General features: G+C 40.8%; 2 protein-coding genes and 2 long non-coding RNA genes across 12 annotated transcripts; all 4 read left to right on the top strand.

The window, feature by feature from the left end:
* The first annotated feature begins 4,211 nt into the window (after positions 1-4,211).
* On the top strand, positions 4,212-19,063 carry LOC115191951 (butyrophilin subfamily 3 member A1). Its single transcript, XM_029750010.1, has 12 exons — positions 4,212-4,586; positions 6,852-6,940; positions 7,966-8,028; positions 8,165-8,518; positions 8,735-8,890; positions 13,504-13,632; positions 15,965-16,060; positions 16,349-16,378; positions 16,545-16,565; positions 16,686-16,739; positions 16,824-16,850; positions 17,468-19,063. Exons 2-12 carry the CDS (start codon positions 6,886-6,888, stop codon positions 17,983-17,985), a joined length of 1,503 nt encoding a protein of 500 aa, XP_029605870.1. The 5' UTR covers positions 4,212-4,586; positions 6,852-6,885; the 3' UTR covers positions 17,986-19,063.
* Positions 19,064-37,300: 18,237 nt separating this feature from the next.
* Positions 37,301-39,884, top strand: LOC115191953 (uncharacterized). Of its 3 annotated transcripts, XR_003877814.1 has the most exons (5): positions 37,507-37,617; positions 38,588-38,650; positions 38,789-39,132; positions 39,359-39,521; positions 39,639-39,884. It is a non-coding gene; the product is annotated as an uncharacterized LOC115191953 (long non-coding RNA). The 3 variants fall into 3 exon arrangements; XR_003877813.1 differs by lacking the exon at positions 37,507-37,617 and adding an exon at positions 37,301-37,469 and having other exon boundaries at positions 39,359-39,884; XR_003877812.1 differs by having other exon boundaries at positions 39,359-39,884.
* Positions 39,885-40,465: 581 nt separating this feature from the next.
* Positions 40,466-43,744, top strand: LOC115191952 (uncharacterized). Of its 6 annotated transcripts, none has more exons than XR_003877811.1 (7): positions 40,466-40,555; positions 40,720-40,810; positions 42,491-42,535; positions 42,655-42,678; positions 42,820-42,840; positions 42,990-43,043; positions 43,289-43,744. It is a non-coding gene; the product is annotated as an uncharacterized LOC115191952 (long non-coding RNA). The 6 variants fall into 6 exon arrangements; XR_003877810.1 differs by having other exon boundaries at positions 42,652-42,678; XR_003877809.1 differs by having other exon boundaries at positions 42,625-42,678.
* A 1,081-nt stretch (positions 43,745-44,825) lies between these two features.
* Positions 44,826-62,648, top strand: LOC115191948 (butyrophilin subfamily 3 member A1). 2 transcript variants are annotated; one of them, XM_029750007.1, is made up of 12 exons: positions 44,826-45,035; positions 50,923-50,985; positions 51,283-51,630; positions 53,887-54,051; positions 54,157-54,291; positions 58,777-58,872; positions 59,177-59,221; positions 60,877-60,906; positions 61,007-61,027; positions 61,326-61,382; positions 61,578-61,604; positions 61,717-62,648. In XM_029750007.1, the coding sequence occupies exons 1-12, from the start codon at positions 44,993-44,995 to the stop codon at positions 62,280-62,282; spliced, it is 1,596 nt and encodes a 531-aa protein (XP_029605867.1). In that variant the 5' UTR covers positions 44,826-44,992; the 3' UTR covers positions 62,283-62,648. The 2 variants fall into 2 exon arrangements, with proteins under 2 accessions (XP_029605867.1, XP_029605868.1); XM_029750008.1 differs by lacking the exon at positions 50,923-50,985.
* The last annotated feature ends 9,441 nt before the right edge of the window (positions 62,649-72,089 follow it).

The raw sequence follows: 72,089 nt of genomic DNA, 5'->3' as shown, positions 1-72,089 counted from the left end.
ATCACATTCCCAGTGGGTCAGAAGTTTACATACACTCAATTAGTATTTGGAAGCATTGCCTTTAAATTGTTTAACTTGGGTCAAACATTTCAGGGTAGCCTTCCACAAGCTTCCCACAATAAGTTGGGTGAATTTTGGCCCATTCCCCCTGACAGAGCTGGTGTAACTGAGTCAGGATTATAGGCCTCCTTGCTCGCACACGCTTTTACAGTTCTCCCCACAAATGTTCTATAAGATTGAGGTCAGGGCTTTGTGATGGCCACTCCAATACCTTGACTTTGTTGTCATTAAGCCATTTTGCCACAACTTTGGAATTATGCTTGGGGTCATTGTCCATTTGGAAGACCCATTTGCGACCAAGCTTTAACTTCCTGACTGATGTCTTGAGATGTTGCTTCAATATATCCACATAATTTTCATCCTCATGATGCTATCTATTTTGTGAAGTGCACCAGTCCCTCCTGCAGCTTTGCAGCCCCACAACATGATGCTGCCACCCCCGTGCTTCATGGTTGGGATGGTGTTCTTCGGGCTTGCAAGCCTCCCCCTTTTTCCTCCAAAAATATCGATGGTCATTATGGCCAAACAGTTCTATTTTTGTTTCATCAGACCAGAGGACATTTCTCCAAAAAGTACGATCTTTGTCCCCATGTGCAGTTTCAAACCGTAGTCTGGCTTTTTTATGGCAGTTTTGGAGCAGTGGCTTCTTCCTTGCTGAGCAGCCTTTCAAGTAATGTCAATGTAGGACTCGTTTTACTGGGGATGTAAATACTTTTGTACCTGTTTCCTCCAGCATCTTTACAAGGTCCTTTGCTGTTGTTCTGGGATTGATTTGCACTTTTCGCAGCAAAATACTTTAATCTCTAGGAGACAGAACGTGTCTCCTTCCTGAGCGGTATGACGGCTGCATGGTCCCATGGGGTTTATACTTGTGTACTATTGTTTGTACAGATGAACGTGGTACCTTCAGGCATTTGGAAATTGCTCCCAAGGATGAACCAGACTTGTGGACGTCTACAATTCTTTTTCTGAGGTCTTGGCTGATTTCTTTTGATTTTCCCATGATGTCAAGCAAAGAGGCACTGAGTTTGAAGGTAGGCCTTGAAATACATCCACGGGTACACCTCCAATTGACTCAAATGATGTCAATTAGCTTATCAGAAGCTGCTAAAGCCATGACATAATTTTCTGGAATTTTCCAAGCTTTTTAAAGGCACAGCCAACTTAGTGTATGTGAACTTCTGACCCACTGAAATTGTGATACAGTGAATTATACGTGAAATAATCTGTAAACAATTGTTGGATTACTTGTGTCATGCACAAAGTAGATGTCCTAACCGACTTGCCAAAACTATAGTTTGTTAACAAGAAATTCGTGGAGTGGTTGAAAAACTAGTTTTAATGACTCCAACCTAAGTGTATGTAAACTTCCGACTACAACTTTACAATTTGTTTAACGTTGTGTCATCTAACACATTCTTCGCTGTTTTCAGCCCTGGGTTACGTGACAAATGTTCCTTAACAGTTAAATGACTCTGGATGATAAAGGTGGAAATACATATTAAATAAAATACCATTGTAACACCCTGAGACACTAACAGGGAATTCAACTACATAGACACATTATACTTCAAATGTATATTTACTCCCTTCAGCAAGATCATTGATGTAAATCTGAAATAAAAGTTTTGAATATAAACAACACTGTTGATTTCTGTATTGAGTATTGACATAAACTAACCGAATATTGAATTAATGTCATTTGAAAACTCCTGTGCAACACCTCTACTCAGTGGTCTATTCAGTGCATTGAACAGACTGGACCAGGATGCCACTAATGAAAAATACTGACATACCTATACATTTGTGCATCCACTGACATAGAAGACTGATGTCTGCTTTCATCAACATTTAGTAAATGAGTAAGCCTAGGGGATGTGGTTTGATGGAGAGGAGATAATGAAAGTCCAGACAGTCAGACAAAGAGAGGAAGTTTACGGGAGAGGGAGACAGCAGGGGTTCAAGCTGTAGAACCCAGTTCCTACAATAGAATTTAACAATTTATTTTATCAAACAAATCTCTGCTACATATTATCTCTGGGCCCCTCAGGATGACAAATCAGAGGAAGATTATTGAATGTAAGTATGTTATTTACCTTCAGAGGTGAATGTATCAAACCAGTTGCCGGGAAAAGTGTTTTGTTGTTGTGCACTCTCTTGAAACAATAGCATGGTATATTGTTTCACTGTAATAGCTACTGTAAATTGGACACAAGTTAGATTAACAAGAATTTAAGCTTTGTGCCCATATAAGACATGTCTATGTCCTGGAAAGTTGGCTGTTACTTACATCATTCTAATCACATTAGTGCACGTTAGCAACAACCATCCCGGTTTAGGGACACCAATCCCGTAGAGGTTAATAGAAAATGACTCAAGTAAAAGTGAAACTCACAAAGTAAAATACTACTTGAATAAAAGTCAAAGTATTTGTTTTTATTAAAATGTTTTAATAAGTAAAAGTTGAGATAATTAAAAATGCCTTATTATGCAAACTAGACGGCACAATTTTCTTGTTTTATTTTAAGTTACGGACAGCCAGGGGCACACTCCAACACTCAGACATTAATTTAAAAACGAAGCATTTGTGTTTAGTGAGTCCGTCAGATCAGAGGCAGTAGGGATGACCAGGGATGTTCTCTTGAAGTGCGTGAATTGGAGCATTTTCCTGTCAAAATGTAACGAGTACTTTTGGGTGTCAGGAAAAATGTATGGAGTTAAAAGTATATTATTTTCTTTTGGAATGTAGTGAAGTAAAAGTAAAAGTAGTCAAAAATATAAATAGTAAAGTAAAGTACAGAAACACAAAAAAATGACTTAAGTAGTCATTTAAATATTTGTTTCACTTAAATACTTTATGCCACTGTTTAATGACTGTGAGAGAAGATAACAGGATGGATCAACAACATTGTAGTTACTCCACAATACTAACCTAAATGACAGAGTTGTCACGGTTGTCATAGGTTAAAGTGGACCAAAACGCAGCGGGGAAATGTGCACTCATCTTCTTTTTATTTAAATGGACAAAGAAGGTGAACCAAAATAAATACATACACAAAACAAACACAACGACAAATGACAGGCCAGTAAGGCACAGAGCTATACACAGCACAATCTCCCACAAATACTAAAACAAACACATACCTATATATAGAAACCTCAATCAGAGGCAACGAGAAAACACCTGCCTCCAATTGAGGGTTCAACCCCCAATTAACTAAACATAGAAATACAAATAACTAGACTGAACATAGAAATACATAAACATAGAACAGTGTCCAAAACCCGGAATACTAAATCAAACACCCTACAACTAACACCACCAACCCGAACCACATAAAACAAATACCCCCTGCCACGTCCTGACCAAACTACAATAACAAATAACACCTATTACTGGTCAGGACGTGACAAGAGTGAAAAGAAGGAAGCCTGCACAAAATAAAAATATTACAAAATATTCATCCTGTTTGCAATAAGGCACTAAAGTAGAACTGCAAGAAATGTGGCAAAGAAATTGACTTTATGTCTTGAATACAAAGAGTTACGTTTCGGGCAAATCCAATGCAATGCATCACTAAGTACCACTCTTCATATTTTCAATCATGGTTGTGGCTGCATCATGTTATTGATATGCTAGTCATCAGCAAGAACTAGGGAGTTTTCTTGGATTAAAAGAAAAGGAATAGAGCTGAGCACAGACTAGAGGAAAACCTGGTTCAGACTGCTTTCCAACAGACACTGGGAGACAAATTCATCTTCCAGCAGGACAATAACCTAAAACACAAGGCCAAATATACTGTACGCTGGAGTTGCTTACCAAGACGACATTGAATATTCCTGAAAATCTATGGCAAGACTTGAAAATGGCTGTCTATCAATGATCAACAACCAACTTGACAGAGCTTGAAGAATTTTTAAAATAATAATGTGCAAATATTGTACAATCCAGGCTCAATTCAATACAAAGCTCTTAGAGACTTACCCAGAAAGACAAAGCTGTAATCGCTGCTGACGGTCATTCTAACAGGTATTGACTCAGGGCTGTGAATACTTATGTAAATGAGATATCTGTATTTAATTTTCAATACATTTGCCAACATTTCTAAAAACATGTTTTCCTTTAGTCATTATGGACTATTGTGTGTAAATGGTGAGGTGAAAATAATCAATGTAATCCTTTTTGAATTCCGGGTGTAACACAAGATGTGGAGTAAATGAAGGGGTATGATTACGAATACTTTCTGAAGGCACTATGTTTCTCAACAGTTAGTAAATGAATAAGCCTTAGGTGTGTTTGATGGAAAAGAGAAAGTGAAAGTATTGACAGTGAGAAAGAGAGGAGTTTACGGGAGAGGGAGAATTAAGTGATTCTCAGTCTTTTGTTTTGATTGATAGAATGCAAACTTGATATTTAACATTTAGTATACAAACACTGATTTGTCAGTCGGTCATAGAGGGATCAGAAGATTCCAAAGGTAATTTTGATCGTGCAATGGAAACTATTCGAAGGATCACGCGCTCAGGTACAAAGGCATTTTTTATATGATTACCACCTCTCCATTACAAATACCTTCTTTCTCTTTGCTCTTCCCCTTACCTTAATCTTTAAACAGTGATAATTTCTGAGTAGTCTCCTGTCAGTTTTGACCAATGACTTAGTTCAAAGAGATGTTTTAATTATTGTTACTTATTGACGCAATGCCCGCTTAACCTGGAAGCCAGTCACACCAATATGTCAGAGGAAACACCGTACACCTGGCGACCGTGTCAGCGTACATGCGCCCAGCCCTCCACAGGAGTCACTAGAGCGCGATTGGACAAGGACATTCCTGCCGGCCAAACCCTCCCTAACCCGGACGACGCTGGGCCAATTGTACGCCGCCTCATGGGTCTCCCAGTCTCGTCCGGCTGCGACAGAGCCTGGACTCGAACCAGGATCTCTAGTGGTACAGCTAGCACTGCGATGCAGTACCATTCCCCAATTGATGACTAGAAATTAGGTATAACTGGGCTAATAACTAACTAGCAAAGAATATGAACAAATGTGCACAAGTGGCTACATGCAGCTCTCACTTTGATCTCAAAACAAGCACATTTACAATTGACCGCTCATACTGTAAACACAGTCCAGTTCAAAGTGAGTGGCACATATCCATATATTGCATTGGCTATTTACATATAGGCCTACTGCAGCTTTGATTGATTGGTTATGGCGCACCAGTCTGTGTAGAGTAGGGGCCTGAGTCCCCCTTGTCAATGCAATAGAATCCTACGTCGATGCGCTCTGCCTACAAGAAAATTTCTTGCATAATTTGTTTTGTTTTGGTATGTGACATTGAAAGTGACTAACGTTGCATTGATTCGAGCACAATTCCCAAGGTAGAGCGAAACATTGATAGTGTTAACTAAAGGGGAAAACTCTAGAAAGTTGAGCGAAGCTCAGTCTTGTGCTTCTCTGCGCATGCTGATATTTGTTCTGCGTACAGTATAGAGGAAACATTGATCATAATTCCATACTGCTTGATTGGTATACAGTGCATTCAGAGAGTATTCAGACCCCTTGACTTTTTCCACATGTTATGTTACAGTCTTGTTCTGAAATTGATTAAATATATTTTTTTTTCATCAATCTACACACAATATCCCATAATGAGAAGCTAAAAACAGGTAAAAACGGAAATATCACATTTACATCAGTATTCACTATTCAGACCCTTTACTCAATACTTTGTTGAAGCACCTTTGGCAGCGATTACAGCCTTGAGTTTTCTTGGGTATGATGCTACAAGCTTGGCACACCTGTATTTGGGGAGTTTCTCCCATTCTTCTCTGCAGATCATCTCTAGCTCTGTCAGGTTGGTTGGGGAGCGTCAATGCACAGATATTTTCAGGTCTCTCCAGAGATATTCGATCAGGTTCAAGTCCGGGCTCTGGCTGGGCCACTCAAGGACCTTCAGAGACTTGTCCCAAAACCACTCCTGCGTTGTCTTGGCTGTGTGCTTAGGGTCGTTGTCCTGTCGGAAGGTGAACCTTCGCCCCAGTCTGAGATCCTGAGTGCTCTGGAGCAAGTTTTCATCAAGGATCTCTCTGTACTTTGCTCCATTCATTTTTCCTCGATCCAGGTTAGTCTCCCTGTCCCTGCCGCTGAAAAACATTCCCACAGAATGATGCTGCCACTGCCATGCTTCATCGTAGGGATGGTGCCAGGATTCCTCCAGACGTGACGCTTGGCATTCAGGCCAGATAATCTTGGATCTCATGGTTTGAGTGTCCTTTTGTGCCTTTTGGCAAACTCCAAGCGGGCTGTCATGTGACTTTTACTGAGGCGTAGCTTCCGTCTGGCCACTCTACCATAAAGGCCTGATTGGTGGAGTGTTGCAGAGATGGTTGTCCTTCTGGAAGGTTCTCCCATCCCCACAGAGGAACTCTGGAGCTCTGTCAGAGTGACCATCGGGTTCTTGGTCACCTCCCTTACCAAAGCCCTTCCCCCCTGATTGCTCAGTTTGGCCGGGCGGCCAGCTCTAGGAAGAGTCTTGGTGGTTCAAATTTCTTCCATTTAACAATGACGGAGACAACAACTGTTCTTGGGGACATTCAATGTTGCAGAAATGGCTTGGTACCCTTCCCCAGATCTGTGCCTCTACACAATCCAGTCTCAGAGCTCAACGGACAATTCCTTTGACCTCATTGCTTGGTTTTTGCTCTGACATGCACGTTCAACTGTGGGACCTTATATAGACAGGTGTGTGCTTTTCCAGATCATGTCCAATCAATTGAATTTACCACAGGTGGACTCAATCACGTTCTATAAACATCTCAAGGATGATCAATGGAAACAGGATGCACCTGAGCTCACATTCGAGTCATATAACATCAGGTATGAATACTTATACTCATGTAAATAATTTCAGTTTTTTATTTGTAATAAATGTGCAAACATTTCTAAAAACCTGTTTTCACTTCATCATTTTGGGGTATTGTGTGTAGTATCATGAGGATTAGTTAAAAAAAAAATCTATTTTAGAATAACGCTGTAATGTAACAAAATGTGGTAAAAAGTCAATAGGTCTACATACTTTCCGAATGCACTGTACTTTACCCTTCAATGAATGGGTCCCCTTTCATGATGAGCACAAACTGTGGTAGAAAGCCAACTTGAAAATCAATAAACAGATGTGGTGAACGTGAAGATAATGTCATACTCTAAGGGAAGGAGTGGACAGACTCCCTCTTTTTCTCGCTGGTCTATTACCACTCTTGTCTACAAGGTATAAGAATAATTATTTGAATAATTTTTTAATATACTATGATATTCAGATTCAGCCATTAATCTACCAGAAGATCCCGTCCATTTTCAACCGCATAATAAAAGGAAATGAAGGTGGAGGGACCATGCAATCAGGTACACAAGCATTTAATAATGCTGTGTGATTACCACCCTTCCTGTTATTGTTGAATAATGGTGTTCTTATATGAATCCCTCCACTTACAGATGAACCACATGATTTCACATGTGGAAAATCACATGATTTCACGTGAAATTTCACATGTAAAATCATGTGAAAACTTGTTTTTGGAACACTTGTGTAGTTTCATGTTATCTCATACTGCTTTACATGGTATCACATTAACTTCACATCAGTCAGCTTCTATTACTATGGTTTTCTACAGTGTATGTTCTATGTAGGATCAGTGAAAGTCCAATGTTCATTGCTATATTTCCAGGTTGCAGTTGTAAATGAGAACTTGTTCTCAACTGGCCTACCTGGTTAAATAAAGGAGCAATAAAAATATATTGACCAACCTTTTTTTATGACTTGGCATGATAATGTAAACAAAATGTGATTTATTAATCCTTTTAGCTGGGTAATGTAACAGTGTTGTCCTCTTTCTTCAACACAGGGGTATGCCTCAGGGTGCTGTTACTGGCTGCTTTCACTGTTACCATCACAGCTCAAAAACCTGGTGAGAACGTTTACTCTGTTAATTACATTAGTTTCCATTTACCCACTAAAACAATTTCTTTGTTATTAAAGACCTATACAGGACTTGAATGAGTATTCTTCATCATACGTTCTTATTTCTTTCCTCCTATACCCAGCCCCAGAGGTCTTCACCTTGACCGTCCCTAATGGTCCCATTTTGACCCGGTTGAACGCCTCTGTCACTCTACCTTGTGAACTCTCGCCTCTCTTCAATGTTGAGCCATTGGAGGTGCGCTGGTACCGGTCCGAGAACTCCAACAGCCCTGCCTTGTTGTACAAAGATCACAAGATCCAGGAGGCCCCTGTGGACCCCCGGTACAGGGGCAGGGTGTCTCTAACTGGGGGGCTGGAGAGAGGGAACGTGTCCCTGACACTGGAGAGGGTCACACTGGAAGACAGGGGGGAGTATGTGTGCCATGTCAGCAATGAAAGGTGGTACGAAAAGGCCAACGTGTATCTCTCAATGAATGGTAAGAGGCTTATGGCTGAAACGGTTCCAACATGATTTTACATCTGCATTACTGCACCGAACTCTACATAAAATATAGAATACTCACAATAAGGTGGCACTTATTTTTACAACTTCAAAGTAATCCACAGGAAAATGTGATACAATCGTTTCTCACAATTGTTGTTTAGCCTACATCATTGTAGCCTGCCTCCACACTCCCTTATCTCTCTATCAGTGACAGGCAGCGCCCCAGTTCTCTCTGTGGCCAGTGGAGGAGGAGGTCAGGTGAACGTTACCTGTTCATCAGAGGGATGGTCACCACAACCTAAACTCACCTGGAGAAACAAAGAGGGGACAGAGATAAAAAATGAACATGTACTCTTCACCTCAGGTAATTACATAGACAGTAATAAATCATCACTAGAAATTCTCTCTCTCTCCCTCTCTCTCTCCTTCTCCAGTTAATACAATGGTCAAAGATGTAGACCTAACATCCGTTTCCCAAAACACCACACAGAGAGAAAGTTCGCTAAGTGTGTCATTGGAGAGTCGATAATTATAGGGTTGAAAGAAAGGCAGCGCTGCTCCCGGATCAGCTTTCTCTATTCAAATTCTTACCTTAACATTAGAATGAACACTGACGACTGATATTGAGAAGGAATATTCTAATGGCTTAGTCTATAATACAGTGAGCTACAAAGTATTTGGACGACTGTCAGCATTAATCTGAGGCCATTTTCATCCATATCGGGTGAACCGTTTATAAATTACAGCACTTTTTGTACATAGTCCCCCTTATTTTAGGGGACCAAATGTTTTGGGACAAATTCACTGAAAGTATTCAGACCCCTTCTGTTTTTCCACATTTTGTTACATTACAGCCTTATTCTAAAATGTATTAAATACTTTTCCCCCTCATCAATCTATACACAAGACCCCATAATGACAAAGCAAAAACAGGGTTATAGAAATTTTTGAAAATGTATTAAAAATAAAAAACAGAAATACCTTATTTACATAAGTATTCAGACCCTTTGGTATGAGACTCGAAAATGAGCTCAGGTGCATTCTGTTTCCATTGATCATCATATTTCTAAAACTTGATTGGAGTCTGTGGTAAATTCAATTGTTTGGACATGTTTTGGAAAGGCACACACCGGTCTATAGAAGGTCCCACAGTTGACAGTGCGTGTCAGAGCAAAAACTAAGCCATGAGTTCGAAGGAATTGTCCATAGGGCTCAGAGACAGGATTGTGTCGAGGCAGGCACAGATCTGGGGAAGGGTACCAAAAAATGTCTACAGCATTGAAGGTCCCAAAGAACCCAAGTTTGGAACCACCAAGACTCTTTCTAGAGCTGAGCAATCGGGGGAGAAGGGTCTTGGTCAGAGAGGTGACCAAGAACCCAATGGTCACTCTGACAGAGCTCCAGAGTTCCTCTGTGGAGATGGGAGCACCTTCCAGAAGGTGCAGCACTCCACCAATCAGGCCTTTACGGTAGAGTGGCCAGACGGAAGCCACTCCTCAGTAAAAGGCACATGACAGCTCAATTGGAGTTTGCCAAAAGGTACCTCAAGACTCTCAGACCATGAGTAACAAGATTCTCTGGTCTGATGAAACCAAGATTGAACTCTTTGGCCTGAATGCCAAGGATCACGTCTGGAGGAAACCTGGCACCATCCCTAAGGTGAAGCATGGTGGTGGCAGCATCATGCTGTGGGGATGTATTTCAGTGGCAGGGAGACTAGTCAGGATCGAGGGAAAGATAAATGGCGCATTGTACAGAGATCCTTGATGAAAACCTGCTCCAGAGCGCTCAGGACCTCAGACTGGGCAAAGGTTCACCTTCCAACAGGACAACAACCCTAAGCACACAGCCAAGACAATGCATGAGTGGCTTCGGGACAGGTTTCTGAATGTCATTTTGGCAAAGCCAAAGTCCGGACTTGAACCTGATTGAACATCTCTGGAGAGACCTGAAAATAGCTGTGCAGCGACGCTCCCCATCCAACCTGACAGAGCTTGAGAGGATCTGCAGAGAAGAATGTGAGAGACTCCCCAAGTACAGGTGTGCCAAGCTTCTAGCGTCATACCCAAGAAGACTGTTCTTCAACAAAGTGCAGAGTAAATAGTCTGAATACTTACATAAATGTGATGTTTTAGTTTTTGGTCTACCATGTCTAACAACCTTTTTGCTTTGTCATATTGGGGTATTGTGTGAAGATTGATGAGGAAAAAAACTATTTAATACATTTTAGAATAAGGCTGTAAAGTAACAAAATGTGGAAAAAGTCAAGGAGTGTGAATACTTTACTAATGCACTGTATTTCCTCAATTCTAATATTTTTTCATTACCATTGTTTTATTATTTATTTTCTGCTGACTCTTGGGCCCCCGACGGTAAGCCCCTACATTTATCCCACCCTGGATTTCTGATCAAGTCCCCTAGCTTTTTTAAAGGTATCTATGACCAACAGATTCGTATCTGTATTCCCAGTCATGTGAAATCCATAGATTATGGCTTTATTTATTTATTTATTTATTAATTTCAACTGACTGATTTCCTCATATGACCTGTTGCATGTTGCGTTCATATTTTTGTTCAGTGTACAATAAAAGTGACTCCAAAATGACACTACATGATTTACCATGTGTAGAGTCACAAGCTTGATATAATCATTGCATGCTATTAATATGGGAGCAAATACTTAACTTCTTACTAGTTTAATACACATAAGTGAATTTGACCCGATACTTTTGGACCCCCAGAATGGGGCGACAATGTCAAAAAGTGCTGTAATTTCTAAACGCTTCACCCAATATGGATGGCAATACCCTCAAATTAAAGCTGACAGTCTGCACTTCAACCTCATATTCATTGTATCTTTGGCCCTGTTAGTAAAGGGCCAAAACAACAACAAAAGTCACTTTCCCAATACTCTTAAAGCTCAATGTATAATGATAATGTAGTTTCACAAAATGAAAAATTACTTTAGCCTGCAATACCAAAATATAACTCAATTGATTGAATATGCAATATGAATCTAGGACTATGCAGCCTATGAATATTTACTTTAAAATGCATTAAAAAAAATATGTATCCTTTACTTGTTTGTAAAAAATTGCAAAGATTTTGTAAACTTTGTATTTGAATTCAGTTTTGTTCTAAAGTTATCAGCGGTTACAGTAATACAGGTGATTCGTGGGAGGGCAAAACATAATCTAAAGACGCACTTACCTGTTCTACGTGTGGTCTGAGTCAGTTCTTAACTTACGAGTGTTTTCAAGTGCAACTTAATTAAGTAACGATGGTTTTAGGAAACAGCTCAAAGATATAATGATGCTCCTACAAAGGTTTTAAAGATGAACTTAGCCTCAACACTAGAACCTTCCATTAGATTTTTTTATAAAAATACATCTGCCATTTTGAAAGCAATTTTCTCCTCCTAAATAGTTATATTTTACATGCTTGGTTGTCAGAATTTTTCAATCACAAACAGAAAAGTATATAGAACCTGTTTACTTTTTCACACCGATTCCTAACTTAAGGAGCCAAGACAAATGCGCTGTTGGGCATTGGTACCTGGGACTTAATATGCCTCTCTCTCCTCACTGAATGAATGCGGTCAATAGATGAATTGGCGATAGAAACTGATAATCGTGCACTTGACTTTACAATTACATTTGAATGAACTGAATGATGAGGAGGATGAAGAGGTTGATTGAATTTAGAACAATAGTGTAATGATGATGAAGAAGAATTGTGAACACCAAGAAAGCATGCAACTGCGCGTCCTCCTCAGCATCGTGCACTAAATAACTAAACTAGCTGGTTTAAGAAAGAGAACGGAGGGCTGTTCATTGATCCTGCTCATCTAATTGGATAGAGCGAAGCAGTCTATTTCACCCAATCACTTCTCATCGCATATTTCGGTCTGATCATTTAGATTGTTGCTGCCTCCTGTTAGCCTGCTACTATGATAAATCAATAGGCAAGGATGTTTTCTAGCAGGCTATCAATGTGCATAATATCTAACAAGTGAAGCGAGAGTAGGGAAAGAATGTGTCTGCCTACTGAAAATTTTAAGGAAAGGACACACAGACAGAGTCACACACCTCAGTGGCTCCTAGCTTTTTGGTCTATAAGCCTACAGGGAGATGAGACATTTTTCCAACATCTAGTTAGGCATAAAAAACACTTTCGTTTTTTCCCGATCACAAGTATGTCACGCTCGTCGTAGGAATTGGACCAAAACGCAGCGGGAATGTGTAAACTCATCTTCTTTATTCAAAGGAACGTGAACACAAAAACAAACAAACAAACAAACAAACAAACAAACAAACAAACAAACAAACAAACAAACAAACAAACAAACAAACAAACAAACAAACAAACAAACAAACAAACAAACAAACAAAACAAACAATGATGATGATGACGAAGACAGTCCTGTAAGGCTCAACGCTAAACACGGAACAATTACCCACAAATCCCATAGAAAAAACACCCCTTTTAAATAGGACCTTCAATTAGAGGCAATGAAAAACAGCTGCCTCCAATTGAAGGTCAAACCAATAAACTAAGCATAGAAATAGACTAACTAGAACGAACATAGAAATACACTAACATAGAACATGAACCAAAAAACCCAGAAACACTCTAAACAAACACCCCCTGCCACGCCCTGACCAAACTACAATAACAAACAACCCCTTTACTGGTCAGGATGTGACAAAGTAACTGTGAATTTAAGGCTCCGTTTACGAATACAAGTATAGCCAGGTTGTCACACCCCTAATAACACAGTATATGAATCTGATATGTAGGATAAAGAGGACGCCCGACAGCGCGTTCTCTAGCGAGTACTTAGAGGCTGTTAACCTCTGTAAGTCCAGTCTTAAGAAACCAGGCACTATGCAATTTTAATACATCACAAAAATGTATCTATGAGGGAATCTCTCTCATAATAAATGGTTGTGTATCACCCCCTTCTCTCTCTAACAGATTCTCAGGGCTTGTTGAGTGTCAGTAGTTGGCTGCTGTGTTCTCCCTCAGACTCAGATTGGCTCTCTTGTACAGTCTCTCTGTCTGAGGAAGAGAAGAGAGAGAGTAGAATCCTTCCTCACAAACCTGGTAAGTGTGTCTTCTACACAAACAGCATATCAAATCAAATGTATTCATCACACAGTTTGCAGCAGGTATAAAAGGTGCAGTGAAATGCTTATGTGCTACCTCCCTCAACAATGCAGTACATTAATCAATACTGAATAATAACAATGAAAATAGTAGAGTAAAATATCCACATACAGTGCCTGTAGAAAGACTACACCCCCTTGGATCTCTTCACATTTTACTGTCTTACAAAGTGGGATTAGAATGGATTTAAATGCCTTTTTTTGTCAATGATCTACACAAAATACTTGAATGTCAAAGTGGAAGAAAAATGCAATCATGTTTTTAAAAGACGAATGAAAAATAAAACACCAATATACAATAACTTTATTAGATAAGTCTTCACCCCCCTGAGTCAATACATGTTAGAAACACATGAAATCAAATTTTATTGGTCACATACACATGGTTAGCAGATGTTATTGCGAGTGTAGCGAAATGCTTGTGCTTCTAGTTCTGACAGTGCAGCAATATCTAACAATTCCACAACAACTACCTAATACACACAAATCTAAAGGAATGGAATAAGAATATATACACTAACGTTCAAAAGTTATCACTTAGAAATGTCCTTGTTTTTGAGTGTAAGTGTAACGAGTGTGCTGAGAGTCAGGAAGCAAGTTCAGGGAGTGAGTGTTTTAATAAATGTAACATAATACAAAACAAGAAACCATGAACAACACACAGACATGACACAGATCAGTGTCATATATAGGGAAGGTAATCAGGGAAGTGATGGGAGTCCAGGTGAGTGTTGATGCGCAGGTGCGCGAAACGATGGTGACAGGTGTGCACCATAACGAGCAGGCTGGTGACCTAGAAGCTGGAGAGGGAGCACACGTCACACCAAGTGTATCATTTTAAAAGGCTAATTGATCATTACAAAACCCTTTTGCAATTATGTTAGCACAGCTAAAAACTGTGTGCTGATTAAAGAAGCAATAAAACTGTCCTTCTTCAGACTAGTTGAGTATCTGGAGCATCAGCCTGTGGGTTCGATTACAGGCTCAAAATGGCCAGAAACAAAGACTCTCTTCTGAAACTCTTCAGTGTATTCTTTTTCTGAGAAATGAAGGCTATTCCATGTGAGAAATTGCCAAGAAACTGAAGCCCATTATTCTTTTCAAAAGTTTCCAAGTTCTGTCAAGGTGTTGGGGATTATGGCTAGACAGCAATTTTTGCCATAGATTGTCAAGCAGATTTAAGTCAAAACTGTAACTTAGCCTCTCAGGAACATTCAGTGTCTTCTTGGTAAGAAGCTCCATTGTAGATTTGCCTTTGTGTTGTAGGGAATATCCAGCTGAAAGTTGAATTCCTCTCCCAGTGTCTGGTGTAAAGCACACTGAAGCAGGTTTTCCTCTACGATTTTTGGCTGTGCTATTTATTCTCAGCCTGAAAAACTCCACAGTCTTTGCTGATGTCAAGCATTCCATATCATGATGCAGTGACCTCCATGCTTGAAAATAAGGAGGCAGTTTTTCAGTAATGTGTTGGATTTGCCCCAAACATAAGGCTTTGCATGTAGGCGTGTAGTGTATTCCTTTGCCGTGTTTCTTTTGCAGTATTACTTTAGTGCCTTGTTAGATGCATATGCTGGTTTGGGAATTTAAAAAATATATATTTATATTTGTATTCTTCTTTTCACTCTGAGGTGACTCCACAATAATCTAAATGACAATGTTGTTGATCCATCCTCAATTTTCTTCCATCACAGCCATTGAACTCTGTAGCTGTTTTAAAATCACCATTGGCCTCATGGTGACATCCCTAAGGAGTTTTCTTTCTGTTCTGCAGCTCAGGTCAGAAGGATGACTGCATATTTCATGTGTCTGGGTGGTTTAATACATCATCCACAGCATAATTATTAGCTTGACCATGCAGATATATTCCATGTCTGATTTGTTATTGTTGCCCATCTACCAATCACTGCCCTTCTAAACAAGGCTTTTGAAAAGCTCTCTGGCCTTTGTGGTTGAATCTGTGCTTGAAATTCAATACTTGACTGAGGGACCTTACAGATGTTGAATGTATGAAAAATCATGACACCCCTGTTATTTCACACAGAGCGTCTAACTTATTATGTGATTGGTTAAGCTGAATGTTGCTTTTGAACTCATTTAGGCTTGCCTAAACAAAGGGGGTGAATACTTATGCAATGACTACATTCTATAGGCACTGTATCCAAATATCCACTCACCCCCACAAAAACTGAGGTGAACATGCTTAAGAAGCCCATCTGTGTTTTACGAGGATTTTTACAAGAATTTGGTTCATGTTGAATATCTGTGTGCAGGAGCCTGGAGAGAAGCTTTCATTGTGACTTTGGTCCTGTCTCTGCTCCTTCTCTGTGCTCTGTCAACTGTGGTCTGCATTCTGCTCAAACATAGAGGTATAAAAAACATTCTTGTCATTAACAGCAATATACAGTATGTCAATGATAATAACATTACTGTATAGAGATTTGTTAACAAAGATTTTTATTTAAAAACCTTTCAACAGTCGTTATTGTTATCTTTCAGGGTCTTTCATGTTGTTTTCATCACAGAAAAGCAAAAACCATACAGATTGTAAATATGTGAAATCTAATCTGTGTGATGAAATTAGATGTGACACGTTGTAACATAAAACATGATTGATTTTATATTAACATGATTTTGATTGTGGATTTGTTTTTCAGATCAAACTAAGCTTGAACAGAGTAAATCAGGTAAGCTAACTGTTTCATTCTGGATACATTCTTGTGGGAGATATTCTCATATGATATGTTTTGAACTCAAATTTCTAAGTCGAATATCTCAAGTTTAGATTTGACTCTGTTCAACAATTTTATTCCTATTTTTATATTTATACGCTGTCTTGAATTCACTCAACAGAGACAAAAATACTTTTTAAAGGTAATTAATGAATATTACTGATCATAAACTATGGCATAACATTGATAATCATGCCTAATTTCTTAGTTTGGTTTGGAATATATTTACCTAACTATTTTTATTATGAATGTGCCCTGTTAGTGACAGAAAACAGTCAGGAGGAACAACCCGTCAAAGAAGGAATTAATCTACAAGGTAAAAATGTTTAACATTATTTTCCTACACAATCTTCATTGTAACATTGCGTTTTACATTTACTTGGTATTTGTTTATATGCAGATTGGCGCCAGGTGAAAGGATTCAAAGGTAGGAAAAACACTGTGCCAAAATTGTTACATGTTTTTGTTTACGTTTAGGGGGAAGTTCAACTTAATGTTAGATGGTTCCTTAGTCTACGAGCCAGGATAAACTGTGATCCATGGTAATACGGGAGAGATATGGGCATGCAGTCGCCAAATCACCATTAATAAGCATGCTGACGCCTTAAGACATGGTACCCTACGACGTTCACAGAGAGCTTTGTACACCAAAATGTCTGTCGGAACCGGTCCAGAACCACTCAAAGTCCCCCAAAACAAATAATTTACTTTATTTGAGTTGATTTGGCCATGCAATCATGTTGATTACTTCCCTTTTATTGGGATAGTTATTTTGGCAATGAGGCCTTTAATCTACTTTGCCAGAGTCAGATACCATTTTAATGTCTCCTTCCAGTATGAAGGAAGTTTGAGGTAGTTTGGCGAGCTAATGCTAAGTAGTGTTAGCGCAGTGACTGAAAATGTACAGGGACAGCTAGATCAAGGGCCTTATTGCCAAAATCCCAAACTATCCCTTTAAGATAATAATTAAGTAGGCCTAGATCACACTACTTACATATCTTAATATTGGATGTCAATGAATAAAACCATATTCTCTTCCCTCAGAGAACATTACTATGGATGAAAAAACTGCTCACAGTGCTATTAGAGTGACTCAAGAAGGAAAGACAGCTCAGTACATCAAAGAAAAAGAAACCGATCGAAGGCATCCTCATGTATTGGCTAATCAGAGTTTCGGATCAGAACAACACTACTGGGAAGTTAAGGTGAGGGATGAAACAGTGGGTGACTGTGGGCAACTGTCATGGTATGTTGGAGTGGCCAAAGATAATGCTGAGAGAACATCTACAGTCCGTGTAACACCTCTTCATGGATTCTGGATTCTCTCTTATGAAGAAGGAAAGGGTTTCCATGTCAATACTGACCCTCCAACTTCAGTACCTGTGATAGATCTCTCTGTGGTAGGAGTGTTTCTAGACTGTGATAAACAATCTCTGTCTTTTTATAATGTTGATACAGAGTCACATATCTACACTTTTTGGAATGTGGTGACATCATACAAATTTCTGCCTGTGTTTAGCCCTGGACAACATGACCCACACCCAATAACAATATTGAACTAAGAGATGAGGGTTAAAACATGTCACATGAGACACATGTCCAACAATACTGCTCATCAATAGAACAGACATGTTAAAGACAGGAACACGTGGTCAGAGATATAGTTTTTGACATGAGTGTTATTCAGTGATTCCCAGGTGTATATGGTTTGTCGTCTGAGACACAAGGGTATTCAAAACCACTACAATTGTTCAACTTGTTGTTACTTGTAGTGAGATTATTGATGTACACTGTAATAAAAGCTAGCAGAATCATATATTCTTTAATTCTGTTGAAAGGTATTTAGATAATGATGTCCCCCTGTTAAAAAATGTAAATATATTAATATCAAGAGACTGACAGCTAAATATTTTCCATTGACCATGGTGTCCTGTCAGCTGCCACAATACAGCTTTTGTTTCAGATTCCAATGCTACACATCCTTGTGGTCTAGTTAGTGCACTGTACCGCGTGCATTGGACAGCAGCATGTCCAAATCAGATGGAGAAAATATGCTGGTTGTGCGCTAAGGACAGCTCTCCTTTCTAAAGCTCATACACATTTGCCTGTTGGCTAATACATGCAAAGTATAACCTCGACGGTTTTGAATTTGTTGTATGTTATTGACGTAATTTTGATAAATTACATAAAATAGTTATGTTTTGTAAAACTATTTGAAAAACAACAGACGATAGGATTACTCAATACAATGACAAAATGGAAAAATCAAGACCAACATGCAACATGTCTAAGGGCTTTAGAATGGAGACCTGTCCTTAGCTAGTATGATCTAGCAAGTACAACTGTTACATTTTGTTATAAAAAAAATTAACATTTTCATTGATTGTTAGCTAGCAGTGATTGAAGATGGCAGACATTTGTAATGGTTGTATAAAGAAAACTGAACCAAGGATTACAGTTTCTCCTGGTCCATAGACTACTTTCAGGAAAAGTAACCATCTAACATCAAGTTGTAAAATAGTGAACTAGTCCTTTAAGATGAATGCGCTAACAAGTTGCTCTGGATAAAAGCATCTGATAAATGACTAAAATGTCAATGTAGATGTACATGATTTGATATTCCATTGTTTGTCTGAGTTATGACAAAGTACTGGGTTTAAATATATTATTTCTTAAAAATAATAATACTAATACAAAAAATGTACTTCTGACAGGGTCACGTCCTGACCAGTAAAGAGGTTATTTGTTATTGTAGTTTGGTCAGGGCGTGGCAGGGGGTGTTTGGTTTGTGTGTTTCGGGGTTTTTGGTTTATTTTCTATTTCTGTGTTTGTCTAGTTTTTCTATTTCTATGTTGGGGTTTTGGAACGACCTCCAATTAGAGGCAGCTGGTTGTCGTTGCCTCTAATTGGAGGCCATATTTAAGTGGGTTAATTTTCTCTTGTGTTTGTGGGTGGTTGTTCCTTGTACTGGGCTGTTTTCGTCATTTGTTTTGTTCAAGTGTTTTTTTTTTCTTCAATAAATAAGAAGATGATTAATATACCTGCTGCATTTTGGTCTACCTACAACGACGCTTGTTACAGACAGTATGATTAAAATCATTTCAATGGAGGATACATACAATTCCTAGTGAAAATATTCACATTCTGCAGCATTAAAATGAAATATAAATAGGAATTAAATACACAACCTACTCCACATTTTAAAAGTGAAAGAAAATGATATAAACATTTCTAAATGAATAAAAAACCTCAAACCAATAACATGTCTTGATTGTGTATGTCTTCATTCATACTTGGTGGAAGCACCTTTGATAGCCATCACAGCAGTGAATCATTTAGAATAAAATTATGCTCTGCACAACTCTCAGGGCAACATATATACATTGTTTTTGTCAAAATTGCTCAAGCTCAATAAATTTGGTTGGGAGTCATTGATGGACAACAATATTTAAACAGATTTTTAAGCAAATTTAAGTCAGGACTGAGATAAGACCACTGAGGAACAATCAACACCTCTTGGAAAGTCACTATGGTCTGTCTTTGGCATTAACATTTGTGTAATTGTCCCGCTGAATAATACAACTATCCCAGAGTCAGGTTTTTACTGTTTACATGGCCTTTGGAGTGGATTTTGTAACACAGGCTTCCTTTTCACTGTGTTATACAGGACAGTAATGTGGAGTCAATGATGGCAGCATCATGTTATGGCTATGCTTGTCACCGGCAGGGACTGGAGATTTTGTTATTCCTGACTTAATGCTTGACAATAAGAGACAACGTTTGAATATTGCTGTCATCAATAATTCCCAACCAAATTGACTGGGCTTGAGCATTACATTTGTCATTTTAGTAGACGGTCTTATCCACAGCGACTTACAGGAGAAATTAGGTTTAAGCACCTTGATGAAGGGCACATCGATAAAATTTTCACCTAGTCGGCTTAGGATTCGAACCAGCAACATTTCGGGTTACTGGCCTAACGCCCAATATTGACAAAAACAATGGATATACTGTATGTTGCCCTAAGAGTTGTGCAAGGTTAGTAACATCTTATTCAAAATGATTTACAGCTGTAATGGCTGCCGAAAGTGCTTCCACCAAGTATTAAGTCTGGGTGTCAATACATTTTCATTTTTCATTAATTAGGAACATTTTCTATCATTTTTCTTCACTTTGAAAATGTGGAGTAGGTTGTGTAGATTGGTAGGACAACATCTAATTCAATCCCTTTTTACATTGAATTTCAATGCAGAATAATGTGAAGACTTAGCAGGGGGTGTGTAGACTTTCACTAGCGACTGTATATTTCAAAATGGCTCCCATTGTGTACGTTTTTATAGCAGTAATAATAGCAGTCATAAGATAAAACTTATCCAACAGCTGAAGGTCCAAAGTTTCAGTATAACACAGTCTATTTGTTCAAGGGTTCCTACACATTGGTTGTGTGACCTAATGGTTTTAGCTTTGAGACACAACGGGGAATTGACTCAAATGACCAGGGTCACATTAAGCGATGTGCAACATACTGAAAATTGCACCCTGTGTTTAATGGTGCAATGGATTAAACTTCTTCTAATACCTGCAATTATGATGATATTGTCATCACAGTGATGTTCTGATCTTTACGACAGGAGTGTGGCTGAGTTTGATACAGGCAGCTTTCACAGTCCTCATGGCAGCTCAAAGTCCTGGTGAGCATATCAACTGTTTGCTAGTTTCAAAAGCTCCTATTTCTTCCATATACATATTGTTTAGTAACACTTATCCTCTTCATAATCCATAAACATATGTATGTCTTATGAGCTATACATAATGAATTACAATTCACCACACAGGTAGTAATAACTGCTCATCAACATCTATAACCATAGATGCCCTATTAAATTGATTTGCACTTCCTCTTACAAGCACTACATCTCCCTCCTACCCCAGCGGTCTTCACCTTGTGGTTCCCTCATGTTCCGGTCTTGACCTGGTAGAATTGCTCTATCTCTATCCTCTCTTTAATGCGGAGCCATTGGAGGTGCACTGGTACTGGTCCGGTGACTTCAACTGACCTGCCTTGTTGTAAACTCAGCAAAAAAATGTCCTCTCACTGTCGACTGCGTTTTTTTCAGCAAACTTAACATGTGTAAAAATTTATGTGAACATAACAAAATTCAACAAATGAGACGTAAACTGAATAAGTTCCACAGACATGTGACTAACAGAAATTGAATAATGCATCCCTTAACAAAGGGGGGGGGATCAAAATATAACAGTCAGTATCCGCATGAAGTACTGCAGTGCATCTCCTTCTCATGGACTGCACCAGATTTGCCAGTTCTTGCTGTGAAATTTTACCCCACTCTTCCACCAAGGCACCTGCAAGTTGGGGCGGCAGGGTAGCCTAGTGGTTAGAGCGTTGGGCTAGTAACCGAAAGGTTGCAAGTTTAAATCCCTGAGCCGACAAGGTACAAATCTGTCATTCTGCCCCTGAACAAGGCAGTTAACCCACTGTTCCTAGGCCGTCATTGGAAATAAGAATTTATTCTTAACTGACTTACCTAGTTAAATAAAGGTAAAATAAACAAAGTTCCCAGATATTTCTGGGGGGAATGGCCCTAGCCCTCACCCTCCGATCCAATAGGTCCCAGACGTGCTCAATGGGATTGAAATCCGGGCTCTTCGCTGGCCATGGCAGAACACTGACATTCATGTCTTGCAGGAAATCAATGACAACAAGCTCAGTCCGATGATGCTGTGACACACCGCCCCAGGCCATGACGGCTCCTCCACTTACAAATCGATATCGCTCCAGAGTACAGGCCTTGGTGTAACACTCATTCCTTCGACAATAAACACGAATCCGACCATCACCCCTGGTGAGACAAAACCGCACCTTCTTAGTGAAGAGCACTTTTTGCCAGTCCTGTCTGGTAAAGCGATGGTGGGTTTATGCCGATAGGCGACGTTGTTGCCAGTGATGTTTGCCTTACAACAGGCCTACAAACCCTCAGTCCAGCCTATTGCGGACAGTCTGAGCACAGATGGAGGGATTGTGCATTCCTGGTGTAACTCGGGCAGTTGTTGTTGCCATCCTGTACCTGTCCTGCAGGTGTGATGTTCAGATGTACCGATCCAGTGCAGGTGTTGTTACACGTGATCTGCCACTATGAGAACGATCAGCTGTCCATCCTGTCCCCCTGTAGTGTTGTCTAAGGCGTCTCACAGTACGGACATTGCAATTTATTTCCCTGGCCACATCTGCAGTCCTCATGCCTCCTTGTAGCATGCCTAAGGCACATTCACGCAGATGAGCAGGGACCCTGGGCATCTTTCTTTTGGTGCTTTTCAGAGTCAGTAGAAAGGCCTCTTTTAGTGTCCTAAGTTTTCATAACTGTGACCTTAATAGCCTATTGTCTGTAAGATGTTAGTGTCTTAACGACCGTTCCACAGATGCATGTTCATTCATTGTTTATGGTTCATTAAACACGCTTGGGAAACAGTGTTTAAACCCTTTACAATGAAGATCTGTGAAGTTATTTGGATTTTTACGAAATATCTTTAAAAGACAGGATCCTGAAAAATGGATGTTTCTTTATTTGCTGAGTTTATAAAGATCACACGATCCTGGAGGGCCCTGTGGACCCCCGGTACAGTATGTATGCCGTGTCAGCAGCACACAGTGGTATGAAAAGGCCAGTGTCTTTCTCACAGTAAATGGTAAGGACTGAAGACTGCACTATGCTTGTGCAGACAATGTGGAATGGGTAGCTACAGTGCCTTCAGAAAGTATTCACACCCCTTGACTTTTTGCACATTTTGTTGTATTATAGCCTGAATTTTAAATTGTTTAAATGTAGATGTTGTGTCACTGATCTATACACAATAAACCATAATGTCACAGTGGAATTATGTTTTTAGAAATGTTTACAAATTAATAAAAAATGAAAAGCTAAAATGTCTTGAGTCATTAAGTATTCAAATACTTTCAGGAGTAGAATTGTGCTTAATAAGTCACATAATAAGTTGCATGGACTCACTCTGTGTGCCATAAAAGTGTTTAAATTGATTTTTAAATCAATACACCATCTCTGTACCCCACACATACAATTATATGTATGGTGCCTTAGTCAAGCAGTGAATTTCAAGCACAGATTAGAGCACAAAGAACAGGGAGGTTTTCCAATGGTTCGCAAAGAAGGGCACCTATTGGCAGACATTGAATATCCCTTTGAGCATTGTGCAATTATTAATTACACTTTGGATGGTGCATCAATGCATCCAGTCACTACTAAGATACAGGCGCCCTTCCTAACTCAGTTTCCAGAGAGGAAGGAAACCGCTCAGGGATTTCACCATGAGGCCAATGGTGATTTAAAAGAATGTACAGGGTTTAATGGCTGTGATAGGAGATAACTGAGGATGGATCAACAACATTGTAGATGATCCAGAATAATAACACAAATGACAGGGTGAAAAGGAAGCCTGTACATAATACACATATTTTAAAACATGCATCTTGTTTGCAATAAGGCACTAAAGTATGCCATATCTCACAATTGATTTGACTTCCCTTTTTCAGTATTTTCACTGTGATAGAACGTTTATTTTTTTAGTAGATTTGTGTCATTCCATAAAGTTCGATATAGCGCTGAAGTGAGTGGGGGGCTGCATAACCCTGTGACACAGCGTTCGCTCTAGCTCTACCTTGCTCTCCCTGAGTGAGAGGCCAGCACTTTGACAGACAGTCCAACAACAAGTTCGAGGGGTTTACAAACTTAGACACATTTTCGGAATTTACGTTATTCCCATTAAGACACTTTATGTCAGTGTTTCCTATTTTCAAATAATTACCTGTATCTCCTAACTTGGCTCTTTTAGTATAGTGATGCTTTGATGACTTGTGATTGTCGGCAACAAAAGCAAGCTTCACACACCACTTTCGTGAAAAGCAAGAGCAGCAGGATAAATTGTACAATTTTCACTCTCTCCACAGCACCAGTCGCGTTCGGGTCAGTACGGGTCCTTATGGGCAAATTGGTTATAATTACAAATACCCGAGACCCATGACAATTAGGTCCAACCTGGCTTTTCGGGTACAGGTGGACTGGTGAAGTCCTCTAATATGTTGTCTTGAGTTACTGTATCTACCAAAAGACAACATCATAAATGTGAGAAATAATACTCACTTCAGATTTCAAATACAGATTTTGACAAATTTTAAGTGGTTTGATAAATCCTTTGTATAGGACATTGGAGTCTTGGAGCCTTCATCACAACTCTTTACTGTCAATGGACTCTTCATCTGGAACAAAAAAAAACAGGTATGTCAGCAAGCTAACACGTTCATTTAAATATGAACAGTCTATTGATGGTCTAATAATAGTACTAATATACTGATATAATAGGCTGAGCTAGACTATTCTTCTCCACAAACATATATATATATATTTATGTTGTGTTTATAGGGATTTTTGTCAGTAGTTAAAGTGTATGCCTATCATTCACCAAATTGTTGCTTTAAAATGTTTCAAGTACTACTGCATTAATTGAGCACTCCATATAATTTACAATGTGTTATTGGTTTTATATTTACAGTATCTACTTTTCTTCCTCCTGCAGTGTTTATCAGATTCTCAACATCAAATAAAAATGAAAATGCAGATGTAATTAAGCGTTGTCTAATAATTTAGGGGCAAATCATAACTTCCACTTAAGTTAACGTTTCACCAGGTCATGCATAGATGTCAATTTAAGACTGTGAAATTTCAATTTAGGTGAAAGTTAAGATTTACCCCTTTATAATATTATGTTTGATGATAACATTGAAAACATCTCTGATATAATGCAATACATTTTAACAAAGTAATATTCCATGACCTACCTATATTAAAATGAGTGTCATTGCATTTCAGATAAACAGCGTCTACTGAGAGGCCAGGTATTACTTCTATATGTTTTACTATTGTGTGTATTTCTATACATACAGTACCAGTCAAAAGTTTGGACACACCTACTCATTCCAGGGGTTCTCTTTATTTTGAATATTTTCTACATTGTAGAATAATAGTGAAGACATCAAAATTATGAAAAACACATATGGAATCATGTAGTAACCAAGAAAACTGTTAAACAAATCAAAACAAATTTTCTACAGAACAATGTCCCAAAACACCTCCAGGATGTGTAAGGGTTATTTTACCAAGAAGGAGAGTGATGGAGTGCTGCAACAAATGACCTGTCCTCCACAATCACCCAATCTCAACCCAAATGACATGATTTGGGATGAGGTGGACCGCAGAGTGAAGAATAAGCAGCCAGCTCAACATATGTGGGAACTCCTTCAAGACTGTTGGAAAATCATTCATTCCAGGTGAAGCTGGTTGAGAGAATGCCAAGAGTGTGCAAAGCTGTCATCAAGGCAAAGGGTGGCTATTTGAAGAATCTCAAATATAAAATATACTTAGATTTGTTTAACAATTTTTTGGATACTACATGATTTCATGTGTTATTTCATAGTTTTGATCTCTTCACTAATATTATACAATGTAGAAAATAACAAAAATAAATGAAAACCCTTGAATAAGTAGGTGTGTACAAAAAAATCATATTGATCAGAAATACAGTGTAGACATTGTTAGTAATTTACAACATTGTAGCTGGAATCGGCTCATTTTTAATGGAATATCTACAGTCGTGACCAAAAGTTTTGAGAATGACACAAATATTAATTTTCACAAAGTCTGCTGCTTCAGTTTGTATGATGGCAATTTGCATATACTCCAGAATGTTATGAAGAGTGATCAGATGAATTGCAATTAATTGCAAAGTCCCTCTTTGCCATGCAAATGAACTGAATCCCAAAAAAGCATTTTCATTGCATTTCAGCCCTGCCACAAAAGGACCAGCTGACATCATGTCAGTGATTCTCTCGTTAACACAGGTGTGAGTGTTGACGAGGACAAGGCGGGAGATCACTCTGTCATGCTGATTGAGTTCGAATAACAGACTGGAAGCTTCAAAAGGAGGGTGGTGCTTGGAATCATTGTTCTTCCTCTGTCAACCATGGTTACCTTCAAGGAAACACGTGCCGTCATCATTGCTTTGCAGAAAAAGGGCTTCACAGGCAAGGATATTGCTGCCAGTAAGATTGCACCTAAATCAACCATTTATCAGATCACTTATGAAATGCTTATAATTATACTTCAGTATTCCATAGTAACGTCTGACAGAAATATCTAAAGACACTGAAGCAGCAAACTTTGTGGAAACTAATATTTGTGTCATTCTCCAAACTTTTGGCCACGACTGTACATAGGCGTACAGAGGCCCATTATCAGCAACCATCACTCTTGTGTTCCAATGGCACGTTGTGTTAGCTAATCCAAGTTTATCATTTTAAAAGGCTAATTGATCATTAGAAAACCATTTTGCAATTCTGTTTGCACAGCTGAAAACTTTTGTTCTGATTAAAGAAGCAAAAAAACTGCTCTTCTTTAGACTTGTTGAGTATCGGGAGCATCAGCATTTGTGGGTTCGATTACAGGCTCAAAATGGCCAGAAACAAGGACTTTCTTCTGAAACTCGTCAGTCTATTCTTGTTCTGAGAAATGAAGGCTATTCCATGTGAGAAATTGCCATGAAACTGAAGATCTCGTACAACGCTGTGTACTCCTCCCTTCACAAAACACCTCAATGCTTCACCGTAGGGATGGTGCAAGGTTTCCTCCAGACTTTACACTTGGCATTCAGGCCAAATAGTTCAATCTTGGTTTCATCGGACCAGAGAATCGTATTTCTCATTGGCTGAGAGTCTTTTGGCAAACTCCAAGTAGGATGTCATGTGCCTTTTACTGAGGTGTGGCTTCCGTCTGGCCACTCTACCATAAAGGCCTGATTGTTGGAGTGCTGCAGTGATGGTTGTCCTTCTGGAAGGTTCTCCCATCTCCACAGAGGAAGTCTGGAGCTCTGTCAGAGTGACCATCGGGTTCTCGGTCACCTCCCTCACCAAAGCCTTATCCCCCGATTGCTCACTTTGGCCGGCCGGCAAGCTCCAGGAAGTGTCTTGGTGGTTCCAAACTTCTTCAATTTAAGAATGATGGAGGCCACTGTGTTCTTGGGGACCCTTCCCCAGATCTGTGCCTTTAAACAATCCTGTCTCAGAGCTCTATGGACAATTCCTTCGACCTCATGGCTTGGTTTTTGCTCTGACATGCACTGTCAACTGTGGGACCTCATATAGACAGTAGTGTGCCTTTCCAAATCATGTCTAATCAATTGAATTTATGACAGGTGGAGTCCAATCAAGTTGTAGAAACATCTCAAGGATGATCAATGGAAACATGATGCACCTGAGCTCAATTTCGAGTCTCATAGCAAAGGGTCTGAATATTTATGTAAATAAGTTATCTGTTTTTTATTATTAATACATTTGGCAAAATTAAAAAAAACAGTTTTTGCATTGTCATTATGCGGTATTGTGTGAAGATTAAGGGGAAAAAAGTATTTAATCAATTTTTAGAATAAGTCTGTAACGTAACTAAAAGGGAAGGGATCTGAATACCTTCGAAAGCGCTGTATATCATTAACTTATATGTAAAAAAAATTGATGTAGCAGCTAAGGATTCTATCTTTAACTCAATGAGTAATTTATCATGCATTGAACATATAGATAGATCAATATGGTTGATTTATAGTTCAATATTAATACATAATACGTCAATAATTACATGTTTTACTCATGCAGAATGTGGTATGCAAACTGCCAAAGAAACAACTACACAGAAGAAATGTGTCCCCAAAGGTACATTTATATTGACATAACCTTTCATTATTTAATGTTTTTTTATCTAGGTTTTTAGATCTTATTCACCCCACAAGCACAGTTATTCAGGGTTAATAACATTTATTGAAGAACACCCATAAGAAGAAAAGGTTGTACGATAAGATTAGTGGTTAAATATTTCTCTGATATGATTTGTTTATTTGCTGCATGGGGCGAAGTGAAGAGATTCAAAGGTAGGACACATTAACATAGAACTAACATAATATCATTATATGGCAGTACCTTCAAGTAATATCCATATCAGCAAACCATGTGAGTGAATGAATTCACCAAATCTTGTTCTCTTTTTTTAGTGGACATCCCTCTGGACCCAACGTCTGCTCACCCTAACCTAGACGTGTATGCAGGAAGAAAGTTTTTTTTGTAGGGACTCAAAAGTAGCTGATGTTCCCACAGCTCTTAATGTCTTTACTAAGGACAGATTCAGCTCCGGACAGTTATACTGGGAAGTGAAGGTGAGGGAAGATTCCATTTTTAGCAAAGAGAAACAGTCATGATATGTTGGTGTAGCCACAGACATAGCCACTCTGACAAGGACTGTTGTCCCCTTAACCCCTGAGAATGGTTTCTGGGTGTTTACATATGAAAAAGGTTATTAAATACCAGAATTGGGTTATCAAATACCAGAATTGGGAAATGAATGCCCTTTAATATTTCTAAGCCTACAAGAATCTGGAAAAGCAATTCTTACAACACTTGAAGTGTTCTTTGATTGTGACAGACAGATGCTTTCTTTTTATGATGCTGAATCAAAGGTACATCTTTACAGTTTGTTTAACGTTGTGTCATCTAACACATTCTTCACTGTATTCAGCCCTGGGTTACGTGGCAAATGTTCCTTAACAGTTAAATGACTCTGGATGACAAAGGTGGAAATACACTGTCACAACTTCCGCCGAAGTTGGTGCCTCTCCTTGTTCGGGCGGCGTTCGGTGGTCGACGTCACTGGCTTTCTAGCCTCCGCCGATCTACATTTCTTTTTCCATTTGTTTTGTCTATATTGTACACACCTGGTTCCCATTACGTTTGAATTATTTCCCTATTTAAACCTCTGGAGCCATCATGGTTTTGTGCGTGTTTATTGTTGTCAGTTGTCTCGTTTATGTGATTATGGATTTTCGTTCTCCTTGTTGGAAGATTATTTTGAGTAAAGTTACTATTATTACTCATCTCTGTGTCCTGCGCCTGACTCCGCCTTACCCACATCACCTAGACTCTGACATACATATTAAATCAAATACCATTGTAACACTCTGAGACACTAACAGGAAATTAAACTGCGTAGATACATTACTCTTTAAATGTATATTTATTACCTTTAGCAAGATTATTGATGTAAATATGTAATAAATGTTTTGAATATCAACACTGTTGATTTCTGTATTGAGTATTGACGTAAACTAACCTAATATTGAATTAATGTAATTTGAAAAACTCCTGTGCAACACCTCCACTCAGTGCATTGAACAGAATGGACCAGGATGCCACTTATGAAACAGACTGACAAATTCATACAATTGTGCATTGTGATAGAAAAATTATGTGTTCACCTTATTTGTTGGATATGTAACAATTATTTACTTAACAAACAGTAAGATATCTGTCTAATGCTGTGTTTTATGGTCTCCACTCTAGTACCCTGTAGCTCGTCTGGGTGTTGAGGACATGGGTTTTACTAGAGATAGCTTGAAGCTGACAATTGATTGATGTTGGTGATAAAAACCGAAGAGAGGGAGTTTACAGGAGAGGGAGATAGCAGGGGTTCAAACTGTAGAACCCAGTTCCTACATTTGAATATAAAAATAGATTTTATCAAACAAAACTATGCTACATTTTATCTCAGGTTCCCTCAGGATGACAAATCAGAGCAAGATTACTGAATGTAAGTACATTATTTACCTTCAGAGGTGAATGTATCAAACCAATTGCCGGGAAAAGTGTTTTGTTGTTGTGCACTCTCTTCAAACAATAGGATGGTATTTTGTTTCACTGTAATAGCTACTGTAAATTGGACACGAGTTAGATTTAACAAGAATTTAAGCTTTGTGCCCATATAAGACATGTCTACGTCCTGGAAAGTTGTCTGTTACTTACATCATTCTAATCACATTAGTGCATATTAGCAACAACCATCCTGGTTTAGGGACACCAATCCCGTAGAGGTAAATAGAATATCCTTGTCAATGCAATAGAATCCTACATCGATGCGCTCTGCCTACAAGAAAATCTCTTGCATAGTTTGTTTTGTTTCGGTGTGTTACATTGAAAGTGACTAACATTGCATTGATTCGAGCACAATTCCCACAGTAGAGCAAAACATTGATAGTGTTAACTAAAGGAGAAAACTCTAGAAAGCTGAGTGAAGCTCAGTCTTGTGTTTCTCTGCGCTTGCTGATATTTGTTCTTCGCACAGCATAGAGGGAATATTGGTCATAACTCCATACACAATACCCCATAATGAGAAACTAAAAACAGGTAAAAAACAGAAATATCACATTTACATAAGTATTCAGACCCTTCACTCATTACTTTGTTGAAGCACCTTTGGCAGCGATTACAGCCTTGAGTCTTCTTGGGTATGACGCTGCAAGCTTGGCATGCCTGTATTTGGGAAGTTTCTCCCATTCTTCTCTGCAGATCATGTCAAGCTCTGTCAGGTTGTATTAGGAGCGTCGCTGCACAGCTATTTTCAGGTCTATCCAGAGATGTTCAATCGGGTTCAAGTCTGGGCTCTGGCTGGGCCACTCAAGGACATTCAGAGACGTGTCCCGAAGCCACTCCTGCATTGTCTGTGTGCTTAGGGTCGTTGTCCTGTTGGAAGGTGAACCTTCGCCCCAGTCTGAGGTCCTGAGCACCCTGGAGCAGGTTTTCATCAAGGATCTCTCTGTTCTTTACTCTGTTAATCTTTCCCTTGATCCTGACTAGTCTCCCAGTCCCTGCCGCTGAAAAACATCCCCACAGCATGATGCTGCCACCACCATGCTTTTCTTCTCGACGTGACTCTTGGCATTTAGGCCAAAGAGTTCAATCTTGGTTTCATCAGACCAGAGAATGTTGTTTCTCATGGTCTGAGATTCGTTTACGTGCCTTTTGGCAAACTCCAAGCGGGCTGTCATGTGCCTTTTACTGAGGAGTGGCTTCTGGTAAGAAGGCGCCGGAGCAGAAGGCAGACATTTTACGTGCCCCCAACCGATGGTGTTTTTTTGTTCATTTATCTGCGTTGTTTGTAACTGATTTTTTTACTCATTTTGTACATAATGTTGCCACTACCCTCTCTTATGACCGAAAATAACTTCTAGACATCAGGACTGCGATTACTCAGCACGGACTAGCAGAATCCTTTTTCTTCTTTCACAACTCTGATGAGCCCGATGTGGAGGATATACGGCTCCCTCGGGAACAGGCCCTGACCCCCGTGATTTGCGTGAAGAGGAGGCGGAGAAAGAGGCTGGAGAGCGGGCTGCCTTCTGAGAAGTAGGAGGTGATCAAATACTTCCCTCAATTCTGCTAGCAAACATGCAATCTTTGGACAATAAAATTGACGAGTTATGGGGAAGATTAAACTACCAACAGGACATTAAAAACTGTAACATCTTATGATTCACGGAGTTGTGGCTGAACGACGACAATATCAACATACAGCTGACTGGTTATACGATGTACTGGCAGGATAGAACAGCAGCGTCTGGTAAGACAAGGGGCGGCGGACTATGTATTTTTGTAAATAACAGCTGGTGCACTATATCTAAGGAAGTCTCGAGCTATTGCTCGCCTGAGGTAGAGTATCTCATGATAAGCTGTAGACCACTATACCTACCGAGTGAGTTCTCATCTGTATTCTTCGTAGCTGTTTACATACCACCTCAGCCAGAGGTTGGCACTAAGATAGCATTGAATGAGCTGTATTCCGCCGTAAGCAAACAAGAAAATGCTCAGCCAGAGGCGGCGCTCCTAGTAGCCGGGGACTTTAATGCAGAGAAAATTAAATCAGTTTTACCAAATTTCTATCAGCATGTTAAATGTGCAACCAGAGTGAAAAGAACTCTGGACCACCTATACTCCACACACAGAGATGCATACAAAGCTCTCCCTCGCCCTCAGTTTGGCAAATCTGACCATTCCATCCTCCTGATTCCTGCTTACAAGCAAAAATGAAAGCAGGAAGCACCAGTGAATAGATCAATATAAAAGTGGTCAGATGAAGCAGATGCTAAGCTACAGGACTGTTTTGCTAGCACAGACTGGAATATGTTCCGGGATTCCTCCAATGGCATTGAGGAGTACACCACATCAGTTATTGGCTTCATCAATAAGTGCATCGATTATGTCGTCCCCACAGTGAACGTATGTACATACCGCAACCAGAAACCATAGATTACAAAAAGCATCCGCACTGAGCTAAAGGCTAGAGCTGCCGCTTTCAAGGAGCGGGACTCTAACCCGGAAGCTTATAAGAAATCCCGCTATGCCCTCCGACGAACCATCAAACAGGCAAAGCGTCAATACAGGACTAAGATCGAGTTGTACTACACCGGCTCTGACGCTCGTCGGATGTGGCAGGGCTTGCAAACCATTACAGCCTACAAGGGAAGCATAGCCGAGAGCTGCCCAGTGACACAAGCCTACCAGACGAGCTAAACTACTTCTATGCTCGCTTCGAGGCAAATAACACTGACTGTGTGGTCACGCTCTCCACGGCCAATGTGAGTAAGACCTTTAGACAGGTCAACATTCACAAGGCCGCAGGGCCAGACGGATTTCCAGGACGTGTACTGCGAGCATGCAATGACCAACTAGCAATTGTCTTCACTGACATTTTCAACCTCTCCCTGTCCGAGTCTGTAATACCAACATGTTTTAAGCAGACCATAGTACCATAGTACCTGTGCCCAAGAACACTTAGGTAACCTGCCTAAATGACTACCGACCGGTAGCACTCACGTCTGTCGCCATGAAGTGCTTTGAAAGGCTGGTCATGGTTCACATCAACACCATCATTCCAGAAACCCTAGACCCACTCCAATTTGCATACCGCCCCAACAGATACACAGATGACGCATTCTCTATTGCACTTCACGCTGCCCTTTCCCACCTGGACAAAGGGAAAACCTATGTGAGAATGCTATTCATTGACTACAGCTCAGTGCCCTGAAAGCTCATCAATAAGCTAAGGACCCTGGGACTAAACACCTCCCTCTGCAACTGGATCCTGGACTTCCTGTCGGGCTGCCTCCAGGTGGTAAGGGTAGGTAACAACACATCCGCCACGCTGATCCTCAACACAGGGGCCCCTTAGTGGTGAATGCTCAGCCCCCTCCTGTATTCCCTGTTTACTCATGACTGCACGGCCAGGCACGACACCATCATTAAATTTGCCGATGACACAACAGTGGTAGGCCTGATCACCGACAACAATGAAACGGCCTACAGGGAGGAGGTCAGAGACCTGGTCAGAGCTGCATTAGGCCATAGGACAACAACCTCTCCCTCAACGTGATCAATACAAAGGAGATGATTGTGGACTACAGGAAAAAGAGGACCGAGCACGCCCCCATTCTCATCGACGGCGCTGCAGAAGAGCAGGTTGAGAGCTTCAATTTCCTTGGTGTCCACATCACCAACAAACTAACATGGTCCAAGCACACCAAGACTGTTGTGAAGCGGGCACGACAAAATGTATTCTCCCTCAGGAGACTGAAAAGATGTGGCATGGGTCCTCAGATTCTCAAAATGTTCTACAGCTGCACCATCGAGAGCATCCTGACTGGTTGCATCACTGCCTGGTATGGCAAATGCTCGGCCTCCGACCGCAAGGCACTACAGAGGGTAGTGCGAAAAGCCCAGTACATCACTGGGGCCAAGCTTCCTGCCATCCAGGACCTCCATACCAGGCGGTGTCAGAGGAAGGCCCTAAAAATTGTCAAAGACTCCTGCCACCCAGTCATAGACTGTTCTCTCTGCTACCGCATGGCAAACGGTACCGAAGCACCAAGTTTAGGTCCAAGAGGCTTCTGAACAGCTTCTACCCCCAAACCATAAGACTCCTGAACATCTAGTCAAATGGCTACCCAGACTATTTGCATTGCCCCCCCCCCCACCCCATACCACTGCCACTCTCTGCTGTCATCTATGCATAGTCACTTTAATAACTCTACCTACATGTACATACTACCTCAACTACCCGGTGCCCCCACACATTGACTCTGTACCGGCAACCCCCTATTTATATTGTTATTTTTTACTGCTGCTCTTTAATTACTTGTTATATTTATCTCTTAATCTTATTCATATTTTTTTTTGAAACTGCACTGTTGGTTAGGGGCTCATAAGTAAGCATTTCACTGTAAGGTCTACAGCTGTTGTATTCGGCGCATGTGACTAATAACATTTGATTTGATTTGTCTGGCCACTCTACCAGAAAGGCCTAATTGGTTGAGTGCTGCAGAGATGGTTGTCCTTCTGGAAGGTTCTCACAACTCCACAGAAGAACTCTAGAGCTCTGTCAGAGTGACCATTGGTGACCACCTCCCTGACCAAGGCCCTTCTCCCCCGATTGTTCAGTTTGGCTGAGCGGCCAGCTCTAGGAAGAGTCTTGGTGGTTCCAAACTTCTTCTATTTAAGAATGATGGAGGCCACTGTGTTCTTGTGGACCTTCAATGTTGCGGGATTGTTTTGGTACCCTTCCTCAGACCTCGACACAATCCTGTCTTGGAGCTCTACGTACTATTCCTTTGACCTCTTTGTTTGGTTTTACTGTGACATGCACTGTGAACTGTGGGACCTCATATAGACAGGCGTGTGCCTTTCCAAATCATGTCCAATCAATTGAATTTATCCCAGGTGAACTTCAATCAAGTTGTAGAAACATCTCAAGGGTGATCAATGGAAACAGGATGCACTTGAGCTCAATTTTGAGTCTCATAGCAAAGATTTGAATACTTGTTCCACATTGTTAAGTTACAGACATTCTAAAATTGATTAAATAAAACATTTTCCTCATTAATCTACACACATTACCCCATAATGACATACAGTAGCAATAGCTACCTAACATAGCTACCATAATGACATACAGTAGCAAAAACAGGTTTTTAGAAATATTTCTAAAAACCTGTTTTTGCTACTTATGTTTTCTTTAATCAGTTTTAGAATGTCTGTAACTTAACAATGTGGAACAAGTCAAGGGGTCTGAATACTTTCCAAATGAATTGTACAAGCCTTACATGGACTTGCTCCTACCTATTTCTCCGATTTGGTCCTGCCATACATACATGTATGTACACTACGATCACAAGATGCAGGCCTCCTTATTGTCCCTAAAATCTCTAAGCAATCAGCTGGAGGCAGGGCTTTCTCGTATAGAGCTCAATTTTTTATGGAATGATCTGCCTATCCATGTGAGAGACGCAGATTCGGTCTCGACCTTTGAGTCTACTGAAGACTCATCTCTTCAGTAGGTCCTATGATTGAGTGTAGTCTGGCCCAGGGGTCCGAAGGTGAATGGCAAGGCACTGGAGCACCCCCTCGGGCTCTTGCGGTGGAGAAGATCTTCACGGGCTGTACTCAGCCTTGTCTCAGGGTAGTAAGTTGGTGGTCTGTTGATATCCCTCTAGTTGTGTGGGGGCTGTGCTTTGGCAAAGTGGATGGAGTTATACCCTGCCTGGTTGGCCCTGTCCGGGGGTATTGTAGAACGGGGCCACAGTGTCCCCTGAACCCCCCTTATCTCAGCCTCCAGTATCTATGATGCAATAGTCTATATGCCGGGGGGCTAGGGTCAGTCTGTTATGTCTGGTGTAATTCTCCTGTCTTATATGGTGTCCTGTATGAATTTAAGTATGCTCCCTCTAATTCTCTCTCTCCCTCTCTCCCTCCTGGAGGACCTGAGCCCTAGGACAACGCCTCAGGACTTCCTGGCCTGATGACTCCTGGCTGTCCAGAGTCCACCTGGTCATGCTGCTGCTCCATTTCAACTGTTCTGCCTGCATCCGGTTAACAGGAACCCTGACCTGTTAACCGGATGTGCTACCTTCTCCCTCGACCTGCTGTTTTCGACTCTCGCTCTACCACACCTTTTGTCTCAACCTCTGAATGCTCAGCTATGAAAGCCAACTGACATTTACTCCTGAGGTACTGACCTGTTGCATCCTCTACAACTACTGTGATTATTATTTGACCCCGCTGGTCAACTATGAGCATTTTAATGTCTTGAAGAACAATCTGGCCTTAATGGCCATGTACTCTTATAATCTCCACCCAGCACAGCCAGAAGACGACTGGCCACTCAGAGCCTGGTTCCTCTCTAGGTTTCTGCCTTTCTAGGGATTTTTTTCCTAGCCACCGTGCTTCTGCATCTGCATTGCTTGCTGTTTGGGGTTTTAGGCTTTGTTTCTGTAAGCGCTTTGTGACACCTGCTGATGTAAAGAGGGATGTATAAATACATTTGATTTAGTTAAGAGTTGAGTTAGATAACATAGCTACCTCAATTGTTAATTCAAACAATTTCGGTGACTTCATGTAACGTAGACGCTGGGAGTCTTGAAGCAGGTGGTGAGTTTAATATAACATGTGCCGATACAACGTAGGAGTAGCGTCTAGACAACAGAAACAATACTGCCTGGGGAAAGAACCCAAGGGAGTGCCAGATAAAGGGGAGGTAATGAGTGAGGTAATGGAGTCCAGGTGTGCCTAATAATGAATTTGTAAATGAAAGAGGAATTTAATAGCACAAATAAAAAGGAGTTTCCCATCTCTCCATTAAGAGTATTTCTGGTGCAGCACAAAAATGCCCTTATCCAGATGGTGTGACAAAGGCATTTCCTAACAGACCTGCTAACATTCTTTGTTGTTACTTTTAGAGCAAACTTGCAGTACCTACAGCAGGCAGAGACGTGAGAAACCTTTTGTCGGCCAGCTCAGGGACAAGCTACACTATCCGCATCCCTCATTAAAAAATCAAACTGCTGAATGACAGGTGTTGGGCGTAGTTTTATAGTGCACCACGGAGAATGTGAAAGGTAAGTCCACAACCTTAAAGGCAGGGTGTGGACAGACAGGAGAGGGAGAACTGAGTATTTTCTTTTCTATTATAATTTTGGGCTCCAAAGGAGAACTTTAATACACCGTGGTCATATGTTTTGCCACAGCATGCCAATTACCTACAGAAGGTTTTGATGTCACGACAGCTGGAAAAGCGAAGGAGAGGGACCATGCACTCAGGTACAAATAAACTTCAGTCTATGATTAACAACTCTGCCCTCTTTAAAGAATGGGATTCTCACTTTTTCCTTTTTTCTCTCCTCCCCTTGTGTATTCTTCTGGACTGTCTCCTTATTACAGCTGGGGTTTTGATCAAGTCATAGAGCTGGTAATTTGATGTATTATTTATTCACAAAATAAACGTTGTACTGTTTGTTATACTGTATGGATGGTATGAAATAAGCATGGACAGTCAAGGCAATGGGTCTCTACAATGGGTCCCCTTCATGCTTAGTAGAAACTGTAGGCAGCTAACTTGTAAATCAGTTACCCTTGGTGGTGAAAGTGAACGCACAGATAATGTCATACAAGTGGACAAGCTACATCATGCTTACTGGTCTATTCTCTCATTTACGAAGTGGAACTCAAAGTATCATTCAAATACATTGTGATATTCAGATTGCCATGAGTCTACAGGATTACCAGAAAATCACAGGCGTTTTGGTTTTTCAATAACAGGAAATCAAGGGAGAGGAACCATGCACTCGGGTACAAATTAATTCCATTACACTGTATGAGTTGCAGCCTTCCTATATAAAATATATAGTAATCTGATGGTCCTCTAGAATTGAGAGTTCACGTATCATAGAAGAATGGTGTCCTAGTCCCCCCTTTCCTTGTTTTAATCTTGGCATTATGATTGTTTTGCTTGTTTCCCAGTTTCAGTTTAGTTTCTGATCAAAGATCATGTGCATAGAGATGGTGTTTAAATTAATAGTTTATTAACCAATTTAACAAAATAAGGATTACGTTCGTACTGCGTTTTGTGTTTTGTTCAAGACTTTTAGTCCGTTTCAACCTCTACTGTGATCAGTGAAAGTCACATGATCGTTGCAACATTGTCTGGTAGTCATTTTATTGCATTTTTTTATGGGTTGAAGTTGGCATGGATATAAATACACAACACTGTCAGACACACTATCCCTTTGTATGAAATTCCAAAGTGCATAATGTAAATGCCCTGTTTTGTAGAGATATTTTCCTAACACACATACAACTGTGTTCACATGATCGTTTGATTGATTTATACATTTAGCTGGGTAATGTAACAGTGTTGTTGTCCTCTCTCTTCAACACAGGGATATTTGTGAGGGTGCTGATACTGTCAGTTGTCACTGATCCTATCCCAGCTCAAAACCCTGGTAAGAATGGTTACAAAGTATTTTTGAGTAAATAACTACTCTTCCTTGTCCAATGTAACAACACTGAGTGCATAAACAGGGCAAAGTGAATGATAATTCTTCATTGTACATTCTTCTATCTGTTACCCTTTACCCCAGAGGTCTTCACTTTGGTGGTCCCTCATGGTCCGATCTTGACCCGGATAAACGCCTCCATCTCCCTACCTTGTGAACTCTCACCTATCTTCAGTGCAGAGCCGTTGGAGATGCGTTGGTACCGGCCTGGTAACTTCAACTGACCTGTCTTTTATACAAGGACCACAGCATCCAGGCATCTATGGACCCCCGGTACAGGGGCAGGGTGTCTCTAACTGGGGGGCTGGAGAGGGGGAACGTGTCCCTGAGACAAGAGAGGGTCACTTTGGAGGACAGGGGAGAGTATGTGTGCCGTGTCAGCAGCGAACAATGGTATGAAAAGGCCAATGTGTCCCTCACACTGATTGGTAAGGAGCAGAGGACTATGTTTCTGCAATTGATGAACCTGTAAACAAACATAACATGTGATGTAAACTTATTTAGGGAGAGATGCTGTGCTTTTGGTGGGAATCTAGTTCAGAATCTAACTACTATTACTCATTTTGTTGAACTTATGAACAATTCTTGAAAATAGAACAGAACTTCTAACAGTGCTATCTATTTTTGGGGTTGAACTCCCTATCTTTCCAATAGTATTAGGTGGTATCCCAGTTGTGTCTCTTGCTGAAGCAAGAGGAGGAGGAGGCCAGGGAGCGTTACCTGTTCATCAGTGGGCTGGTCACCACAACCTACACTCACCTGGAAAACAAAGAAGGTGCAGAGCTCAGAAATGTACAAGAAGTACTCTACACACATGGTAATAACACTACTTGCATGATAAAATACAAATTGATGTAAAATGTTCATAGTGAAAATCAAAACCACTCTTTCTATCTATCTCTGTCTCTGTATCTCTCTTTCTGTCTCTCTCTAGCTCTGTCTCTCTCCACTGAATCAGATTATCAGGGCTTGATGAGTGTAAGTAGTTGGCTGCTGCATTCTCCCTCAGACTTCGATTGGCTCTCCTGTACAGTCTCTTTGTCTGAGGAGAAGAAGAGGGAGAGCAGAATCCTGCCACAGTGTTACGGATACAAGTGTGTATCCTGTGTTTCTTTTCTCTCCTTCTCCCCTCACAGGTGACAATCATCACTCCCCAATCAGTCATCAATCAGTCCCCAATCAGAAGACACCTGTTCCTTTTCCCTCAACCTATCACAGTCCCTTTCCCTTGGTTTAAAAACCCAGTCAGTTGTTTTCTCCCCAGCTCAAGATCAATCTTTGTGTTCATTTTCTCAATCCCTCCCTCCCTCCCTCCCTCCCTCCCTCCCTCCCTCCCTCCCTCCCTCCCTCTCTCTCTCTATCTCTGTGTTGATCTCTTTTGTTTTTACAACTACATGTCACATTTGTCCGGTAATCCTGTGAGTATAGTTTTGTTGTTTGACTGTTTGTTTGTTTGGTGGGAAAAGGGGGTACCAAGACAAATCGCCCATGGGCATACATTACCCGTAGGAATACTGTGTCTAAGTACCCTAGTTAGAACTGGGTGGACCACCCTCTGTATTTTTGGTTAGTTAGCGAACTGTTCTTGAAATAGGCTAGTCTAGTTTAGGGGTGTTTTGGATTATTGTTTCTTTGCTTGGGTCCAGCTCAGCCCCTTTTCTCACACCCCTTTACCGTATGTTTAAAATAAACCTTTTGAGTTTGACGGTAGATTTCAGTTGTCTGTGGTTTTTGGTTCTCACTGTTACTTGTCACGATTATAATTTGCATGATTTATGTTACGGGTCTCGTATCCATCCCCCCTAGACCGCTGGGCCAAAGGGATTCGTAACACACAGATATGCCAGCCTGGTGAGTGTCCTACAAACAGCATTCACACGTTCAGATCAAACCTACTTCCCTTCCCAAAAATGATCTGATGTAAGAGGAATGTGAACATGCTTAAGATGTGTCTTTCTATCTTTCTGCCTTATGAGCGCATGGGTGAATTTGTGAATTAGATTTTCTGTGTGCAGGAGCCTGGAGAAAAGCATGTATTGCATATTTGGTCCTGTCTCTACTCCTGCTCTCGCATCTGTGGTCATCATGCTGGGCAAACAAAGAAGTGTATATACTGTAAATTGTTACTATCATACAGTGAGGGGAAAAAAGTATTTGATGCCCTGCTGATTTTGTACGTTTGCCCACTGACAAAGAAATGATCAGTCTATAATTTGAATAGTAGGTTTATTTGAACAGTGAGAGACAGAATAACAACAAGAATCCAGAAAAACATATGTCAAAAATGTTATGAATTGATTTGCATTTTAATGAGGGAATTAAGTATTTGACCCCCTCTCAATCAGAAAGATTTCTGGCTCCCAGGTGTCTTTTATACAGGTAACGAGCTGAGATTAGGAGCACACTCTTAAAGGGAGTGTTCCTAATCTCAGTTTGTTACCTGCATAAAAGACATCTGTCCTCAGACGCAATCAATCAGATTCCAAACTCTCCACCATGGCCAAGACCAAAGAGCTCTCCAAGGATGATAGGGACAAGATTGTAGACCTACACAAGGCTTGAATGGGCTACAAGACCATCGCCAAGCAGCTTGGTGAAAAGGTGACAACAGTTGGTGCGATTATTCGCAAATGGAAGAAACACAAAAGAACTGTCAATCTCCCTCGGCCTGGGGCTCCATGCAAGATATCACCTCGTGGAGTTGCAATGATCATGAGAACGGTGAGGAATTAGCCCAGAACAAAACGGGAGGATCTTGTCAATGATCTCAAGGCAGCTGGGACCATAGTCACCAAGAAAACAATTGGTAACACACTACGCCGTGAAGGACTGAAATCCTGCAGCGCCCGCAAGGTCCCCCTGCTCAAGAAAGCACATCTACATGCCCATCTGAAGTTTGCCAATGAACATCTGAATGATTCAGAGGACAACTGGGTGAAAGTGTTGTGGTCAGATGAGACCAAAATGGAGCTCTTTGGCATCAACTCAACTCGCCGTGTTTGGAGGAGGAGGAATGCTGCCTATGACCCCGAGAACACCATCCCCACCGTCAAACATGGAGGTGGAAACATTATGCTTTGGGGGTGTTTTTCTGCTAAGGGGACAGGACAACTTCACCGCAACAAAAGGACGATGGACGGGGCCATGTCCCGTCAGATCTTGGGTGAGAACCTCCTTCCCTCAGCCAGGGCATTGGAAATGGGCCGTGGATGGGTATTCCAGCATGACAATGACCCAAAACACACGGCCAAGGCAACAAAGGAGTGGCTCAAGAAGAAGCACATTAAGGTCCTGGAGTGGCCTAGCCCGTCTTCAGACCTTAATCCCATAGAAAATCTGGAGGGAGCTGAAGGTTCGAGTTGCCAAACATCAGCCTCAACCTTAATGACTTGGAGAAGATCTACAAAGAGGAGTTGGACAAAATCCCTCCTGAGATTTGTGCAAACCTGGTGGCCAACTACAAGAAACGTCTGACCTCTGATTGCCAACAAGGGTTTTGCCACCAAGTACTAAGTCATGTTTTGCAGAGGGGTCAAATACTTATTTCCCTCATTAAAATGCAAATCAATTTATAACATTTTTGACATGCGTTTTTCTGGATTTTTTTGTTTTGTTCTGTCTCTCACTGTTCAAATAAACCTACCATTCAAATTATAGACTGATCATTTCTTTGTCAGTGGGCAAACAAACAAAATCGGCAGGGGATCAAATACTTTTTCCCCTCACCTTATTTATCAATAACTTTTTTATCTTAGAAAGCATTTCAACAATCATGTTTTATTTTAGAGTCTCTGGCATGGCTGTCATCACAAAAAAGCAAAGGCATCCCAGGTAATGTACATTGTTGTGATCTGTGACATTCAATAAATAGAAATATGATGTGTATCTAATGAGATATCATATGTTGTGTCATCAAATAGGATGTGTGGTTTTTCTCTGCATTTCAGCAGAAATTGAGCTTGAGCAGAGGCCAGGTAACGTTTTCATTCTTAATCCTTTGTATTTGGTTGATAAAACAGATACTGTACATTTGACTAAGTCAAATGTTTGTGCAAATACACACATCGCAAGTAAATATCACATTTTTATACTACCTTCCACCCTCCATTCAACAGATACAAGGCACCTAATTGAAGGTAATCCATTAATGTCCATGATTTATGATGTATAACATTCCTATGTTTGATAACCATGCTTCATATCCAAAAGTCTTCCTTGAGTCACTAATATTTTTATACATTTCAGTAGAATTACCTAAGTGTGTTCATGGTATTTGTGCTTGTAGAGGCAGGACACATCAATGAGAAACAACCTGTTGAAAAAGGAATTAATCTAAAAGGTAAAGTTAATAACCGAATGTTAAGTAAAGTTTACTTGACTCTAATATTCATACCAATGTGAATCTAAATTGTATCATCTCAGTGTTTTCCATTGACTTCATATTTGCTTTTATGCAGACTGGATTCAAAGGTAGGATTTTTTTTACCAGATGTTTATTAGATGATTATTGTTTGAGCCTAAATTGCAAGACTATCCATGTCAACATTGTGTCTGAATCCATGAAACCATATTCTCTTCCCTCAGAACGTCACTATGGATGTCCAGACTGCTCCCCTTGCTCTTAAAGTGAGTGAAGAAGGAAAAAGGCTTAGTACAGATCAGGAGAATATAAAGATTACTCAAACAGACATCCCCACGTGTTGGGTAAAGAGCGTTGCGACTCTGGACAGCACTACTGGGAAGTGAAGGCGGGGATCATTTTACAGAAAAGATGTCATGGTATATCGATGTGGCCAGAGAAAATGCTGAGAGAATCTGTCATTTCTTTACTCCTCAGTATGGATTGTGGATTTTATTTTCTGAAAAAGGAAAAGGTTTTCATGTAAAAACTAACCCTCCAAAACAAGTAGCTGTGGCAGAATATCTTTCTATAGTAGGAGTGTTTCTAGACTGTGACAGATAAACTCTGTCTTTTTATAATGTTGAGACAGTCACATCTCTACACTTTTGCTGATGTGGTATCAAATTACTTTCTCCCTGTGTTCAGCCCTGGAAAAAGTGATAAACATGTTATAATGATAGTAAATTGTTATTTTCTATGGTAGAGTAGGTCAGGGTGTAACAGGGGGGGTTTTCTAGTTTAGTTTTTCTATGGTGTTATGTTCTTGTTTTGTATTTCTATGTTGGGCTGTGTTTGGGATGATCTCCAATTAGAGACAGCTGGTCATCGTTGTCTCTAATTGGAGATCATATTTAAGTTGGTGTTTGTCTCACCTGGGTTTGTGGGAGCTTATCTTTGAGTCAGTGTGTTTCACTGCTGCGTCACGGTTTGTTGTTTTTGTTAGTTTTGTTTATGGATTGCATAGTATAGTTTCACAGTGTTAAAATGTGGAACGCTGCACTTTGGTCCGCTCCTCCTTTCGACAACCGTGACACACTCTGTCTATTTATAATTTTGAGTCACAGCTCTAGACTTTTACTGATGTGAAAGCATCCCTCTTTCTTCCTGTGTTCAGTTCTGGACAACGTGACTCATGGAAAATAGGAATATTTTGATTGAGTACTAGGAGATGACGGTGAGAACCTGTCAAATGAGACATACTGTAATTACACATGTATTTTAAATTAGGCCAATACTACAGCTATGACTCTATGTATATTTAAATGTTTTTAAAGGAGGTTCTGACCCACTTTCATATTTCTGTATGGCTTTAGTCTGTACAGCGGGAAGGTAGAGATGGATTACAGATAGCAGGGGCTTTTGCAGAGTTGCCAAAAACCGGAAATTCTGGTTTTCAGGGGAGAAGAGAGCGCCTGTGATAGGACTTCTGCTTTTGGACTTCAAAGAGGAATTTCACTCAAAAAACATATATTTTTCCCATAGTCCACTGTTACAGCCCCAACATATTTTGCATGTCAGCAGTCAAGTTGTCAAGATATTGGACTTTTAAGAAGAAGAGTGTCTCCAGCCACATGAACATGATGATGCAACATTTTGTATCATCAGTGGACTAAAGAAAAAAAATACCAAGAGTTTTTGAGTGATATTTCCCTTTAACAAGGAGACACTCCATCTTATCTCCTTCATTGCGTTTACTGAAAAGAACCTCCCACGACAGTTTTTTTTTTTTTATGAGATAAGGAGAGGGAGTGGACATACAGGACAGAGGAGAAGCTGTTCTATCTTCATTTTTGATTACAAAGTAGAATGAAAATATACTGTGGATATGTCAACTGGTCATGAATCCACATGGTCATCTGAGGATTCCATAGCCGAAGATAACTTTGATGTTACAACAGCTGGAAATTGAAGGAGGGATCATGCATTCAGGTAGAAATGAATTTCACTAGATCAACTACTGCCATTGTTTGAAGAATGTTGTATCTCCCTTCACTTTCTCTCATCTCCTCCCCTTGTTTAGTTGTATTTAGAAAGAGATGCTGCTTTATTGGTTTAAAGATGCACTATGAAGAAATCACCCTGCCATTTCCTGGTTGCTAAAATTCTAACAGTTTGCCCAATTTCAATGTATGTGACACACAAGCAATTATAGTGTAGATAATCATTGTACCATCTAAAAAGCTGTGAATAATCTTTTCCATAACCCACAATTTTTATTTTCAGCTGTTTGAAATAGCTGCATAGAAACAGCGCACATAGAAGATATCTACTGTTTCTAGGCCGTGTATGTCCACTCCCTCTCCTTATTTCATTATATGTCCCTATTTCTGTATAGTCATGTGACAGGGCTATGTTTTTGAAAACTGCACAGCCCAATTTCCAAATAAAACGCCAACCCTGGCTTAACTGCAGTAACGTAATTATGCCATGTGGTGCCGTATCTTGGCTGTCAGTCAAACGCCGCAAAAGTTAAACAAAAGTTTAAGTTTAGGCATTCATTCCAAATGGTTCAATTTAGGTTTGGGAAAGGCTTTTAAAAAAACATACACACACACACACACAAAAACAAGTGCCTAGCACTGGGATTGAACACATAAGCCTCGAAGCTCGACTGCAGTTGAAATACCCATCCACCATCCCCATCGAGCCGCCAGCTGCTAGAAGGTAATAGGCGCTCACATTGCACCTAGTGAGTGGATGTTATGGCTTCCACATTTTGCAAGGTCCAAATAAAATAAGATCAAGCTTTATTTAAACAGCACATTTCAGACATGGAATGCGATGCAATGTGCTTCACTGGAAAAAATAAAATTAAAGTCAATCAGAATAAAAATTGAAATATTTACTACACAATAGATGCATGACGCGTTCGGAGTTCCATGAACAGAACTCTATGATCAGAATACTAAATCTGCATGATCTGTCAAGTCTAGACATGACCTAGAAACCCTAGATCTGTTCTATGTGCGCTATTTCTATGCGTCTCATTCTTAAGATGAGTTTTTACATCTTTTACTTTTGGTTTTGTAAACCAGTCTCAGCCACTTCTCTGTGCCCCGACAAACCTAAGGTAGCCAGGCGTAAAATAAATGCCTGAAACTAGATCTTCCACATTCTGGTCTTGAGAATAAAAAAAAACTGTTGTGGGAGGTTCTCTTCAGTAAACGTGATGGAGGAGATAAGATGGAGTGTCTCCTTGTTAAAGGGAAATATCACTCAAAAACGATCTTTTGGTATTTTTTTCCTTTGGTCCACTGTTGATACAAAATGTTGTATCATCATGTTCAAGTGGCTGGAGACACTCTTCTTCTTAAAAGTCCAATATCTTGACAACTTGACTGCTGACATGAAACATACGTTGGGGCTGTATCAACAGTGGACTAAGGAAAAATATATATTTTTTAAGTGAAATTCCCCTTTAACATCCAAAAGAATGCAGAAGTTCTGTCACAGGCTCTCTCTTCTCCCCTGAAAACCGGAATTTCCAGTTGTTGGTAACTCTGCAAAGGCTAATGCCCCTACTATCCGTATTCCATCTCTACCTTCCCGCTGTACTGACTAAAGCCATACAGAAATATGAAAGGGGGTCGGAACCTCCTAAAAAAAAATAAAAAAATACGTTGAGTCATAGCTGTAGCATTGGCCTAATTTAAAATACAAGTGTATAATTACAGTATGTCTCATTTGACGGGTTTTCACCTTCATCTCCTAGTACTCATTCAACATATTCTTATTTGCCATGAGTCACGGTGTCCAGCACCAAACATAGGAAGAAAGTTTGATGATTTCACATCAGTAAAAGTGTAGAGCTGTGACTCAAAATTATAAATAGAGTGTGTCTGGCACAGTCTAGAAACACTCCCATTGTAAATAGCTCTTCTATAAAAGTTAGTGGTGTTGAAGGGTCAGTTAGGACATGGAAACCTTGTCTTTGATCTTAAGAGAGAATCCAGAAATCATACCTGGGTGTTAAAGGAAATGTAGGCCTTCTCTCAGCATTTGATTTGGTCACACCAACATACCATGACACTTTTTCAGAGACAACCATTTATCCTTTACCTCCACTTGACAGTAGTGTTGTCCTTTGACAAAACCCTTATTACCTAATACATAGAGATGCATGTTAGACTTCCCAGTATATTTTGCTTTGCTGTACTGAGCCATCCTTCCTTTCACAGTTACTTTAATCGCAGGATGGTCAGTCTGGACATCAATAGTGATGTTCTCTAAAGGAAGAGAATATGATCTCATTCATTCACAAATATGATGTGTTCATAAAATTACCAACATGTTATGCATCCACATTTAAATGTGTCCGGATTCCCTATTCCCGCACTATATTCCAATGCCAGTATGCATTCGACAAATGGTGGAATAGGCTAAATATGATAATAGCACAACAACAACTGATGGGAGAAGCTAACTACTGTCGCTAACTATCTAGCTAACCTCTGTAGCTAGCAGGCAACGCTAAAAGGATTGCAAACGGGTTAGCATAACTCTAGCTGGTTTTCTAAATATTAGCTAGCAGGCTAGCATTTATGTGGCCAGCAAACACGTTCCTCACACGCTAGGAATGTACTTTATAATGAAAAGGGGCCTCAGTCCCAAAACACAACACACGTTTTCTGTAGACTTGTGGGAGGAGTGCTGATGACATCGCCTACTGTATGCGCTTTCGGTATCCTGATTGTGGAGAAATCCGCACACAATGCATCCCCTGAACACCTTCTGAAGTGGTCAGCCAGATCTGAACATAATCATACCACAATGGGACTTTCGTGCATCTACACCCATCTTTTTTCAATACAATCTTCATATTCTGATAGCAGAATTCGCATGTAAGTCTAAAAAGAACCTAGACTTGCTTTCAATGAGAATGACAGACCAAAAACACATTTCTATGTGAATTTGGTCGGGGAGCCCAACAGGTTACATATTGGATCATTATAGCATTATGCTTTATAAGACATAGTACAACCTTTCATCAATAAAGCAGCTATGTGGTTGTTTTACCTAGCTATCTTAAGATGATTGCACTAACTGTAAGTCGCTCTGGCTAAGAGTGTCTCCTAAATTACTAAAATGTAAATGTATTATTATTTGACATTTTATTGCTTGTCTCCTTAATTAAGTTTTACCAAAGGACTTAGTTCAAATACATTTTTTGGACATTATTATCTACCAAAAAATAATACTAATACAAAAAAATGTACTTCCGACTGTATGATTAAAATAATTTCTATGGAGGAAACATATATTTCAACAATGGCTGCCATTGTGTATGTTTTTATAGCAGTTATGACAGCAGTCATTAAGTACAGTGCATTTGGAAAGTATTCAGACCCCTTCTCTTTTTCCACATTTTGTTATGTTAGTCTTATTCTAAAATGGATTAATATTTTTTTTTCACATAAATCGACACACAATACCCCATAATGCAAAACAAAAACATGTATTTAGACATTTTTGCAAATGTATTAAAAATAAAAAACAGAAATACCGTATTTACATAAGTATTCAGACCATTTGCTATGATAATCGAAATTGAGCTCAGGTGAATCCTGTTTCCATTGATCATCCTTGATGTTTTTACAACTTGATTGGATTGGTAAATTCAATTGATTGGACATGATTTGGAAAGGCACACACATGCCTATAGAAGGTCCCACAGATGACAATGCATGTCAGAGCAAAAACCAAGCCATGAGGTCGAAGGAATTGTCCGTAGAGCTCAGAGACAGGGTTGTGTCGAGGCACAGATCTGGGGATTTGTACCAAAACAACATTAAAAGGTCCCCAAGAACACAGTGGCCTCCATCATTCTTAAATGGAAGAAGTTTGGACCTACCAAGATTCTTCCTAGAGCTGGTCGCTCCCTTGGTCAGGGAGATCAGGGAGATGGTCATTTTGACAGAGCTCGAGAATTCCTCTGTGGAGATGGGAAAACCTTCCAGAACGACAACAGTCTCTGCAGCACTCCAACAATCAGGCCTTTATGGTAGAATGGCCAGACGGAAGCCACTCCTCAGTAAAAGGCAAATGACAGCCCGCTTGCCAAAAGGCAAAAGTTTGCCAAAAGGCACCTTAAGGACTCTCAGACCATGAGAAACAAGATTCTCTGGTTTGACGAAACCAAGATGGAACTCTTTGGCCTGAATGCCAAGCGTCACGTCTGGAAGAAACCAGGCACCATCTCTACGGTGAAGCATGGTGGTGGCAGCATCATGCTGTGGGGATGTTTTCAGCCGCAGGGACTGGGAGGCTAGTCAGGATCGAGGGAAAGATGAATTGAGCAAAGTACATAGAGATCATTGATGAAAACCTTCTCCAGCGTGCTCGGGACCTCAGACTGGGGGCAAAGGTACACCTTCCAACAGGACAACGACCCTAACCACACAGCCAAGACAACGCCGGGATGGCTTATGGACAAGTATTTGAATGTCCTTGAGTGGCCTAGCCACTTTAGCAAAAACAACCTGTTTTTGATTTGTTATTATGTGGTATTGTGTGTAGATTGATGAGGGGGGGAAAACTATCTAATACATTTTCTAATAAGGCTGTAACATAACAAAATGTGGAAAAGGTCAAGGGGTCTGAATGCTTTCCGAACGCACTGTAATTTAACTTGTCGTACGTCTTGATGCGTTCGGATTTCTAAACTTTAAATATTGTTAATCGTCAGTTATACTAGAGACATGAGGGTTGCCATAGTCTAGAGTCTACACCAGAAGTTAATGATTATCTGTAGGAGGAATGTACGTATATGGTGGATGCAATTAAGCTTGGAATGTGATGAGTGCAGGGAAAACGATCACGTTGGCAGGCACTGATAAGGGTGGAGAGCTGTGGATTAGTGAGGAAGGGGGTCGAGGTCAGGTCAGGTCACATTAAGGGAGAAGGAACAGTTTCACTTAAGGTCCTGCCTATCAATAAAGATGTAATGTTTAGAGAGGAGACTCCACCAAAATTGAGCTATATATACTACCACTGTTGGAAATATGTTTTTGTCTGTTCAGTTGTTCAATCCTTTGGGTGAATAAACTTGGTTGGAGCTTTTATAGTGTCTGTCAATTTCTTAATCTGATATTTAGATCCTAACAGTCTTATGGTCCAAAGTTCAGTATAACACTGTAACGCCCTGGCCATATAGAGGGGTTTTCTGTTCTTTATTTTGGTTAGGCCAAGGTGTTACATTGGGTGGGCGTTCTATGTTCCTTTCTCTATGTTTTTGTATTTCTTTGTTTTGGGCCGTGTGTGGCTCCCAATCAGGCACAGCTGAAGCTCGTTGTTGCTGATTGGGAGTCACACATAAGGAGCATGTTTTTCCTTTGGGTTTTGTGGGTAATTGTTTCTGTTTTGAGTATTTTCCTAACAGGACTGTTTGCTGTCGTTTTTGTTCATTTTTGTAGTGTTCTTTGGTTTTTTGAATTAAAATTCTAATGATGAACACATCCTCTGCTGCACCTTGGTCTAATTCTGACGACGGCCGTTACAAACACAGCCTATTTGTTCAATGGTTCCTGCACATTGACTGTATGACCTAATGGTTTTAGCTTCGAGACAGAACGTGGAATTTGATCAAATGACCAGGGTCATATTCAGGAGGGTGCAACATACTGAACATTGCAGAAAGAAATTCCACTATACTCTACCAAGAGGCATGTCTGTTTTACTCAATATATTTTTATCTGAACATAGCAGTGTTGTACCCTACTACTGTACGTGTTCATTGATGCAATAGATTCAACTATTTATAGTAACTGCAGTTATGATGATATTGTCATCAATAGGATGTCCTCTATCTTTAACACAGGTGTGTGGCTGAGGTTGATGACACTGACAGCTCTGACAGTTCTCATGGCAGCTCAAAGTCCTGGTGAGCATATCAACTGTTTGCTAGTTGCAAAAACATTGATTTCTTCCATATAACTGTCTTAGCTTTTTTTAATTAACACTTGTGAATGCCCTCTTCATAATACATTATAAACACATGTATGCCTTATGAGCTATACTTAATGCATTACAACTGCTCATCTAAATCTATAACAACATTCATAGAGGATTAAGATCAGGCTGTATAGTTCCTTACGAAGCAAAGTGTTGTAATGCCCTATATAAGTGGCTAATTTTGCACACCCTCTTACAAAAATTCTACATCTCACTCTTATCCCAGCGGTTTTCACTTTGATGGTTCCTCATGGTCAGATCTTGACCGCGTTGAACTCCTCAGTCTCTCTGGCTTGTGAACTCTCACCTCTCTTCAATGCGGAGCCATTGGAGGTGCGCTGGTATCGGTCCGGTGACTTCGACAAACCTGCCTTGTTGTATGAGGACCACAAGATCCAGGAGGCCCCTGTGGACCCCCGGTACAGGGGCAGGGTGTCTCTAACTGGGGGTCTGGAGCGAGGGAACGTGTCCGTGACACTGGAGAGAGTCACACTGGAAGACATGGGGGAGTATGTCTGCCATGTCAGCAACGCACAGTGGTATGAAAAAGCCAGTGTCTTCCTCACAGTAAAGGGTAAGGGACTGAAGACTGCACTGCACTTGTGTAGACAATGTGGAATGGGTAGATACAGTGCCTTCAGAAAGTATTCACACCCGTTGACTTTTTGCACCTTTTGTTGAATTATAGCCTGAATTTTAAATGGTTTAAATGTAGATTTTGTGTCACTGATCTACACACAATAACCCATAATGTCAGTGGAATTATGTTTTTAGAAATGTTTACAAATTAATTAAAAATGAAAAGCTAAAATGTCTTGAGTCAATAAGTATTCAACCTTTTTGTCATGGCAAGCCTAAATAAGTTCAGGAGTACAACATTTGCTTAATAAGTCACATAATAAGTTGCATGGACTCACTCTGTGTGCAATAATAGTGTTTAACATAGCCGTCCCTGTAGCTCAGTTGGTAGAGCATGGTGTTTGCAACGCCAGGGTTGTGGGTTTGATTCCCACGGGGGGCCAGCACATAAAAAAAATGTATGAAATGAAATGTATGCATTCACTACTGTAAGTCGCTCTGGATAAGAGCGTCTGCTAAATGACTAAAATGTAAATGTAACATGATTTTTGAACCACCACCCCATCTCTGTAACCCGCACCTACACTTATCTGTAAGGTCCCTCAGTCGAGCAGTGAATTTCAAGCTCAGATTCAACCACAAAGACCAGGGAGGTTTTCCAGTGCCTCGCAAAGAAGGGTACCTATTGGTAGATGGATAAAAAAAAAGAAAAGCAGACATTGAATATCCCTTTGAGAATGGTGAAGTTATTAATTACACTTTGGATGGTGTATCAATACACTTTGTAGTGACTAAGATACAGGCACACCTCCTCACGCAGTTTCCTGAGAGGAAACTGAGTTAGGTGACTTTAAAACAGTTACAGGGTTTAATGGCTGTGATAGGAGATGACTGAGGATGGATCAACAACATTGTAGATGATCCACAATATGACAGAGTGAAAAGAAGGAAGCCTGTACATAATACAGATATTCCAAAACATGCATCCTGTTTGCAATAAGGCACTAAAGTAATACTGCAAACACTGTGGTAAAGAAATTAACTTTTTGTCCTGAATATAAAGCGTTATATTTGGGGCAAATCCAACACAACACTGAGTACCACTCTTCATATTTTCAAGCATGGTGGTGGCTGTGTCATGTTATGTTTATGCTTGTCATTTTTTGGGATAAAAAGAAACAGAATAGATCTAAGCACAGGCAAAGTCCCTAAAGCAATACTTGGTTCAGTCTGCTTTCTAACAGACTGGGAGACAAATCCACCTTACAGCAGGACAATTACCTAGAACGCAAGGCCAAATATAAACTTGAATGTTCTTGAGTGGTCTAGTTAAGAGTTTCGACTTAAATCGGCTTGGAAATCTATTGCAAGACTTCAAAATGGCTCTCTAGCAATGATCAACAACCAACTTGACAGAGCTTGAAGAATTTTTGTATAGAATAATTGTCAAATATTGTACAATCCAGGTGTGCAAAGCTCTTGGAGGCTTACCCAGAAAGTCCCACAGCTGTAATTGCTGCCAAAGGTGATTCTAGCATGTATTGACTCAGGGGGTTGAATACTTATCTAATCAAGATATTGGTGTTTTATTTTCCATAAGAAAAATATATAAGAATCTTTCTTCCACTAACATTTGAGTATTTTGTGCAGATCGCTGACAGAAAATGACAATTAAATACATTTTAAATCGCACTTTGTAACAACAAAATGTGTAAAAAGTCAAGGGGCGTTAATGCTTTCTGAAGGCACTGTATTTAGCTGTATGTGAGGGACAGACAGAACAGTTGCACTGCAATTATTTATACTGTAATACTGGTAGCCTAGTGGTTAAAGCGTTGGGCCAGTAACCAAATGGTTGCTAAATTGAATCCCTGAGCTGACAAGGTCGTTAGCCCACTGTTCCTAGGCTGTCATTGTAAATAAGAATTTGTTCTTAAATGACTTGCCTGGTTAAATAAATATTCATGATATTGTAACTTTATTTTAAAGGAATAGTTTAAAAAATGACATTGGTTTCCTTACTCTGTATGCAGTATATGGACACGTAGCGGTCTAACATTGCTTACAGGGTAAGGAAACCAATATGCTATTTTGTAATTTGGGTGAACTCTCCCTTTGAAGTGTAGAGAGAAAGTGGCAATTCTTTATGCAGGTTTACAGTTATCCAGGGGAAAATGTACTGCACACAATTAACTACATTCTCACAATCATTGTCTTCTTGGTTGTACTTTGCACCACCTCTGTCTATTAGTACAAGGTGGTACCCCGGTGGTCTCTGTTGCTGAAGCAAGAGGAGGAGGAGGTCAGGTGAACGTTACCTGTTCATCAGAGGGTTGGTCACCATATCCTACACTCACCTGGAGAAACAAAGAGGGGAGAGAGATCAGAAATGGACGAGAAGTACTCAACACTCCAGGTTATTGCAGACACTTTTTTGGAACATTACTGCAACTATTTACGGCTGTGTGTGTCTGTCGGTCTGTCAATAAGTGTGTATATCCCCTTTTCCACTCTGTAACAGATCCTCAGGGCTTGGTGAGAATCAGTAGTTGGCTGCTGTGTTCTCCCTCAGACACCGATTGGCTCTCCTGTACAGTCTCTCTGTCTGAAGAGGAGAAGAAGGAGAGTAGAATCCTGCCCAAAGCTCCAACGGAGGGTGAGAATCTCAGAAATCTTAATCAGTATCTTATCATTTAATATTTGAGTCAACGTAACAATAAGTTCATTATACCCACAAACCAGTCAACACAACTTGGACCTGTTGTGAAATGGACCTTGGGCTTTCCTAAACGGGCCCCTATCTGAATAAATTAGTTCTTAAAAGATAAAGTCCCGGTCTGAACAGACCCAAGGACAACCAGACCCGGTCCGATTCAATCCGAGGGAAGCACCAAAAAAAAAGCACTGTTATTAACTGGAGATGTTAAAGCGCAATGGAGAGAGAAACAGAGCCACTCTAGCAGGTGGAGGTACTGTGCAGTGTGTGTGTGTGCAGTGAGTGTGCAGTGTGAGTGAGTGTGTGTGCAGTGAGTGTGCAGTGTGAGTGAGTGAGTGAGTGAGTGAGTGAGTGAGTGAGTGAGTGATGCGGGGTGTAGGCAGGGAGAGAGAAAGAAGCAGCTACAAAGCCGACTCGCACAAGATAGAATACAGTAACTTCTAGCTGCCATAGATCTTGGTAATTGTAACCTTTCCTTCTCATTTACCTTTTAATTCCTTCATTTTAATTCCATCTTCCATTGACTAGATACAGGTAACTGACAAAATAAAGAAAACACTTCAGTAAATAAGGGATACAAAGTATATTGAAAGCAGGTGCTTCCACATGTGTGGTTCCTGAGGTAATTAGAGTTGATTGACGAAACATAATAAAAAAATCCCCATCAAAATCTGACTGTTTAAGCTAGAGAGATCCGATTTTTTTTTGTATGGGCTGCGTCTGAATCCCCCACATCCACATATATGGTGGAAAGTGGCAGATCTAGTGCATTGTTTGTCAGACCAGGAGACATCCTGAAAATCCGGCTTCTCATGAAAACGTCTGTAGTGTTTGAATGGTTTGGCCTACAAACTAATACTCTATGGAAAGATGAGACTCTCACGATCAGGACGTTGTCCTCCGTCTTGCTCTACGACTCCCACAAGCCCCACGGGACTTGTCTGAAGTCCGTACCATCAATGTGCCGACTTCTGTATATAGCGTTCTAACCGTTTGGGCTCCAAACTAATATGACCACTCTATGGAAAGATGAGGCACTCACAAACACAATGGTGTTCTCAGTTTGTACGACACCCACAAGTGTCACGGGACTCATCTGAAGGTAAATAGTTTTGTGACAAAAAAAAGTGGTTAAGTAAGGGATAAATGCCTTGTTGTGTACATTACTTTGGAAATAATGGACGGAGGCGTTTATCCCGCTTATACCACAGTTGCCAGAGGAAACCATATGAAGGAACACAGTTAGCAGTAAAAATACATTTTTGTTGTTGATTTGTTTATAAGAAAATTCATACTTTCTAATCTTTTGGTTGGTAGAGACGCGACCCAGTCGTTCGTTCGATTCGTTTGATGTTTAGGGACGCAACCCAGTTTGTTCTTTATGTTCCATTGCCATGCTAGTAAAACACTAGTAAAACTAAATGCGTGCTCTTCAACCGATCGCTGCCCGCACCCGCCCGCCCGTCTAGCATCACTACTCTGGACGGTTCTGACTTAAAATATGTGGAGAACTATAAATACCTAGGTGTCTGGCTAGACTGTAAACTCTCCTTCCAGACTCATATTAAGCATCTCCAATCCAAAATTAAATCTAGAATCGGCTTCCTATTTCGCAACAAAGCCTCCTTCACTCATGCTGCCAAACATACCCTCGTAAAACTGACTATCCTGCCGATCCTTGACTTCGCCGATGTCATTTACAAAATAGCCTCCAACACTCTACTCAGCAAATTGGATGCAGTATATCACAGTGCCATCCGTTTTGTAACCAAAGCCCCATATACTACCCACCATTGCGACCTGTATGCTCTCGTTGGCTGGTTTTTGCCGCCAAACCCACTGGCTCCAGGTCATCTATAAGTCTTTGCTAGGTAAAGCTCTGCCTTATCTCAGCTCACCGGTCACCATAGCAACACCCACCCGTAGCACGCGCTCCAGCAGGTATATTTCACTGGTCATCCCCAAAGCCAACACCTCCTTTGGCCACCTCTCCTTCCAGTTCTCTGCTGCCAATGACTGCAGAAAAAAATCACTGAAGTTGGAGACATATCTCCCTCACTAACTTCAAGCATCAGCTGTCAGAGCAGCTTACCAATCGCTGCAGCTGTACACAGCCCATCTGTAAATAGCCAATCCAAACCAACTACCTACCTCATGTTTTTTTCTGCTCTTTTGCACACCAGTATTTCTACTTGCTCATCCTCATCTGCACATCTATCACTCCAGTGTTAATTGCTAAATTGTAATTACTTCGCCACTATGGCCTATTTATTGCCTTACCTCCTTACTTAATTTGCGCTCACTGTATACAGATTTTCTATTGTGTTATTGACTGTACGTTTGTTTATCCCATGTGTATCTCTGTGTTGTTGTTTTTGTCGCACTGCTTTGCTTTATCATGGCCAGTTCGCAGTTGTAAATGAGAACTTGTTCTCAACTGGTATACCTGGTTAAATAAAGGTGAAATATATATATATTTTTTAAATCCTCAGTGACAACGTCTAGCTAGCCAGCCCACTAGCTACGGCTACTCAGTGACAACTGCTAGCTAGCGCACTAGCTACGGCTACTCAGTAACTACCTCTGCAGCCAGAATAACAGCAAAATGTATTCCGTCTCTTTTGTTTAAGCTGTTTATCCCGGCCAAACTGTTCACAGTTGCCAAATAAAACAATATTATAAGCACACATTTACAGGTAGAAATACAGTTTTCTCATTGATATTTTAATTTATATAAGAACATTCATACTTTCTGATCTTTTGGTTGCTAAAGACGCAACCCAGCCGTTCGTTCGATTAGTTCGATATTTATGGACGCGACCCAGTCACTTGCTTGCTAGCTAGCTACGGCTAACACAGTGACAACCTCTGCAGACAGAATAAAAGCAAAGTAGCAGTTTTCTATTAACATTAATTTGGATACATCCGTAATAATGAGCTGATAATGCCCTATTTTGCCTGGCATATCTAGAAAGGTTTGCCTTCTCGTCAGGACACTCAACACTGTTCATTACAAGATCACATTGCACATCAAACACTAGTTTAGAAGCTAGCTAAATAGGTTGTTGCTAGCAAGCCTGCCAATATGACAACCAAATTAAAAAATATCAGTTGCTGAAAACACCTGGTCAAACTAGAAACGACGGAGGATTTGACATCATAGCACCACTTGCGTCATGACTGCAACATTAGCCAGTACCAGAGAAATTCATGGTCATCACTCACCATGTTAGGTCATCAGATGCTCCAACAAAATATCTCTGCAAAAACAAATCAGTGCTAGCTAGCTACGTTTTTTCCTCGTTGGACCTGCATTTACAACGTATACAATTTTGGTTTGTGTGGTTGTTGGTTTAGCTTCGGTAACTTTGTAGCAAGTAGGGTATGCATGTGTAGGCGCCTATTGCGTCATGATTGCAAGGTGTCCCTATATCTTTCCCAACTGTCCCGCTATCTGGTATAAATGTACATTCTAGAATGCTCTTCAAGCCAATCAGGAAAAAATATTCAACAATGCTGTTTCATATATCTCCTAGATATAGTACATGTCTATAGTAGTAAATGGCATGTTCAATATTTTATCAAATCTTTTTTTTTTTTTATGCCTAAAGGGTCTTAAAATAAAAAAAATAAAAAGCTAAATGATCCATGGTATGGCCATCTCTATGGTATGACCATGTTAGATCTCAGAAAATATAAAATTGTGAACCTGCGACCAACATGTATCACATAAAATGTATACGCCATATCTCACATTTGATTGGACTTCCCGAATTTAGTATTTTTTTCGTAGATTTGTGTCATTCCACAAAGTTCTTTGAAAGTGGTGCACTGAGTGGGGGTGTTGCATAACCCTGTGACATAGCGTTCGCTCTAGCTCTACCTTGCTGAGTGAGAGAGGTCCGCACTTTGACAGACAGTCCAACAAGTTCGAGGGGTTTAGGAACTTAGACACATTTCTGAAATTTGCCGTTATTCCCGTTTAAGACACTTTATTTCAGTGTTTTCTTTATTTTGGCAGCTACCTGTATCTCCTAACTTGCTTGCCACACAGGGAGACTACTTTTACTATAGTGCTGCTTTGATGACTTGTGATTGGCCGACAACAACAGCAAGCTTCAAGCACCACTTTTGTGAAAGCAAGAGCAGCAGCATAAATTCTACAATTTTCACTCTCTCTCCACAGCACCAGTCGCATTCGGGTCTGTACGGGTCCTTACGGGCAAATTGGTTATAATTACAAATACCCAAGACCCATGACAATTAGGTCCAACCTGGCTTTTCGGGTACAGGTGGACCGGTGAAGTCCTCTAATATGTTGTCTTGAGTTACTGTATCTACCAAAAGACAACATCATAAACCTGGGAAATAAGACTCATTTTTTTAAAGTAATATTTTAAGTGGTTTGATAAATTCTTTGTACAGGACATTGGAGTCTTGGAGCCTTCATCACGACTCTGGTTATTTTACTGCTATTCATCTTTACTGTCATTGGGTTCTTCATCTGGAACAAAAAAACTGGTATGTCAACAAGCTAACGCAAATTAATTTAAATGTGAACAGCCTGTGACCTATTATTAGTAGAACTGATATTCATAGGGTGGCTAGACTATTCTACTCCACAAACATATATACTGTACATATTTACATTGTGTTTATATGTAATGTTGTCAATGCTTAAAGTGTATGCCTTTCATTCAACAAATTGTTGCATACATTTTTTTCAAGTACTACTGCATTGATTGGTCACTTACACCCATCCCTATCATTTACAATGGGTTATGTGGTTGTACATTTACAATATCTACTTTTCTTCCTCCTGCAGGGTTTATCAGAGTCTCAACGTTGAAGAAAATGGCAAATGGAAACGGTATTAAGCATTGTCTAATCGCTTAGTTTTATATACAAGTTAAGTTCCAAAAATTTCCAAAACCCTATCGCAAGTGAGGTGCATTTGCGTTTAGACAGAGTGTTGGGAATAAACAAGAGCGTCGGGACCTTTGTTTAACTAAGAAAGTCAGTTAAGAAAGAATTGTTATTTACGATGACGATCTACCAAAAGGCCTCCTGCGGGGACGGTCATGCATAGATGTCAATTCGAAATTAAGTAGGAGTTAGGAATTGCACCTTAACATAATATTAGGTTTGATGATGACATTGAAAAACATCACTGATACAATACATAAAAAAAAGTAATATTGTATGACCTAGCTACCTATATTAATATTACTGTCATTGCATTTCGGATAAAACAGTCTACAGAGAGGCCAGGTATGACTTCTATATTTTTTCCATACTATTTTGTGTATTTCTACATTATATTATAACATGTATTTTTTTAAACATATTTGATTAACTTTTACGTTTTAATTTAAATCGAGAAAGCCACTTTTGTCGGATGTACATTTTGTTTATTATTTACTCATATTTTATTTAACATTTCAAAGGTTGAATGAGCATTTTACATGCTTTGTACTGAAGATTAGGTGTTTGTTGATTATTTTAAGTGAACATTATATTGAATATTTATTTTGTATATACACTCCCTCTGTATTTATTTGGACAGTGACGCTAATATGTTTAAATTTGGCTCTATGCTACAGGATTTTGGATTGAGATCAAATATATCATATGAGGTGACAGTATCGAGTGACACCTTTTATTTAAGGGTATTTTCATGAATATCTGTTGTACTGTTTAGAAATGAAAGTACTTTATGTATCTAGTCCACCCATTTGAAGAAGTCATAAATATTTGGACAAATTAAATTATAGTTTATTAAAGTGTTGAACGGTGTTTCCTCCAACACATTGGTGCAGCTGGCTTCCGGGTTAAGGGGCGGGTGTTAGGAAGCACGGTTTGGCAGGTCATGTTTCGGAGGACTCGACTTTCGCCTCTCCCGAGCTCGTTGGGGAGTTGCAGCGTTGAGACAAGATCGCAATCACGAAATTGGGGAGAAAAAGAGTGTAAAAAATATTATTAAAAGTAACGTCTATTTTTATTTACAATAAAAGTGACTCCAAAATGACACAGTAGATTATTCTTCAAATGGAGGGACTAGATACACAAAGTTCTTTAATTTCTAAACAGTAAAACAGATACGTATGAAAATACATGAAACATTTGATCTCAAATCCAAAATGCTGGCATATAGAGACAACTTTAAACATTGTAGTTTCACTGTCCAAATAAATAGAGGAGAGTGTATCTTTATTATCTAAGAAACATGTCTTATTTGATTAGAAATTTTAAAAATATATTTTTTTCAATAAATCTCAGTAAGGTGGTGTTCAAATGAAAGATTGATTTTCTATTTTCAAAACGTTGTTTCTTTAGTATGGCACTCAATTTCTAACACATCTCCAGGTGAAGGAGATCAAATTCAAGTGTCAACTGAGTAATTTATCAAGCGTTGAACATACTGTATAGCTAGATAGATTAATATGGTTAATTATATTGTGTCAATAATCTATATGTCAACAATATTGTATGACCTGTAGTGATATTAGTGTCAATCTATTTCAGATAAAACAGAGTCTACTGAGAGTCCTGAAGGTATTACATCTATCTTTTTTCAAGACTACTTTGTGTATTTCTACACATTATATGATTCAACATATTTGGTATCTTACTTTTAACTGTTTTCATTTAATAGAAGAAACAGCTCTTGCCGGAGGTAAATTTGAACATTTCATTTAGCATTGCAAAAGCAACTTTACTGAGCATTTTGTGTTTTGTATTGAATATTATGTATTTATGTGTGTTGTTGATTATTTCATGTATATATCTACATTTGCTATGAAATATGTGTCTCATTTAATTAGAAATTGACAAGCGTCAATTTCCGGGTAAAGGAAATCAAAGTCAAGAGTCCAATTAGTAATTTATCATCCATTGAACAGATAAATATGGTTGATTATTTGATGCATCAACAATCAACTTATATGTCAATACTAATATGTTCACTCGTGCAGAATGTGGTACGCAAACTGCCAAGGAAACAACTACGCAGAAGGAATGTGTCCCGAAAGGTACATACATTTTTATTATTGAACTTTTTCTCCTCATCTTTTAGAACTTATTCCCCCACAAACACAGTCATTCCCATGTTTATTGACATTCATTGAACACCCATAAAAAAAGAGATGCAACCCAATATTTATTTTCTGTTGATAAGCTTCATGGTTAGAAAATGTCTCTTATTTTAATTTGTTAATCACTTGCAGAATGGGGTGAAGTAAAAAGATTCAAAGGTAGGACAAAAAAAACATCAAACATAATATTATTACATGGCTGTACCTACTACATCCATCTCAGCGACCACGTGCCTGAATAAATTCACCAATTATTTTTTCCTTTTCTTAGTGGACATCACTCTGGACCCAAAGCCTGGTCATCCGTATCTACAGGTGTCTCCAAATCGAAAGAAGGTCTACTCTAAGACATCAAAAGAACCTAATGTTTCCACAGCCCCTCATGTCCTTAGTGAGGACAAATTCAGCTTCGGACAGATATACTGGGAAGTGGTGGTGAGGAATGGTGGAATTTTTGATTCATTACTTGGAGATAAACAGTCATGGTACGTTGGTGTAGCCACAGACACAGCCACTCTGACAACTGGTGTTGTACCTTTAACCCCTCAGAATGGTTTCTGGGTTTTTACATATGAAAAAGAAAAAGGGTATTGTGTCTCTGATGACCCTCAAATGCCAGTATCTGGAAATGAAAGCCCTTCAATGTTGAGAGACATATCAGCAGACATTCTTACAACACTGGGAGTGTTCTTAGACTGTGACAGACAGATGCTTTCCTTTTATGATGCTGATTCAAAGCTACATCTTCACAGTTTGTTTAACGTTGTGTCATCTAACACATTCTTCGCTGTATTCAGCCCTGGGTTACGTGACACCTGTCCCTTAACAGTAAAATGACTCTGCATGACAAAGTGTTATGAAATAGGTCAGGTAGTTTAGTTCTTAGGAACACAATTATACCCTTCATCCCCAGGTAGTAGCAACAGAGGCAGGTGCTGTCCTCTGCCAGGAAGTCTTGAACAGGTGTGGGCAATCGGGGTGTGGCAGCTTGTAGCACCGTGAGGCTGTTGTAGTTTGGTGGCCATGTGGGCTTTCGGTTTGGTTTTAAATCTTCAGTTTTTGGGATGACATTTCTGTTCTTTTTGTATATACTATTATTTGTTGATCACAATGGCGACACGTCATTCAGTGCAGGTGGAGCAGTTTGCAAACAAGGTAACAAAAAATGTATCATTGAGTTAATAAAGCTGCATACAAACATGATCTCTTTATTCCTTTCTTGAGTAAGGCAACTCCAAAATGCAGTTGTTTCTGCCTAGCTCAGTGCTTTCTGTGGTGGTGGGGCAACAACCGGGCAATACGAAGCGTAAGGGTTGGTAATGTTCTCTAGTTGTGCCGTGATTGGCTCAGTGTTCTGTCACTCATCGGGACGCTACGTCACCGCAGAATCTACAGGGAGAAATCGAAAATTCAAGCCCCTTGGGTGCTGCCATAGACTTACATTAGAAGTGCCCATCCAAGAAGGCTCAAGGTCATTGGCCAAATCACATTATATCTACCGTAGCTTTGATTGGACTGATTTTGTCAACGTGATACTTTCACAATCTTAGCTAGCAAACTAGACAAGCGGTCATCCTCATGAATCAAGTCGACAATCTACTGGGAAATCCTTTTCAATTCTTGTCATATGAAGATAAATTATAGATAAAACATCCGTGCTCATTGGCCATTGGACATAAACATTACACAAAGAGTTGGAAATCGGAAATTTAACAATGAGTGCTGAGGTGCCACTGCAGCCTTGGGTTCAATCCCAGGCTGTGTCACAGCCGGCCGTGCCTGGGAGACACATGGGACGGCGCAAAATTGGCCCAGTGTCGTCCGGGTTAGGGGAGGGTTTGGCCGGCCGGGATTTCCTTGTCTCATCATGTTCTTGTGTTTTCTCCAACACATTGGTGCGGCTGGCTTCCGGGTTACACAAGCAGTATGTCAAGATGCAGTGTGTCTTGGCTCTCGACCTTCGCCGAGTCCGCAGGGGAGTTTTAGCGATGAGACAAGATTATAACTTCTGGCCCATGGCGTTGCATGTGAATGTCACATCCTTCTTCAGTCTTTTCTTCAGACCTTCAAACCGTTTCTTGGCGATTCTATAGTTGTCTTTGAGTTCTGGCATTTCTCCACGTGATATCGTCCATCTTTGAAGGTGGTTGTTTTCTCGAACCTCTGTAGAGCCTCGTTTTCCTCTGGGTTCTGTGTTTTCTCACTTATAATACCCAGAGACTCAAGCTCCCAGAATGCATGCAGTTGTTTGGAGACTAGTGTGTCTTCATCAAGTGGGATGAACATGCATGTTGCCTCGGCGACACTTGACATGGACACTGGTCCCTGCGCCGACCATCCAAAGGTGCTCTCTAAAGCAACCAGTGTCTCCGTCAGTCGCTCCACTCTGCCTGATACTATCTGCTAGTAGTAGTCTGCTCCTATCAGGACAGAGAGTTCAGGATAATTGCCATCTCCTGGAAAGTCTGCGAGCTGCAGTCCCTTTCTATTGAGCTCATGTTGAATCTGTTCACCAGGAACCTTCATCACAGCTGTGTACACTTGTGGGGTTTCAATTTCCTCTATCTCTATTCTCTGCTGTTTGGCCCAGACATTCTCCAAGATGACTTTCACTGTGTTACGTTGGGACGTTGCTGGAGCAGTGGAGCCAAACGTGTGAAGAGTGAGTGCCTCTTGTCTGATTACTGGTAGCTTCAAGCCCTTCACATGGTTTTCATGTATGAAGTTTCTCTGACTGCCTCCATCTAGTAAGCAACGAGCTATCTTCCTGCCCGATGGGCCTTCTACCCATGCCTTTGCCGTTTGGTAGCAACACAGTGTTCTGTCCATCTGGTTTCATCTTCACTGAATGGGGAATAACTGAGGAAACAACAGCATCTGCAGGAACAGTAGGGGGTTGCACCTCACTCCTCTTACCGGTACACACAGCAATGTGATGTCTGCTTCCACATGTTGCACATGACACATCTTTGACTTTACAGAATTTTGCTATGTTTCTGTCCTAAACATACAAAACATCTTCCCATTTTCTTTAGTTTCTCTTTGCGTGTAGCAATATTGTGGTCAGGGCAGTTTTCTGATTTGTGGTCTGCACTGTCACAGAATAGACAGTTTCGTTCCTTCTGGCTGGCTGTGTGCAGTGCCGCAGCAGATGGCATGTTGGGTCTTTTTGTTTTCATTTAATTGGAGGAGCATGACTTGTTCCATGGTTTGCTCTCTTTCTGTTGGTTGCATGATCGTGTCATTTGTAGTGCTCTTTCCCTGCTCTGAACCTCCTGGTGGAAACTGACTATCTCAGACAATTTCCATTCATCATCTACTCCCCTCTGACTGACGACTATAGTCAAGAGCTATGTCCTCTGGAATCATCTGCAGTAAGATTGGGCATAGTAGGCTTCCATAGGTTTCTGACACTACACCCAGTGATTCCAAGCTCCTAATCTGAATTTCACATTCATCATATAGCTGCCTCGATACATTTAGGTCAGAGGATTTCTTCACAGGAGTGAGATTCAGCAGCTTTGACATGTGAGCACTAATCACAAGATCTTTCCTTCCAAATCTGCTCTTGAGCAGAGCGATTGCATCATCATAGTTGCTGTCTGTTAACATCAGTCCTGCTACTGCCTTTGCAGCTGGTCCAGTGAGATATGTTTTCAGATAGGTAAACTTCTCTTTATTACACAGTGAACCATTGTTGTGAATAGTGGTCTCATACTGGCTCAAACTCCTACCACATACTGACATCTCCATAGAATTTCTCAATAACCAACGTTGGTAGCCTTACTGATTGTCTCTGTGATCTGTTTGAGTTCGTGTCACTCACCCATGCTGGTAGTGGATTGAGGCCGTGTTTTTTCTTTATCACTCGTTGTGCACGGCTCTTCAGCATGATAACGCACTCTTTGTAATCCTCCGTACAGGCAATCTCCGCCTCCAATCCGTCCAATGGCGTTAACTGTTCAATTCCACGATCAAGTTCAAACAAGCTGTCCTCCTTAGCCGATAGCAATTCCAACAATGTACTCAAGTGATCGGTATCCGAATTTGACTGGGTTATTTCCACGTCAATCTGATTCAAAATCCGTGTTGTGGCACTTCAAATGGCACCCCGCTTTCTTCTCATTCTTTCTGTTTCATGCCGACATTCCTCCTCAGCCATTTCAGCCACTTCATCCCTTCGATCTTTGTCGCAGCTCATACTTTTCCCGGGTTTCGGCACCAAAATATAGAATAACTATCTTCAAAGTAATGACTCGGGACATCGGGTTTGAAATGAAAGCTTCTTTTAGTACATTTAGTACACTTTTAGTACATTTAACAACTTTAGATTCTACAAAACAATAAAAGAAAGTTGCTAGCGAAAGTCAGGATAATCACTTGTCACTTATACATAACTGGCAAGTTATCTCTCTACTTCCTGTCGCAAGGCATTCTAGAACTTGCAGTCAAAAGCGTAATCCAATACTGACCAATACAACAAAAATATGTATGTAGTTCTCTCAATCTCCAACACACAAATTATAATACAATTACATATGTAAATGATTGTAAAGAAAATATCTTTAGATACAGCTCAATAAATTAACTGGAAACATTAACTCTGTAACCCATTAAAGTTACAACTAAAGGTTGACCAATTAATCGGAATGGGCGATTAATTAGGGCCGATTTCAAGTTTTCATAACAATCGGTAATCGGCATTTTTGGACACCGATCATGGCCGATTACATTGCACTCCACGAGGAGACTGCGTGGCAGGCTGACTACCTGTTATGCGAGTGCAGCAAGGAGCCAAGGTAAGGTGCTAACTAGCATTAAACGTATCTTATAAAAAACAATAAATCTTAACTACACATGGTCGATGATATTACTAGTTTATCTTGCTTGTCCTGCATTGCATATAATCGATGCGGTGCCTGTTAATTTATCATTGAATCACAGGCTACTTCGCCAAATGGGTGATTTAACAAGCGCATTCGCGAAAAAAGCACTGTCGTTGCACCAATGTGTACCTAACCATAAACATCAACGTCTTTCTTAAAATCAATACACAAGTATATATTTTTAAACCTGCATGTTTAGTTAATATTGTCTGCTAACATGAATTTCTTTTAACTAGGGAAATTGTGTCACTTATCTTACGTTCTGTGCAACAGAGTCAGGGTATATGCAACAGTTTGGGCCGACCTGACTCGTTGCGAACTGTGTGAAGACTATTTCTTCCTAACAAAGACAGCCAACTTCGCCAAACGGGGGATGATTTAACAAAAGTGCATTTGCGAAAAAAGCACAATCGTTGCACGCAGTGTAACGATGTTTATGCCAAACCATGTTTATGCCTAACCATAAACATCAATGCCTTTCTTAAAATCAATACACAGAAGTATATATTTTTAAACCTGCATATTTAGTTAAAATAAATTCATGTTAGCAGGCAATATTAAACTTGGAAAATTGTGTCACTTCTCTTGCGTTCATTGCACGCAGTGTCAGGGTATATGTAACAGTTTGGACCGTCTGTCACGTCCTGACCAGTAAAGGGGTTATTTGTTCTTGTAGTTTGGTCAGGACGTGGCAGGGGGTATTTGTTTTATGTGGTTCAGGGTGTGTTTGTGTATGTGTTCATGTAGAGGGGGTATTTGGTTTATATGGTTCGGGGTGGTTATGTATGTAGAGGGGTATTTGATTTATTAATCCAGGGTTTTGGTTATTGTTCTATGTTAGTTTATTTCTATGTTCTGTCTAGGCGTTGTCACGGCAGTCGTAAGGAGAGGACCAAAACGCAGCGGGAATATGTACACTCATCTTCTTTTATTGGGACAAAGAAGGAAAAACCCAAAACAAACACGTATACACAACGACGAATAACAGGCCGGTAAGGCACAAAGCTATACACAGCACAATCTCCCACAAACTAACAGGTGAAAACAGGCGACCTAAGTATGACTCTCAATCAGCAACAACGATGTACAGCTGTTCCTGATTGAGAATCATACCAGGCCAACACAGAAATACAAAACTAGAACAGCCCCTTAGAAATACAAACACAAGAACATACCCAACACCCCGGAACACATAAATCAAATACCCCTCTACAATACACACACACCCCGAACCACCTAAATCAACTACCCCCTCTACATCGACACTTACACCAATAAACCCCAGAAACACTCTACACAAAATATCCCTCTATCTAAACACATACACAAAACCATGAAAACAAATACCCTCTGCCCCGTCCTGACCAAACTACAATAACAAATAGACCCCTTACTGGTCAGGACGTGACAGGCGTTTGTATTTCTATGTTTTGCTAATGGGGATTGGGGCCTTCAATTGGAGGCAGCTGTCTATCGTTGCCTCTGATTGAAGGTCCTATATATAGGTATGTGTTTGTCATGTGATTTTGTGGGAGATTGTTGCTGTGTATAGCTTTGTGCCTTACCGGCCTGTTCTTTGTCGTTGTGTTTTTTTTGTATACGTTTTGGTTTTCCTTCTTTGTCCTTAAATAAAAGAAGATGAGTATACATTTTCCCGCTGCGTTTTGGTCAAAACCCTACAACACCCGTGACACCGCCTGGTTCGTTGCGAACTAATTTGCCAGAATTTTACGTAATTATGACATAACATTGAAGGCTGTGCAATGTAACAGCAATATTTAAACTTATGGATGCCACCTGTTAGATAAAATACGGAACGGTTCCGTATTTCACTGAAAGAATAAAGAATAGTTTCTGGATTTGACCATATAAATGACCTAAGGCTCGTATTTCTGTGTGTTATTATATTATAATTAAGTCTATGATTTGATAGAGCAGTCTGACTGAGCGGTGGTAGGCAGCAGCAGGCTCCTAAGCATTCATTCAAACAGCACTTTACTGCGTTTGCCAGCAGCTCTTCACAATGCGTAAAAGCATTGCGCTGTTTATGACTTCAAGCATATCAATTCCCGAGATTAGGCTGGCAATACTAAAGTACCTATTAAAACATCCAATAGTCAAAGGTATATGAAATACAAATGGTATAGAGTGAAATAGTCCTATAATAACTACAACCTAAAATTTCTTACCTGGGAATATTGAAGACTCATGTTAAAAGGAACCACCAGCTTTCATATGTTCTCATGTTCTAAGCAAGTAACTTAAACGTTAGCTTTTTTACATGGCACATATCGCACTTTTACTTTCTTCTCCAACACTTTGTTTTTGCATTATTTAAACCAAATTGAACATGTTTCATTATTTATTTGAGACTAAATTGATTTTATTGATGTATTATATTAAGTTCAAATAAAAGTGTTCATTGTTCATTCAGTATTGTTGTAATTGTCATTATTACAAATATGTATATAAATATCGGCCGATTAATCGGTATCGGCTTTTTTGGTCCTCCAATAATCGGTATCTGCGTTGAACAATCATAATCGGTCGACCTCTAGTTACAACAGCATGCATCAAAACATTATTTTTGTTTTGCCCCACCAAGACTAACATGCTGAAATCGCCACTGGTTGATCTCTATTTTGAACATCAATAACTTGCTTGAGCTGGCTGACCAAAGAGTCAAGATTGAGCTGGCCCTGAACTCTAAGTTTGCCTCTCCTGGGGCACACGCATTCAACACCCTGTCCATACAGTATACTGTATGCTTACTCCTCACAATGCACACATTAAATCAGGTCACAAATTCTTTAGCTAGGCCTAGTACCCCTAGAATTAGCGAGTGTAGCAAAATCAGTAGGCTAGCTAGGTGGTTTCGTAACAAAAGCTAAAAGAAATGCTACAACAATGGACAATATTACTGAATATAAAACAGGCACGCTGTCTATATAAAAGCTAATTATAACTGAATTATAAGACTTACCGTATATTTAAATACAAAACCACAGTTGAATACATGAAATTCCACAGTGTTGGTGAGTTCACACAAAGTTAGTGTTTTTTTTAGGAACAGCCAGGTTGTGGCGTGCCTAATACATCAGTCTGTGATACCTTGCTGGTTAAACAGTTTGAAACAAAGCAATATAACTTTTTTGAAAGTTTCCTCTCAAAACCTCTACAAGTCAGAATGTTGAATAAAATTACATTTTAACTAAATCTACCAATTGTCTGGATTGTTGGTCCTTATGTCTTAGGAAAGTATTAATAACCTTACTCTTGAACACCGGTTGTCACGGTTGTCGTCGGGGAATGAGGACCAAAATGCAGCAGGTACGTGTATGCTCATATTTAGATTTATTAACTTACAAAAAACAACTGAATACAAAATAACAAAACTACTAGAACTAACAAACGAACAACAAAACAGTCTGGCAAAGCCTAGGGCTGAACACAGAACAATCACCCACCCACAAACACAAACACACCCTCATTTATGAGACTCTCAATCAAAGGCAGATAGAAAACACCTGCCTTCAACTGAGAGTCCCAACACCAATTCACCAGACATAGAAACAGACATACTAGACTCCACATAGAAATACCTAAACATAAACCAACACCCGGAATTACTAAAACAAACACCCTTAAACAAACACACCACCCTGAACCACATAAAACAAATACCCTCTGTCACGCCCTGACCAAACTACAAAACAATTAACCTTATATACTGGCCAGGACGTGACAGTACCCCCCCCTTAAAGGTGCTACCCCAGAAGCACCTTAACAAAAAAAAATTTACCCCCAAACAATACCCAAAAGAAAATTCCCCCTTACTAAAGGGAGGGAAGGGAGGGTGGCTGCCGTCAACGACGGCACTGTGCTACACCCCCCCTCCCCAACCCACCTATATTGGAGGCGGCTCAGGTTCTGGCCGTTCCAGGCAGTCTGGGCAGTCTGGCGGTTCGGGGCAGTCTGGCGGCTCGGGGCAGTCTGGCGGCTCGGGGCAGTCTGGGCAGTCTGTCAGCTCGGGGCAGTCTGGGCAGTCTGTCAGTCTGGGCAGTCTGTCAGCTCGGGGCAGTCTGGGCAGTCTGTCAGCTCGGGGCAGTCTGGGCAGCTCGTGGCAGTCTGGGCAGTCTGTCAGCTCGGGGCAGTCTGGGCAGTCTGTCAGCTCGGGGCAGTCTGTCAGCTCGGGGCAGTCTGGGCAGTCTGTCAGCTCGGGCAGTCTGGGCAGTCTGTCAGCTCGGGGCAGTCTGGGCAGTCTGTCAGCTCGGGGCAGTCTGGGGCAGTCTGTCAGCTCGGGGCAGTCTGGGCAGTCTGTCAGCTCGGGGCAGTCTGGGCAGTCTGTCAGCTCGGGGCAGTCTGGGCAGTCTGTCAGCTCGGGGCAGTTCAGGGCAGTCTGGCCACTCCGGCAGTTCAGGGCAGTCTGGCCACTCCGGCAGTTCAGGGCAGTCTGGCCACTCCGGCAGTTCAGGGCAGTCTGGCCACTCCGGCAGTTCAGGGCAGTCTGGCCACTCCGGCAGTTCAGGGCAGTCTGGCCACTCCGGCAGTTCAGGGCAGTCTGGCCACTCCGGCAGTTCAGGGCAGTCTGGCCACTCCGGCAGTTCAGGGCAGTCTGGCCACTCCGGCAGTTCAGGGCAGTCTGGCCACTCCGGCAGTTCAGGGCAGTCTGGCCACTCCGGCAGTTCAGGGCAGTCTGGCCACTCCGGCAGTTCAGGGCAGTCTGGCCACTCCGGCAGTTCAGGGCAATCTGGCCACTCCGGCAGTTCAGGGCAGTCTGGCCACTCCGGCAGTTCAGGGCAGTCTGGCCACTCCGGCAGTTCAGGGCAGTCTGGCCACTCCGGCAGTTCAGGGCAGTCTGGCCACTCCGGCAGTTCAGGGCAGTCTGGCCACTCCGGCAGTTCAGGGCAGTCTGGCCACTCCGGCAGTTCAGGGCAGTCTGGCCACTCCGGCAGTTCAGGGCAGTCTGGCCACTCCGGCAGTTCAGCGCAGTCTGGCCACTCCGGCAGTTCAGCGCAGTCTGACCACTCCGGCAGTACAGCGCAGTCTGACCACTCCGGCAGTTCAGCGCAGTCTGACCACTCCGGCAGTTCAGCGCAGTCTGACCACTCCGGCAGTTCAGCGCAGTCTGACCACTCCGGCGACTGTTGACTGACGGGCAGCTCCGACGACTGTTGACTGACGGGCAGCTCCGACGACTGTTGACTGACGGGCAGCTCCGACGACTGTTGACTGACGGGCAGCTCCGACGACTGTTGACTGACGGGCAGCTCCGACGACTGTTGACTGACGGGCAGCTCCGACGACTGTTGACTGACGGGCAGCTCCGACGACTGTTGACTGGCGAGGCTGGGTTTACGCACTTGCCGTTTAGTGCGGGGAGCGGGAACAGGACGAGTCGGACTGGGTGGACGCACTTCCGGGTCCGCACGAGAGACAGGAGCTGGAAACCCAGGGCTATGGAGGCGCACAGCCGGTCTAGATCTTACCTCCTGCACAACCCGCCTTGGCTCGATGGAACTAGTAGCCCTGCACGAGCGGAGTGCTCGTACAGGGCAGACTGGGCTGTGCAGGGGCTTGATGGTAGCCGTGCGTAGAGCGGGAGTTGGGTAGCCTGGTCCTCGGAGGCGTACCGGCGACCAGATGCGCTGCGCAGGCATCCTCCTACCAGGCTGGATGCCCGCTCTAGCACGGCACCTGCGAGGGGCTGGAATAACTCGCACCGGACTGTGCGTGCGTATGGGTGAGATATTGCGCT

This window comes from Salmo trutta, chromosome 4 (genome assembly GCF_901001165.1).
Source record: "Salmo trutta chromosome 4, fSalTru1.1, whole genome shotgun sequence".
In the NCBI taxonomy this organism is placed as follows: Eukaryota; Metazoa; Chordata; class Actinopteri; order Salmoniformes; family Salmonidae; genus Salmo; species Salmo trutta.
The sequence above is the reverse complement of the archived record's forward strand: the minus strand, read 5'-3'. Positions and strand labels throughout refer to the sequence as shown.

What these genes read in the sequence shown, in the direction of transcription:
- LOC115191951 (XM_029750010.1), top strand. Translation starts at nt 6,886, where the DNA reads ATGATCAATGGAAACAGGATGCACCTGAGCTCACATTCGAGTCATATA. An exon ending in TTCGAGTCATATAACATCAG is followed by an intron (nt 6,941 to 7,965) that starts GTATGAATACTT and finishes TCTTCAACACAG; the next exon opens with GGGTATGCCTCAGGGTGCTG. An exon ending in ACATGTACTCTTCACCTCAG is followed by an intron (nt 8,891 to 13,503) that starts GTAATTACATAG and finishes TCTCTCTAACAG; the next exon opens with ATTCTCAGGGCTTGTTGAGT.
- LOC115191948 (XM_029750007.1), top strand. Translation starts at nt 44,993, where the DNA reads ATGTTACAACAGCTGGAAATTGAAGGAGGGATCATGCATTCAG. An exon ending in GCCCAAAGCTCCAACGGAGG is followed by an intron (nt 54,292 to 58,776) that starts GTGAGAATCTCA and finishes TTCTTTGTACAG; the next exon opens with GACATTGGAGTCTTGGAGCC. An exon ending in GAAAATGGCAAATGGAAACG is followed by an intron (nt 59,222 to 60,876) that starts GTATTAAGCATT and finishes AATCTATTTCAG; the next exon opens with ATAAAACAGAGTCTACTGAG.